General features: G+C 42.8%; 1 protein-coding gene and 1 long non-coding RNA gene across 2 annotated transcripts in view; one reads left to right on the top strand and one right to left on the bottom strand.

Annotated features, from left to right (window-relative positions):
* The window catches only part of LOC137632498 (golgin subfamily A member 6-like protein 1), a 20,519-nt gene extending 7,080 nt beyond the window's left edge, over positions 1-13,439 (bottom strand). Inside the window, exons 1-2 of the mRNA XM_068364465.1 lie at positions 11,112-13,439; positions 10,218-10,403 (exon numbers count right to left, since the gene is read on the bottom strand). Of these exons, the coding sequence (XP_068220566.1) occupies positions 10,218-10,403; positions 11,112-13,439 (2,514 nt within the window). The remainder of the gene's footprint in view (positions 1-10,217; positions 10,404-11,111) is intronic.
* Positions 13,440-21,423: 7,984 nt separating this feature from the next.
* Positions 21,424-56,631, top strand: LOC137638349 (uncharacterized). The gene is made up of 5 exons (XR_011044089.1): positions 21,424-21,577; positions 28,050-28,226; positions 31,775-32,050; positions 48,836-48,914; positions 56,417-56,631. It is a non-coding gene; the product is annotated as an uncharacterized lncRNA (long non-coding RNA).
* The last annotated feature ends 15,458 nt before the right edge of the window (positions 56,632-72,089 follow it).

Below are 72,089 nucleotides of genomic sequence, written 5' to 3'. Positions count from 1 at the left end.
AACCTCATACTCTCTCTTACCAGCCATTATAATTACTTCAAATATGATAAAGTTCACGTAAAATCATTGTTCCTTTTATTCCAGAATGAACTAGTATTTACATAAGATATATTGTTTGTTTTTTTACATGTGAAATTTCAATACTCCCTCTTAGATTCTTTGTGTTTTATATATATATATATATATATATATATATATATATATATATATATATATATATATATATATATATATATATATATATATATATATATGTCGCCACCCGCATACGATACCATAGGCTTCAATTTGCCGCTGGAACCTCTTGCCTCTAACCTCGCCGCTAGTCGCTCCCGGTGTGGTCGATGCCTAAGGGTTTCGCCCTGACCAAAGGGCTCATCAGGTGGGTTTTGCCTACTTCAATGTTAGCAGGCTTGGTTCCCACGACCCTCCTTCCTTCCTTCCTCTTTTTTTTTTTTTTTTATCTAAAGTCTGAACGATTCAAAATTAATCAGGTTTTTGGCCGGGCGTTTAAGCCGAGCCTCATCACTTTGGCCGGGCGGTTAAGCCGAGCCTCATCACTTTGGCCGGGCGGTTAAGCCGAGCCTCATCACTTTGGCCGGGCGGTTAAGCCGAGCCTCATCACTTTGGCCGGGCGGTTAAGCCGAGCCTCATCAGTTGGCCGGGCGGTTAAGCCGAGCCGCATCAGTTGGCCGGGCGGTTAAGCCGAGCCTCATCAGTTGGCCGGGCGGTTAAGCCGAGCCTCATCAGTTGGCCGGGCGGTTAAGCCGAGCCTCATCACTTTGGCCGGGTGGTTAAGCCGAGCCTCATCAGTTGGCCGGGCGGTTAAGCCGAGCCGCATCAGTTGGCAGGGCGGTTAAGCCGAGCCTCATCACTTTGCCCGGGCGGTTAAGCCGAGCCTCATCAGTTGGCCGGGCGGTTAAGCCGAGCCTCATCAGTTGGCCGGGCGGTTAAGCCGAGCCGCATCAGTTGGCCGGGCGGTTAAGCCGAGCCTCATCAGTTGGCCGGGCGGTTAAGCCGAGCCTCATCACTTTGGCCGGGCGGTTAAGCCGAGCCTCATCAGTTGGCCGAGCGGTTCAGCCGAGCCTCATCACTTTGGCCGGGCGGTTAAGCCGAGCCTCATCAGTTGGCCGGGCGGTTAAGCCGAGCCTCATCACTTTGGCCGGGCGGTTAAGCCGAGCCTCATCAGTTGGCCGGGCGGTTAAGCCGAGCCTCATCAGTTGGCCAGGCGGTTAAGCCGAGCCGCATCAGTTGGCCGGGCGGTTAAGCCGAGCCTCATCACTTTGGCCGGGCGGTTAAGCCGAGCCTCATCAGTTGGCCGGGCGGTTAAGCCGAGCCTCATCAGTTGGCCGGGCGGTTAAGCCGAGCCTCATAAGTTGGCCGGACGGTTATGCCGAGCCTCATCACTTTGGCCGGGCGGTTAAGCCGAGCCTCATCACTTTGGCCGGGCGGTTAAGCCGAGCCTCATCACTTTGGCCGGGCGGTTAAGCCGAGCCTCATCAGTTGGCCGGGCGGTTAAGCCGAGCCGCATCAGTTGGCCGGGCGGTTAAGCCGAGCCGCATCAGTTGGCCGGGCGGTTAAGCCGAGCCTCATCACTTTGGCCGGGCGGTTAAGCCGAGCCGCATAAGTTGGCCGGGCGGTTAAGCCGAGCCTCATCACTTTGGCCGGGCGGTTAAGCCGAGCCTCATCAGTTGGCCAGGCGGTTAAGCCGAGCCGCATCAGTTGGCCGGGCGGTTAAGCCGAGCCGCATCAGTTCGCCGGGCGGTTAAGCCGAGCCTCATCAGTTGGCCGGGCGGTTAAGCCGAGCCTCATCAGTTGGCCGGGCGGTTAAGCCGAGCCGCATCAGTTGGCCGGGCGGTTAAGCCGAGCCGCATCACTTTGGCCGGACGGTTAAGCCGAGCCTCTTCAGTTGGCCGGGCAGTTAAGCCGCCTCTTCAGTTGGCCGGGCGGTTGAGCCGAGCCACATCACTTTGGCCGGGCGGTTAAGCCGAGCCTCATCATTTTGGCCGGGCGGTTAAGCCGAGCCTCATCACTTTGGCCAGGCGGTTAAGCCGAGCCTCATCACTTTGGCCGGGCGGTTAAGCCGAGCCTCATCACTTTGGCCGGGCGGTTAAGCCGAGCCTCATCACTTTGGCCGGGCGGTTAAGCCGAGCCTCATCACTTTGGCCGGGCGGTTAAGCCGAGCCTCATCACTTTGGCCGGGCGGTTAAGCCGAGCCTCATCACTTTGGCCGGGCGGTTAAGCCGAGCCTCATCACTTTGGCCGGGCGGTTAAGCCGAGCCTCATCACTTTGGCCGGGCGGTTAAGCCGAGCCTCATCACTTTGGCCGGGCGGTTAAGCCGAGCCTCATCAGTTGGCCGGGCGGTTAAGCCGAGCCTCATCACTTTGGCCGGGCGGTTAAGCCGAGCCGCATAAGTTGGCCGGGCGGTTAAGCCGAGCCTCATCACTTTGGCCGGGCGGTTAAGCCGAGCCTCATCAGTTGGCCAGGCGGTTAAGCCGAGCCGCATCAGTTGGCCGGGCGGTTAAGCCGAGCCGCATCAGTTGGCCGGGCGGTTAAGCCGAGCCTCATCAGTTGGCCGGGCGGTTAAGCCGAGCCTCATCAGTTGGCCGGGCGGTTAAGCCGAGCCGCATCAGTTGGCCGGGCGGTTAAGCCGAGCCGCATCACTTTGGCCGGACGGTTAAGCCGAGCCTCTTCAGTTGGCCGGGCAGTTAAGCCGCCTCTTCAGTTGGCCGGGCGGTTGAGCCGAGCCACATCACTTTGGCCGGGCGGTTAAGCCGAGCCGCATCACTTTGGCCGGACGGTTAAGCCGAGCCTCTTCAGTTGGCCGGGCAGTTAAGCCGCCTCTTCAGTTGGCCGGGCGGTTGAGCCGAGCCACATCACTTTGGCCGGGCGGTTAAGCCGAGCCTCATCATTTTGGCCGGGCGGTTAAGCCGAGCCTCATCACTTTGGCCAGGCGGTTAAGCCGAGCCTCATCACTTTGGCCGGGCGGTTAAGCCGAGCCTCATCACTTTGGCCGGGCGGTTAAGCCGAGCCTCATCACTTTGGCCGGGCGGTTAAGCCGAGCCTCATCACTTTGGCCGGGCGGTTAAGCCGAGCCTCATCACTTTGGCCGGGCGGTTAAGCCGAGCCTCATCAGTTGGCCGGGCGGTTAAGCCGAGCCGCATCAGTTGGCCGGGCGGTTAAGCCGAGCCGCATCAGTTGGCCGGGCGGTTAAGCCGAGCCTCATCACTTTGGCCGGGCGGTTAAGCCGAGCCGCATAAGTTGGCCGGGCGGTTAAGCCGAGCCTCATCACTTTGGCCGGGCGGTTAAGCCGAGCCTCATCAGTTGGCCAGGCGGTTAAGCCGAGCCGCATCAGTTGGCCGGGCGGTTAAGCCGAGCCGCATCAGTTGGCCGGGCGGTTAAGCCGAGCCTCATCAGTTGGCCGGGCGGTTAAGCCGAGCCTCATCAGTTGGCCGGGCGGTTAAGCCGAGCCGCATCAGTTGGCCGGGCGGTTAAGCCGAGCCGCATCACTTTGGCCGGACGGTTAAGCCGAGCCTCTTCAGTTGGCCGGGCAGTTAAGCCGCCTCTTCAGTTGGCCGGGCGGTTGAGCCGAGCCACATCACTTTGGCCGGGCGGTTAAGCCGAGCCTCATCATTTTGGCCGGGCGGTTAAGCCGAGCCTCATCACTTTGGCCAGGCGGTTAAGCCGAGCCTCATCACTTTGGCCGGGCGGTTAAGCCGAGCCTCATCACTTTGGCCGGGCGGTTAAGCCGAGCCTCATCACTTTGGCCGGGCGGTTAAGCCGAGCCTCATCAGTTGGCCGGGCGGTTAAGCCGAGCCGCATCAGTTGGCCGGGCGGTTAAGCCGAGCCGCATCAGTTGGCCGGGCGGTTAAGCCGAGCCTCATCACTTTGGCCGGGCGGTTAAGCCGAGCCGCATAAGTTGGCCGGGCGGTTAAGCCGAGCCTCATCACTTTGGCCGGGCGGTTAAGCCGAGCCTCATCAGTTGGCCAGGCGGTTAAGCCGAGCCGCATCAGTTGGCCGGGCGGTTAAGCCGAGCCGCATCAGTTGGCCGGGCGGTTAAGCCGAGCCTCATCAGTTGGCCGGGCGGTTAAGCCGAGCCTCATCAGTTGGCCGGGCGGTTAAGCCGAGCCGCATCAGTTGGCCGGGCGGTTAAGCCGAGCCGCATCACTTTGGCCGGACGGTTAAGCCGAGCCTCTTCAGTTGGCCGGGCAGTTAAGCCGCCTCTTCAGTTGGCCGGGCGGTTGAGCCGAGCCACATCACTTTGGCCGGGCGGTTAAGCCGAGCCTCATCATTTTGGCCGGGCGGTTAAGCCGAGCCTCATCACTTTGGCCGGGCGGTTAAGCCGAGCCTCATCACTTTGGCCGGGCGGTTAAGCCGAGCCTCATCACTTTGGCCGGGCGGTTAAGCCGAGCCTCATCACTTTGGCCGGGCGGTTAAGCCGAGCCTCATCACTTTGGCCGGGCGGTTAAGCCGAGCCTCATCACTTTGGCCGGGCGGTTAAGCCGAGCCTCATCACTTTGGCCGGGCGGTTAAGCCGAGCCTCATCACTTTGGCCGGGCGGTTAAGCCGAGCCTCATCACTTTGGCCGGGCGGTTAAGCCGAGCCTCATCACTTTGGCCGGGCGGTTAAGCCGAGCCTCATCACTTTGGCCGGGCGGTTAAGCCGAGCCTCATCAGTTGGCCGGGCGGTTAAGCCGAGCCTCATCACTTTGGCCGGGCGGTTAAGCCGAGCCGCATAAGTTGGCCGGGCGGTTAAGCCGAGCCTCATCACTTTGGCCGGGCGGTTAAGCCGAGCCTCATCAGTTGGCCAGGCGGTTAAGCCGAGCCGCATCAGTTGGCCGGGCGGTTAAGCCGAGCCGCATCAGTTGGCCGGGCGGTTAAGCCGAGCCTCATCAGTTGGCCGGGCGGTTAAGCCGAGCCTCATCAGTTGGCCGGGCGGTTAAGCCGAGCCGCATCAGTTGGCCGGGCGGTTAAGCCGAGCCGCATCACTTTGGCCGGACGGTTAAGCCGAGCCTCTTCAGTTGGCCGGGCAGTTAAGCCGCCTCTTCAGTTGGCCGGGCGGTTGAGCCGAGCCACATCACTTTGGCCGGGCGGTTAAGCCGAGCCGCATCACTTTGGCCGGACGGTTAAGCCGAGCCTCTTCAGTTGGCCGGGCAGTTAAGCCGCCTCTTCAGTTGGCCGGGCGGTTGAGCCGAGCCACATCACTTTGGCCGGGCGGTTAAGCCGAGCCTCATCATTTTGGCCGGGCGGTTAAGCCGAGCCTCATCACTTTGGCCAGGCGGTTAAGCCGAGCCTCATCACTTTGGCCGGGCGGTTAAGCCGAGCCTCATCACTTTGGCCGGGCGGTTAAGCCGAGCCTCATCACTTTGGCCGGGCGGTTAAGCCGAGCCTCATCACTTTGGCCGGGCGGTTAAGCCGAGCCTCATCACTTTGGCCGGGCGGTTAAGCCGAGCCTCATCAGTTGGCCGGGCGGTTAAGCCGAGCCGCATCAGTTGGCCGGGCGGTTAAGCCGAGCCGCATCAGTTGGCCGGGCGGTTAAGCCGAGCCTCATCACTTTGGCCGGGCGGTTAAGCCGAGCCGCATAAGTTGGCCGGGCGGTTAAGCCGAGCCTCATCACTTTGGCCGGGCGGTTAAGCCGAGCCTCATCAGTTGGCCAGGCGGTTAAGCCGAGCCGCATCAGTTGGCCGGGCGGTTAAGCCGAGCCGCATCAGTTGGCCGGGCGGTTAAGCCGAGCCTCATCAGTTGGCCGGGCGGTTAAGCCGAGCCTCATCAGTTGGCCGGGCGGTTAAGCCGAGCCGCATCAGTTGGCCGGGCGGTTAAGCCGAGCCGCATCACTTTGGCCGGACGGTTAAGCCGAGCCTCTTCAGTTGGCCGGGCAGTTAAGCCGCCTCTTCAGTTGGCCGGGCGGTTGAGCCGAGCCACATCACTTTGGCCGGGCGGTTAAGCCGAGCCTCATCATTTTGGCCGGGCGGTTAAGCCGAGCCTCATCACTTTGGCCAGGCGGTTAAGCCGAGCCTCATCACTTTGGCCGGGCGGTTAAGCCGAGCCTCATCACTTTGGCCGGGCGGTTAAGCCGAGCCTCATCACTTTGGCCGGGCGGTTAAGCCGAGCCTCATCAGTTGGCCGGGCGGTTAAGCCGAGCCTCATCGGTTGGCCGGGCGGTTAAGCCGAGCCTCATCGGTTGGCCGGGCGGTTAAGCCAAGCCTCATCACTTTGGCCGGGCGGTTAAGCCGAGCCTCATCACTTTGGCCGGGCGGTTAAGCCAAGCCTCATCAGTTGGCCGGGCGGTTAAGCCGAGCCGCATCAGTTGGCCGGGCGGTTAAGCCGAGCCTCATCACTTTGGCCGGGCGGTTAAGCCGAGCCTCATCAGTTGGCCGGGCGGTTAAGCCGAGCCTCATCACTTTGGCCGGGCGGTTAAGCCGAGCCTCATCAGTTGGCCGGGCGGTTAAGCCGAGCCTCATCAGTTGGCCGGGCGGTTAAGCCGAGCCTCATCACTTTGGCCGGGCGGTTAAGCCGAGCCTCATCAGTTGGCCGGGCGGTTAAGCCAAGCCTCATCAGTTGGCCGGGCGGTTAAGCCGAGCCGCATCAGTTGGCCGGGCGGTTAAGCCGAGCCTCATCAGTTGGCCGGGCGGTTAAGCCGAGCCTCATCAGTTGGCCGGGCGGTTAAGCCGAGCCGCATCAGTTGGCCGGGCGGTTAAGCCGAGCCTCATCACTTTGGCCGGGCGGTTAAGCCGAGCCTCATCAGTTGGCCGGGCGGTTAAGCTGAGCCTCATCAGTTGGCCGGGCGGTTAAGCCGAGCCGCATCAGTTGGCCGGGCGGTTAAGCCGAGCCTCATCAGTTGGCCGGGCGGTTAAGCCGAGCCTCATCAGTTGGCCGGGCGGTTAAGCCGAGCCTCATCAGTTGGCCGGGCGGTTAAGCCGAGCCTCATCAGTTGGCCGGGCGGTTAAGCCGAGCCTCATCAGTTGGCCGGGCGGTTAAGCCGAGCCGCATCAGTTGGTCCGGGCGGTTAAGCCGAGCCTCATCAGTTGGCCGGGCGGTTAAGCCGAGCCTCATCAGTTGGCCGGGCGGTTAAGCCGAGCCTCTCATCAGTTGGCCGGGCGGTTAAGCCGAGCCTCATCAGTTGGCCGGGCGGTTAAGCCGAGCCTCATCAGTTGGCCGGGCGGTTAAGCCGAGCCTCATCAGTTGGCCGGGCGGTTAAGCCGAGCCTCATCAGTTGGCCGGGCGGTTAAGCCGAGCCTCATCAGTTGGCCGGGCGGTTAAGCCGAGCCTCATCAGTTGGCCGGGCGGTTAAGCCGAGCCTCATCACTTTAGGCCGGCGGTTAAGCCGAGCCTCATCAATTGGCCGGGCGGTTAAGCCGAGCCTCATCAGTTGGCCGGGCGGTTAAGCCGAGCCTCATCAGTTTGGCCGGGCGGTTAAGCCGAGCCTCATCACTTTGGCCGGGCGGTTAAGCCGAGCCGCATCAGTTGGCCGGGCGGTTAAGCCGAGCCGCATCAGTTGGCCGGGCGGTTAAGCCGAGCCTCATCACTTTGGCCGGGCGGTTAAGCCGAGCCTCATCACTTGGCCGGGCGGTTAAGCCGAGCCTCATCACTTTGGCCGGGCGGTTAAGCCGAGCCGCATCAGTTGGCCGGGCGGTTAAGCCGAGCCTCATCACTTTGGCCGGGCGGTTAAGCCGAGCCTCATCACTTTGGCCGGGCGGTTAAGCCGAGCCTCATCACTTTGGCCGGGCGGTTAAGCCGAGCCTCATCACTTTGGCCGGGCGGTTAAGCCGAGCCTCATCACTTTGGCCGGGCGGTTAAGCCGAGCCTCATCACTTGGCCGGGCGGTTAAGCCGAGCCTCATCAGTTTGGCCGGGCGGTTAAGCCGAGCCGCATCAGTTGGCCGGGCGGTTAAGCCGAGCCTCATCACTTTGGCCGGGCGGTTAAGCCGAGCCTCATCACTTTGGCCGGGCGGTTAAGCCGAGCCTCATCACTTGGCCGGGCGGTTAAGCCGAGCCTCATCACTTTGGCCGGGCGGTTAAGCCGAGCCTCATCACTTGGCCGGGCGGTTAAGCCGAGCCTCATCACTTTGGCCGGGCGGTTAAGCCGAGCCGCATCAGTTGGCCGAGCGGTTAAGCCGTGCCGCATCAGTTGGCCGGGCGGTTAAGCCGAGCCTCATCACTTTGGCCGGGCGGTTAAGCCGAGCCGCATCAGTTGGCCGGGCGGTTAAGCCGAGCCGCATCAGTTGGCCGGGCGGTTAAGCCGAGCCTCATCACTTGGCCGGGCGGTTAAGCCGAGCCTCATCACTTTGGCCGGGCGGTTAAGCCGAGCCACATCAGTTGGCCGGGCGGTTAAGCCGAGCCGCATCAGTTGGCCGGGCGGTTAAGCCGAGCCGCATCAGTTGGCCGGGCGGTTAAGCCGAGCCTCATCACTTTGGCCGGGTGGTTAAGCCGAGCCGCATCAGTTGGCCGGGCGGTTAAGCTGAGCCGCATCAGTTGGCCGGGCGGTTAAGCCGAGCTGCATCACTTGGCCGGGCGGTTAAGCCGAGCCTCATCACTTTGGCCGGGCGGTTAAGCCGAGCCTCATCAGTTGGCCGGGCGGTTAAGCCGAGCCGCATCAGTTGGCCGGGCGGTTAAGCCGAGCCTCATCACTTTGGCCGGGCGGTTAAGCCGAGCCTCATCACTTTGGCCGGGCGGTTAAGCCGAGCCTCATCACTTTGGCCGGGCGGTTAAGCCGAGCCTCATCAGTTGGCCGGGCGGTTAAGCCGAGCCGCATCAGTTGGCCGGGCGGTTAAGCCGAGCCTCATCACTTTGGCCGGGCGGTTAAGCCGAGCCTCATCACTTGGCCGGGCGGTTAAGCCGAGCCTCATCACTTTGGCCGGGCGGTTAAGCCGAGCCGCATCAGTTGGCCGGGCGGTTAAGCCGAGCCTCATCACTTTGGCCGGGCGGTTAAGCCGAGCCTCATCACTTTGGCCGGGCGGTTAAGCCGAGCCGCATCAGTTGGCCGGGCGGTTAAGCCGAGCCTCATCACTTTGGCCGGGCGGTTAAGCCGAGCCTCATCACTTTTTTTTTTTTTTTCATTTTTTTCTAGATTTTTTTTATCCTGATTGAAGTATTTAATAATCGGGAAGTCTCCTCAGAATCTTATCGATAATATCAGCTGCTAATTGAACATACCCAATGGTACCACTGATACTGATCAAGTTACTGTATTCATGCCTTCTTGGCATATCTATGGAGCTGACGCCACTCTGCCGGGTGATTTCCCTCAGCGTCTTTCCTTCCACTCCATATATGGCTCTGTGGAACCTCCTTGGGACATCCAAGGCGACAGTCACGTGCCCCTTTAGGGCATAGTCCCTTGTGGGGTTAGCTCCAACCTTTGCACCTTGGAAGGTGATGTGAGATGAGAAGACCCTTTTGGGCTTCTCAGGTTCCAGGTCAAAAACGATAAGTTTGCGAGCAGGTTTTTTCTCTGCAATTTTCTCCTCCTTCACCTCCTCCTTCTCCTCCTTCTTCTTCTCCTCCTTCTCCTCCTTCTTCTTCTCCTCCTTCTCCTTCTCCTCCCCCTTCTCCTCCTCCTCCTCCTCCTCCTCCTCCTTTCTCTTCCTCCTTCTCCTCCTCATCCTCTTCCTTCTTCTTCTTATCCTCCTCCTCCTCCTCCTTCTCTTCTCCTCCTCCTCCTCTCCTCCTCCTTCTCCTCCTCCTCCTTCTCCTCCTCCTCCTCATCCTCTTCCTTCTTCTTCTTATCCCCCTTCTCCTTCTTCTCCTCCTTCTCCTTCTCCCCCTCCTTCTCCTCCTCTTCACTGGGAGAAGTTTCCTTCTGGAGCTTCTGCTCTTCCTTGTGGTTGTTGCCAGGGAGAGCCTCTTTGGCGGCTAGCAGCCAGCTCAGCAACTGACCCACACCAGATGGCCCTCCAACGACCTCCTTCTCCTCCTTGTGTCCGTTGGAATCCAGGTCCTCTGCTGCCTGAACTACTTTGACTTCCTCTTCATTGACACTGACATCCTTTTGGACATCTTCCTTCTCTCCATCCATCTCGGTCAAGATTTCCAAACCTGACCTGTTAAGTCTCACTTTTCTCGTTCCAGGTCTGTTCAGTTCTTTCTTCTTATCCTCCTTCTTCTTCTCCTTCTCCTTCTCCTTCTCCTCCTCCTCCTCTCCTTCTTCTTATCCTCCTTCTCCTTCTTCTCCTCCTTCTCCTCCTCATCCTCTCCTCCTCCTTCTCTCCTCATCCTCTCCTTCTTCTTCTTATCCTCCTTCTCCTTCTTCTCCTCCTTCTCCTTCTCCTCCTCCTTCTCCCCCTCTTTACTGGGAGAAGTTTCCTTCTGGAGCTTCTGCTCTTCCTTGTGGTTGTTGTCAGGGAGAGCCTCTTTGGCGGCTAGCAGCCAGCTCAGCAACTGACCCACACCAGATGGCCCTCCAACGACCTCCTACTCCTCCTTATGTCCGTTGGAATCCAGGTCCTCTACTGCCTGAACTACTTTGACTTCCTCTTCATTGACACTGACATCCTTTTGGACATCTTCCTTCTGTCCATCCATCTCGGTCAAGATTTCCAAACCTGACCTGTTAAGTCTCACTTTTCTCGTTCCAGGTCTGTTCAGTTCTTTCTTCTTATCCTCCTTCTCCTTCTTCTCCTCCTCCTTCTCCTCCTCCTCCTCTTCCTTCTTCTTCTTATCCTCCTTCTCCTTCTCCTTCTCCTCCTCCTCCTCCTTCTCCTCCTCTTTACTGGGAGAAGTTTCCTTTTGGAGCTTCTGCTCTTCCTTGTGGTTGTTGTCAGGGAGAGCCTCTTTGGCGGCTAGCAGCCAGCTCAGCAACTGACCCACACCAGATGGCCCTCCAACGACCTCCTTCTCCTCCTTGTGTCCGTTGGAATCCAGGTCCTCTGCTGCCTGAACTACTTTGACTTCCTCTTCATTGACACTGACATCCTTTTGGACATCTTCCTTCTCTCCATCCATCTCGGTCAAGATTTCCAAACCTGACCTGTTAAGTCTCACTTTTCTCGTTCCAGGTCTGTTCAGTTCTTTCTTCTTATCCTCCTTCTCCTTCTCCTTCTCCTCCTCCTTCTCCTCCTCCTTCTCCTCCTCTTCCTTCTTCTTATCCTCCTTCTCCTCCTCATCCTTCTCCTCCTCCTCCTCCTCCTCCTCCTTCTCCTCCTCTTCACTGGGAGAAGTTTCCTTCTGGAGCTTCTGCTCTTCCTTGTGATGGTTGTCAGGGAGAGCCTCTTTGGCGGCTAGCAGCCAGCTCAGCAACTGACCCACACCAGATGGCCCTCCAACGACCTCCTTCTCCTCCTTGTGTCCGTTGGAATCCAGGTCCTCTGCTGCCTGAACTACTTTGACTTCCTCTTCATTGACACTGACATCCTTTTGGACATCCTTCTGTCCATCCATCTCGGTCAAGATTTCCAAACCTGACCTGTTAAGTCTCACTTTTCTCGTTCCAGGTCTGTTCAGTTCTTTCTTCTTATCCTCCTTCTTCTTCTCCTTCTCCTTCTCCTCCTCCTCCTCTTCCTTCTTCTTCTTATCCTCCTTCTCCTTCTTCTCCTCCTTCTCCTCCTCATCCTCTTCCTTCTTCTTCTTATCCTCCTTCTCCTTTTTCTCCTCCTTCTCCTTCTCCTCCTCCTTCTCCTTCTCCTCCTCTTCACTGGGAGAAGTTTCCTTCTGGAGCTTCTCAATTGTATCTTCCAGTTCGTCAATCTTTTTCTCAAATACAGATTCTAACCGATGAATAGAGGCCACCTTTTCACCCTCAAGTTTTTCTATTTCCTCACTCATTTCACGATTCTTTTGCTCCATCTCACTAAATTTATGTGAATATTCATCCTTAAGAGCTTTTAACTCCTCTAAGAGACAGTTATACCTTCCATTCCGGACCAAATCATTAACTCTAGCTTCAGTCAAGCTCTTCTCCAGCCTCTCTTTCTCTGTTTTCATCTCTCCAATAATTTCTTCAAATTCTACAATCTTATCCTTGAATCTTGATTGCAGCCAATGAATAGAGGCTATTTTTTCATCCTCAACTCTTGCTAGTCGGTCACACATATCAAGATTTATTTGTTCCATCTCATTTAATCTATCTAAATATTCATCCCTCTTAGATAATTCCACATTTAGGTGATCGTTGGTTTTCTGAATATCTTGCAACTTAGTCGAGAATTTTTCAATCTCGATTTCTTTTTCTTGAAGTATTTCAATTTTTTGGGAGAGACCTAGAGTCTCTATTTTCAAATCCTCTATCTTTTCCTGGAGTTTATATTCCTTCTTAACACGGGCTTCATATTCCACGTGAACTTTTTCCAATTGATCATTTAGTCCAGAAATTTTGTAATCCTGCTCAGATAATTTATCTAAATGCTCGCAAATTGTAATGTCTCTATTAGAGAGTTCAATCTTTAGTTGATCGTTGATTATTTGCAGATCCTGTATCTTGGTTGAGAAATTTTCTATTTCATTTTCTTTATCCTTTGTAAGAGTTTCCATAGCGTTGGAGAGACCTAGAGTCTCTATTTTCAAATCCTCTATCTTTTCTTGAAGTTTTGATTCCTTCTTAACACGGGCTTCATATTCCACGTGAACTTTTTCCAATTGATCATTTAGTCCAGAAATTTTGTAATCCTGCTCAGATAATTTATCTAAATGCTCGCAAATTGTAATGTCTCTATTAGAGAGTTCACTCTTTAGTTGATCGTTGGTAATTTGCAGATCCTGCATCTTGGTTGAGAAATTTTCTATTTCATTTTCTTTATCCTTTGTAAGAGTTTCCATAGCGTTGGAGAGACGTTGAATCTCTGCCTTCAGCTCTTTTTTTTCTTCTTCCAATTTAGATTCCAACTGACATCTAGAGTGGACCTCTTCCAAGGCACTCTCCAGTTCTCGGTCTAAAATTTCAATTTGTTTTTCCATGTCCAGTTGAACATTTTCACCTAAATCTGCTTGTTCCTTTTCTTCCTCCTTTTTAGACAAGAATTTCCATAATAAGACGTTTCCCGCCACAAACATACCTACCATAGCAACACGGAACCAATTGCCACCACTCATTTGGGGAATAAAAGTTCCATCCTCAGTTCCAGTGACGAAGTCTGGGAGAAATTTCCCAAGAATTTCAAAAGGTTTAGTATCAGCCTTGAGCGTTTCCATATTCCGTTCCATAGTCTGGACCTTCAGTTGACACAACTGAAGATCCTGCCGTGATTTCCAAAATCCTCCGACCACAGGCAAGGAGGACAACAGTCGCTGAAGGACGGGAACGTTTCCGATCCCGCCCTCAGGGTTCTCAATCCTCTTAGGCAGTAGCCAAGAGACCATCCTGAATCCGAAGGAATCCTGAATTTCCTTCATCTGTCCTTCTAGATCCATGAGATAGCTCTCACACGCCGAATGCTGCTCCTGAAGATCAGCTGCGTTGAAGAATCCTCCAAATGCTTTCCTGATTTTGTTGATTGCTGTTTGGTACATACCGAACATCATGAAATCTATGCTAGATTACCAGATAGTTCTCCTTCGACCAACCTTATTTTGAAAAAAAAAGAAGCAGAAGGTGAACTCCCAGAGACCCTCAGATTCCGCTCCCAGCTCCGAGTCTCACACACATTCATTCCTTGAAGCCTCTGAAGACTCTTCGAACTGCTTCAGGGAAATTCATCCTCCTCTTCTTTTTCATCTTGTTTTATATTATCTCTCTTATTATTCACCTTTCTTTTCTTCCGAAAAATAAATAATTACTCCATATAATATTCCCCCCCCCTCTCTCTCTCTCTCTCTCTCTCTCTCTCTCTCTCTCTCTCTCTCTCTCTCTCTCTCGATATCTCTGCCAGAGATATCGAAGGGAAAACTTCCCTGAAGACGTTTTGAATCGTTAACTCCATTGACGGAATTTCTAGACGGTTCTCTCTCTCTCTCTCTCTCTCTCTCTCTCTCTCTCTCTCTCTCTCTCTCTCTCTCTCTCTCTCTCTCTCTCGCTTTTGGTAGATTATGATAATAGCAATTATATGTTATGTTTTGTGTGTGTGTGTGTGCGTGTGTGTGTGTGTGTGTGCGTGTGTGTTGTGTTTGTGGCTCATAATGCTTTCATTTCCGGATCTTTGAAGGAATTCCTCAGGTGGGAATATCGTCTCACGGTTGGGAGCTGTCAATCAGCTGATTTGGGGGGGTCTTGGGGGGGGGGGGGGCTGGTTAGGTGATAGAGCGCTCTCTCTCTCTCTCTCTCTCTCTCTCTCTCTCTCTCTCTCTCTCTCTCTCTCTCTCTCTCTCTCAGTACTTTAATCTCTTCGTGCATTATTCTTGCCAAGAATAACACCATTTAATATCATCAGTTATTTCACACATATATATATATATATATATATATATATATATATATATATATATATATATATATATATATATATACAAGCAATCACACACACGCACACACATACGCTATAATATATATATATATATATATATATATATATATATATATATATATATATATATATATATATATATATGTGTGTGTGTGTGTGTGTGTGTGTTTGTATATATATATATATATATATATATATATATATATATATATATAGATATATATATATATATATATATATATATATATATATATATTATATATACAAGCAATCACACACACGCACACACACATACGCACAAGACACTAGAAGAGTTGGAAAACACAGACTTACATGGCTGAGGACTATGAAGCGTGAAATAGGATAGGACGATTGGAGAATTATTGATTTAAAAGCTCAGGATAGAGATGACTGGCGAAATTTAACAGAGGCCCTTTGCGTCAATAGGCGTAGGAGGAGATGAAGATGATGATTACACACACACACACACACACACACACACACACACACATATATATATATATATATATATATATATATATATATATATATATATATATATATATATATATATATATATATATATATATATATATATATATATATGAGTGTGTGTGTGTGTGTGTTAATATACATCATACAGTACCAAAAATGTTGTATTCTACAGTTGGGCGCTACGGCGTTTTCCCCCATCACAAGAACAATGGCGAGATAAAAATGTAAGATATGGCGACACGACTTGAACTCCTTCTCCTTCGAAGTCACCTCGTCCACCTGACCATCATCAAAGGCAGGTGTTTGCGAACCCAGGACTGATAGACATCTAACCTTTCCTTAACTCTGAGCTTTTTGGGAAGGTCTAAGAGGGCCCCGTCCAGACACAAGGTCCGAGGAATCTGGGTCTGGGTGTGTGTGTGTGTGTGTGTGTGTGTGTATGTGTGTGTGTGTGTGTGCTTGTGAGCTGTTTCTTGTCCATCTTTTTCTGGACTGCTTTTATTGTCAATTTGCTTTCGCCGTATGTATTCACCCTTGATGTTTATTTATTTGTTTGTGAGAAACTTTACACAAAAACTACTGTACCGATTTTGATCAAACTTAGTAGTTATGTTGGGTATGACCTAAGGATGGATCTGTAACATTTTAGATAAAGTACATTAAAGTACAAGTACGTAGCAGTACTTTGAATACAATAGCAATGTTAGATAGAGGGCAAATATTGTGTTCGTTTATTTTTTATGAACATTACGCAAACACTACTGAAACAATTTCAACGAGACTTGGTGGACATGTGGGGTGTGGCCCAAGGACAAACCCATTAGATTTTGAAGAAAATACATCTGAGTATAAGATTGCAGTGGAGATGAGAGAAAAATAAGACTGTTTGGCGTGGCGAAGGTATGCTCTCTAACGAGTGTCCCTCTACTCTATTTTTAGCATCAATTCAGTGCTGTTTATATACGATGGTGGGGAGTAACTTACTGAGAGGAATACTTTACTGTGAAGAGAGAGAGAGAGAGAGAGAGAGAGAGAGAGAGAGAGAGAGAGAGAGAGAGAGAGAGAGAGATTCATTTCAGAATAGTAAGTGAAAAATGAAGGCAACTTAGATAGCTGAACAGATACTTTAGTCGAATAACGAAAAAAAAAAAATGAAAAAAAAAAAGACCCAAAAGTGTCTTTCCAGCCCACCCACCGCTTCCTTCTAGTCCTTATTGTTAATACAATTTCTCCCATATTATACGTTTTTCTTATTTCCGTCTTATCCATCTCAATAGTCTTAATTACATTTACCACTATATTTTCACCTCTTCTTCCGCTTTTGTTGTGGTGGCCAATGTGGTACCGTCCCTGACTGGTGAATTTCAGACTGGGGTTCGAGTCCCGCTCAAACTCGTTAGTTTCTTTGGTCGCTGCAACCTCGCCATCTTTGTGAGCTAAGGATGGGGGGTTTGGGGGAGCCTATAGGTCTATCTGCTAAGTCATAAGCAACCATTGCCTGGCCCTCCTTGGTCCTAACTTGGGTGGAGAGGGGGTTTGGGCGCTGATATTGTATTTATGGTTAGTCTCTAGGGCATTGTCCTGCACGATAGGGCAATGTCACTGTCATAAGCAGCCATTGCCTGGCCCTCCTTGGTCCTAGCTTGTGTGGAGAGGGGGCTTTGGCGCTGATATGGTATATATGGTCAGTCTCTGGGGCATTGTCCTGCACGATAGGGCAATGTCACTATCATAAGCAGCCAATGCCTGGCTCTCCTTGGTCCTAGCTTGGGTGGAGAGGGGGCTTGGGCGCTGATATTGTATATATGGTTAGTCTCTGGGGCATTGTCCTGCTCGATAGAGCAATGTCACTGTTCCTTGCTTCTGCCATTCATATATATATATATATATAACAAATTTTTATCATCATAATCATCAACACTGAGAGAGAGAAAGAGAGAGAGAGAATTACCAATAAATAGCCATTTTGGCTAAACAAACAAAAACAAAGTGTCCGTCTCTCGGCCATTTGTTTGCTGTGGAAGAGCGAGTGTGAGGGGTGGGGGGGGGGATGGATGTTGAGGGAGGTTTGTGGGGGGGGGGGGGGGGGATGTTGAGGGAGGTTTGTGGCCGGTGCTTGGTGGGGGGGAGAGTTGGGTAGATTAAGTCGTTTTCTTTTCCTTGGTTACTGTTTTATTCACTTATTTGTTGTTCTGCTTCTTTAGGCTCATGATGCGTTTCTTTGCCCTATAAGTAATTCATACCATACTTATTTCCTACTCAAATGGATCGATGTACACTCTCTCTCTCTCTCTCTCTCTCTCTCTCTCTCTCTCTCTCTCTCTCTCTCTCTCTCTCTCTCTCTCTCTCAATTATTCTTTCATCCATTACCAATATTTCGTTTATATTATAAGGCGCTAATGCTCTGACATGTAGTTAAAAACCTTATTTTGGAAAAAAAAAAAAAAAGATGAGGAAATAATTTATATCTAAAGGTATCAGAACGTCGATATAAAAACTATTGTATAAACAAGGTTTCAAATCTAAGTTAAGGAGAGAGAGAGAGAGAGAGAGAGAGGAGAGAGAGAGAGAGAGAGAGAGAGAGAGAGAGAGAGAGAGAGACCGTTGTTCGTGGCCTGGCCGGGAAACTTTCATTTCTTCTTTTATTAATTTCGACACCCCTAGGCCGTAGGGGGTGGAGTCAGCTGATTCTCTTTGTGTTCTTATTTCCTATTAGTTATAATCATTATTTTATTGGCGTTTTCCTTCCTGCGTTAATTCTATTATTTCATGACACATTTTTTGATATTTCGTTGTTTCCTTTCGATTAAAATTATTCAGATATACTTTAGCGGAAGGGTAAATCCCTGGAGGAAAAATAAGTATTAATCCTCATAGGGTGAATCTGTCATCCTACTATTATTATTATTATTATTATTATTATTATTATTATTATTATTATTATTATTATTATTATTATTATTATTTCAGGCTACATATACATAAAAGATTCAGGGTACACTCGGGCACACTATTCTGTTCAATTTCTCTTCCTCTTGTTTTGTTAAAGTTTTTATAGTTTATATGGGAAATATTTATTCTAACGTTGTTACTGTCCTTAAATTATTTTATTTTTATTTGTTTCCTTTCCTCACTGGGCTATTTTCCATGTTGGGGCACCTGGGATTATAGCATCCTACTTCTCCAACTAGGGTTGAAGCTTAGATTTTAATAATAATAATAATATATATATATATATATATATATATATATATATATATATATATATATATATATATATATATATATATATATATATATATATGATAAATCTACTTTTCTTTGCCCAGTGTTTCTTTCCATTGTCTGATTTCAGTAATTGACATTGATGTTTTGATGCCCTGTTTTAATAGAATTAAGTGAGTATTATTTCAACAATGCTTATAAAGGGGGAAGAGACTTCATAGAAGTATGGGATATATTTTGAAGGCGTTGTTTAATCCTTTGAGAGAGAGAGAGAGAGAGAGAGAGAGAGAGAGAGAGAGAGAGAGAGAGAGAGAGAGAGAGAGACCTCATATTTGGGGTTTGCCAGTTTTCACCACCATGCTGGCCAGCGTGGATTGGTGATGGTGGGAGATTTTCGTCTGATCATTCACATCAAACCAACCTAGTATGGGTGGCCCTGACTGTTTGTTATAGAACAACTTTGCTACTCATGGCAATATGCAGACTTTTTCACCACATCCCAAAAGTATATATATATATATATATATATATATATATATATATATATATATATATATATATATATATATATATATATGTGTGTGTGTGTGTGTGTGTGTGTGTGTGGGTGTGTTCGTGTATCTATACTTATATACATGTGTGCGTACCTGGGCTAATTTTCCTTACAATGAGTAGATTCGGAAAAAATCAACTAATAAAAATATAAATTATTTATCAACAAGTCGATCTTTTTATAATTTGGAGACGTAATAAAGTCAATTGTTAAGATGACTACAGGTAATTTCAATAAATTAAAAGAAACCTCAAGAAACATTTGTCCTGTAAGGATTCTTCATTAAAGAAGCTATTGTCTGAACTTTAAAATTATTTCATGTAAAATATATTTTTTAGAGGACAGTACTACAAAATACAATTATATACAAGAATACAAATGTATGAGATCCTATTAATGTTTTATTTGACTGTAAAATTAGAAATCTTGAAGGGTTTTAGTCATCTTGTTTGGTAACACAAGTGGAAAAGCATTTTCAAGATGGTGATGGTGACGTGGCAAAAAATAAATTTAGTGTTATGGCTTACAAAACATTAATATACCATTCTATGGGCAATGTTAACTCTTGAAATTAAATATGATTATTTATTAAAGGGCATTCCACTAGAGGAAGCTATTTCTAGGTGAAAGCATTAAAAAAAATGCACATTTTTTTTTTTTTACTAATTTATTTAGGGAAATAAACTTGCATTAATAATGGAAGTTGTCTCATTGCATCATGTAAACTTCAGTATTAATATTAAGGATAATGTTTGTCTATGCTACTAAAAGATGTATCGATATTTATTATTCATTATAGGCTTGTAATCTCTAAAATAATCACTGTAAATGGGAGAAAAAAAATAACAGTTGCAACTTTGTATATCAAAGAGGCTATTTAGTGCGAAACATACACTATCTAATCATTGCAATATAAGACGAATATATTAAGAAATAGATTTACTTTTCTTCGGAGTGATAATGTATCCAGTTCCCTGGAGGAAAACTTTTAAGAAATTGAAATAAAAAAAAATGCTAGCAACTTTCTCCTCGGAGGTTATTCATCAAAATACCTATTGTCCAAGCCTTAAATGTCTTTCATATAGAATATATTTTATGTATGATAATAATACAAGATATATTTATTTCACGTAATAAAATTTTATTAGATACTATTAATGATCAGTTCGATTGTAAAATTAGAAATCCTTAAGGTGTTTGAGTATCGTATTTGGTAAAACAGACAGCTGACTATTTCTGAAACAGGCTTAACTACTTGTTTTACCAATAGAAATGTGCAAAATTCCTTTAGGATTTTTAATTTTGCAATCAAATATGACTTCGATGGTATCTAAGCAAATTTATTATCTTATATAGATATATTTCATGTTAGTTCTATACATAAAATACATTTTATATAAAAAATTCTAAAACTTGAACAATAGCTCTTTTGATTATTAATGTGGTCAAGGTTGAAGTTGCTAGAAGTGGCTAGTAAATTTTCTATTTTAATTCCCTTCTCTGTATTTATCTTCACAATTGGATATATTATTACTCCAATTAAAAGTAATTATATTTTCTAATATACTCGTCCTATATTGCAATGATAGAATAGTCCATGTTTTGCACTAGATACCTTCTTTGGATATGTAAAGTTGCAAGATAGTATCAAATCTGTTTTCAAAAATAGTTACTTCTACTGCCAATAGGTGCCCATACCATAGCTGTGTCCATGAATTTCTTGAAATTACGAGCCTTTATTGAATAATAAATATATATATATATATATATATATATATATATATATATATATATATATATATATATATATATATATATATATATGTATATGTATATATATATATATATATATATATATATATATATATATATATATATATATATATATATATATATATATATATATATATATATATATATATATATATAAATCATTTAATAGAATACAGGAACAGTAGTACCAAAATTAAAACTCAAACTCACATGATAGAATGGGCCAATTTATGAGATATTGTTTTCTTAATTTAATTTTGTTTCCCTAAATTAATTCGTCTGCTAACAACAAATCTCAATTTTTATGGTTTTCACCTATAATTAGCTATCTCTAGGATGAAATATTCCTTAATCATCATCTATATTAAATCTTAAGACTTAGCATTGCCTTTAGAATGGTATATTAATGTATTATAAGCCATAATACAAAATTCTTTTTTTGCCACGTCAACATCATCCTTGTGAAAATGCTTTTTCACTTGTGTTACCAAACAAGATTATTAAAACCCTTTCAAGAGATCTAATTTTACAGTCAAATGAAACATTAATGGGATCTCATACATTTTATTTCTTGTATATAATTGTATTTCGTAGTAGCCTACTAGTATTAAAAATATATTTTATATGAATATAATTTAAGCTTAGACAATAGCTTTTTTTTTAATGAAGAATCCGTGCCAAGAGAAAAGTTGTCAGCTGTTTCCATAACTTTAGTTACACCAGTTTTCATCTTAACAATTAAATAAAACCATTACTACTAATTAAAGTAATTCTACTTTTCAATATATATGTCTTATATTGTTGTGTCCACAAAATCATAAACAATGTTAAATTATTTAATTAATACACGAACTATATTATGAAAAATAGAACTTAAGTTTGCATGATACAATGGAACGATCTGTATTATTTGATTTCATTCATTTACCTTTGGTTCCCAGAATAAATTTATCTGCTATTATCATTAAATGTCTTGAGATTAGACTATGGTGAGATACTCAAGTTAGAATAATGTAAAAGTAAATAATGATGAACTCTAAAATACATCTCAGGATTACTATACGAGCCGTTGTAAATATTGACTAAGTTCCGAGTCTAAACTTCCAACATGGCGAGTCCCGAGTGTGTCCTTTTGTTTCCCTGAAGTCCAGCATTTTTTTTTTTTTTCGTTTTTCCTGCAAACCTTCAAAGATTAGTCAAATGTAAGTTATTTCATGTTTATTATTATATCACATACACAACGTCCCTTATGCTAAATGCCTTTTTTATGCAGTGATTATTACGAAAGTGTGGCATGTGACCATGTCAAAACTTAGCTATGAAGCCACAAAGTTGGAAGTCATATGTAAAATTCTCTTTATTTTAAGAAAATTGCTTTGGATTTTGTGCCAAGGTGAGGTATAAACAAAGGGCCACTCCGAAATTAACTTGATATTTATATTATGCAACCTATGTGGAAATATTGACCAATTTGCTTGAAGATATAATCGTGTATGGCAAGGTGGCTGCCAATCCAAAATTTTAATTTCCCACTTTGTGAACCGTAGCTTTAGGATGTTGAGTTGAAGCGGTGGTCATTTTTCTTTAGCGCCCATTCGTTGTATGTTTTCATGAAAATTATTTTTCTTTTAGTTTTAAATTGTTCCGATATCTACCACCCTACGTATCGCAGTAGTAATGGGGTCCCAATTCGGTCCCTAGGTGGGAATCGGTCAGAAAACTTAACATAATCGTATTTCTTGTTACTCTTAAAATATTTTATTTTTCCTTGTTTCTTGTCCTCGCTGGGCCGTTTTCCCCGTTGGAGCCCCCTAGGCTTGTAGCATCCTGCTTTTCCAACTGGGGTTGTGGCTTGACAAGTAATAATAATAATAATAATATATGGTTTGACGTTGATACTGTTTTTTGAATGATTTATTGTTGATTTCTCATTTATTAATTTCCTTATTGATAACCGCGGGCCATCCGGGTAACTGAGCAGTCACGTGACCTCCCGCACGTGGCGCAGTGAAAACAAACCACACTTTAACATGGTGTTGCATGAACGGTCGTCTGTTAAAGCTAAATTATTCGCCATTATGCCTTCATCATGTGTTATTTTCAACTGCAAGAATCACAATATGATGCAAAGAAAGATGTTGCATTTTTACAAGTTCCCCAGTCGTAGCAGAAGCCCGGATATGAGGGATAAGTGGCTTGCAGCATGCCAGCAAATGAATCCAAATGGACACAAATGGTCCTCACTAAAGAGTCGGGTTATTTGTAGTGAACACTATCTCAGGTATTTATGAAATTTAACATATTTTAATAAAATTTAACATTCTGGTGGTTGGTGTTCCAACAGTATGTCTATTGGTGTTCATTATGAATTTATATTAAATTGCCAAAATACAGGTAAACCCAACTTGACTGAGAAAGAACACCCAGACTACATTCCATGCATACTGCCTTTCAAGAAAGACAGCTATTCCAAAGCCAAACGACAACTTGAAAGGTATGGGCGAAATGACAAGAGAAGGCGATTGGTTTGAGGCCAGCAGTAATACACCTCACACTTGTGTGCTGTAAACAGTTCAAAATAATTATTGTTTATCATCATTTTTAACTTGCAAGTGTCGCTAGAAGTTACAGCAGTTGTATTTTATATCTTATTACTCACCTGAAGCATTTAACTTTATATTGTAACGTGTTTTAGCAGCTCCATCCAAAGAATTCACGTAATCGTAAGCCATTGCTCTGGTTTGTTTTCACTTCGCTTGATTCCCGCGCTAGCGGTTACGTCATCGATGACGTCAGCCCGCGGTTATGAATTTCCTTTCCTCAGTGGGCTATTTTTCCCTATTGGAGACCTTGGGCTTATAGCATCTTGCTTCCCCATCTAGGGTTGTATCTTGGCTAGTAATAGTAATAACAGGTTGAACCAACCCCTACCGAGTCACTGCGTCCTAGGTAGCTCTATTGAGGACCGTTTTCTATACACCAGTCAGAGTGGTCTGCTTCGCTTGGGTAATATTTTAATGCTCATTTGTTCCGTGCAGCGTTACTTCGATGTACCATTGGGCAGGTAATGAGGCCCACTATTTTAGGCATTCAGGGTGTATGTATGATGACTGTCATGCCCCATAACTCCCTTAGGTAAAGTTGTATTGTATTACAGGGTATGATTTTGAACAGATAATATGTTTTCCTATAGTAAATGACGTGATTTAACCGAATTTGACCTTCATTTCAACCGCAAACAAACGGATCAAACAATTCGACTAACTTTAAGTTGCCAAATTGGTTGCTGTTATTAGGGATGAAATGAAGGTGAAAACCGGTTAAATCACGTTATTTTCTACAGGAAAACATATTTTCTGTTAAAATTATTAAATATAATGTCTTTTATTATATATATTTTGTTAAAATACTTGAATATAATGACTTGTTCAGATTCGGTGTCACTTAACTTACGTATGTACTGCGAACGAACAGTAACATTAGCAACGTTACCAACGGTAGACAACGTTGCCAACGTTACGGTGACAACGTTACATGGTATTATTATCGTGTGTATTTTAAAGAATTTTTCCATGTACCCTTTACACACTATATAAAAAAGTACAAAAAGGGTACAGAACCTAACAAACCCCCAAACCTAGAAGTTCCCAGGTCACAAACCCAATATAATGCCCTTTGGTATATCACTTCACTCACGTTACGGTAACGTTAGCATTGTTACGATAACATTATGTATAATGGTTCTTGTTTCGCCATTAGCTCGCTTCGCTCGCATGAAAATAAAACATCAAGCTCGTATGTACTGGCTAGCGGTAATGTTGAGCTGTGCATGCTAACATTACCAATATTGAATATAATGGTTCTTGTTCCTCACTCACGATCACAGGAAAATAAAACATCACCCTCGTATGCATTGGCAATTGGTAATGCCGAGCTTCGCACTGAAATGAAATATAATAAAACTAACACATTAAAGTTAAAGAAATTAAAGTCTTACTTTTATGACCGTGACGTCATAACTTAGGGGTCACGGGGGTGTTGTGACTGAGTCTGTGGTGTCTTAAGTGTTTTGCCTGAGATTAGCACTGCACTTGGAACACTGTAAAAGTTGGTATATTACATTACGTGATTTCAGAAAATTATCAACATTGGAATACACCAAAATAGTTTCAATTATGGATTATTGAAGCGGTTACAATTTTCTAATACTTAGATCGTAAAATACGCAAAAGACAACACTTGAACTAACAAAGACCTGACTTGGTCAAAGGTTTCCTTGGAAAGGGGCTTGTTGGAAGGGTGGGGTAGGGAAATATTAACCCCCCTGTGCAACCTTTACATACGTATGGGTTCGTGATTGGTTAACAGAAAAGCATCGGAGTCTAGAGAGTAAACATGAATGAACAGAATGGGAAACTTGTCCAGAGCAAGTATTTATGTGAAATATAGGAGTGACAAGGTAATAACAAAATGTATAAAAGTAATATATGAAGATAAAATGGAATGTATGATAAATAATATTTGATGGTTACAGTATATAAAATGAGGTGATTTTATAAGGTATCGGATAATAAAACGAGTAATACTGGGGTCAAACGTAATATGTATACGAGGGTATTACATAACTAAACAAGTAATAGACTTGAACAGAGCTGGTAGAGAGACGAATACTTACATTTCACGATTAGAGAAGAAGAAATCCTATTAGTTGGGGAAAAGTCTGCGCAGGGAGGCGGGGTTTTTGCGCAGAAAGTTGAAACCTGCTATGTTCAAACGTACGTACAAGAGCGTCGACAACGGGCAAGTAGAATGAGAAAAATTAAATGAAAAACACTGCTAATGTTAGCATGATACGTTAACATTTGATCTACATTACAGTGAACCCTCGTTTATCGCGGTAGATAGGTTCCAGACCCGGCCGCGATAGGTGAAAATCCGCATAGTAGTGACACCAATTTACCTATTTATTTAACATGTATATTCAGACTTTTAAAACCTTCCCTTGTACGTAGTACTGTTAACAAACTACCCTTTAATGTACAGAACACTTAATGCATGTACTACAGTACCCTAAACTAAAACAGGGTATTAAAGGCGATTTTATATCATGCGTTTCCTAAACACGCCAAAAAGCACGATAAAAAATGGCAACCAATGTTTTGCTTACGTTTCTCTGATCATAATGAAGAAACAAACGCATTTACTGTACACATCTGTGTATAGGTTAGTTTTTGCATCGATTATATTGATTATTCAGTACAGTATGTTGATTTTGTTATTACCGATATGTATATATATATATGGGTTATGAAAAAAATCCGCGATGGTCGAACCGCGAAGTAGCGAGGGTTCACTGTACACGTTGGCAGCACTGGTTACTGTATTATATTTTTTCATGAGACATAGTCTTAGCAACGGCACCTCCAAAGTTTATTCAGCCATACTGTTTTGTATTTTCCTCCGTTTATTATACATTCAAGAAGGTAATGTATAGAGAAGAAAAGGCTTGTTTTATGATTATATATCGTTTCCCCAGTATGTTTTCCCCACCCAAAACCCTGAGTTCCCACTGGGGGTCCCCCATTATCGAAGGATATATATATATTATATATATATATATATATATATATATATATATATATATATATATATATATATATATATATATATATATATATATCTGAAACTATTCATTTGCGATGAGAACGAGTTTCATTTTCGAAGAGCGTAATTATTTCTATAAGAAAAAGTAGTTTTTTTTCCTAGGTTACATTGCCCTGTAATACATTACAATAATACCCTCCCTTATTTTCAACCCCCTAATGTTAAGAATAGTTTTTTTATTATTATAAAAAGGTCTGTTTTAATGTTACTTTTCTCTATATTTTAATTGTTCATAATTTTTTGTATAGTTTAGTTTTTTCCGTAGATCCTTTCCTCTCGCTAGTTTTCTCTATTTGACTCCTTGGGCTTATGTCAGGGTTTTCTTATTAATATTGTCTTCACTTATCATGGGCTTCTTACCCACATCCCCCTTTAAAAGAAAGTCGTATTGGATCTTTTTCATAAATTATTGTTTTTGGGCTGTACAGACTCTTTTTGACGTTCGTGTAAAAAGCGAACAAATACAGCTGTAATTTTATTATATTTAAGATAGCAAAGTTGTTATGAAGCCTTCAAATATATTTTTCTAAATGAAACTATGTTCGGAACCTCAATTTGGGTACCTCGCAAAATAGGCATTACGTTGTGGTCTTACCGTGATTTAACTGACGCCAAGTATTCCTCTTTAAAATGTATAGGTACACTAGGTTGAGAAATTTCACAACCTTGGAGACACCTGATATCTTGACGAAACCTTAGGTTGAATTGTTTCACAGATGCCGATATATATTTCATTTTAAGTAATTAAGAGATAACATGGTAGCTGGCTACAATTAACAAACTTGAGTAAGTTCAAAGGTTGGATAGAATAGATAACAAAGGTTTTCCTGTTATAGAGATTAGACGTCGTCAGGTTTTGTCGATAATGAAAAGGGTAAGTTTTAAGTAGGTGAATTACTTTTTCAAGTGAAATTGGGTTTCCAGGAAAAATATGATAGAAAGAAATTGTTAAGCATTAACAATGATTTAAGGGGTCAATGAAAGTACTTGAGTATTGTGAGCTACATATTAAGTTAAATTGTCTATGAAAGGTGCACAGGCTATGTATGCCAAAGAAATGTAAACTGATGGCTTTAAATTTTGAAAGTATTTAGTCCTTCTGTCCTAGCTATGTACACTTATAAATTTGCCGTAACAAAAAAAAGTGAAAATCCTGGAATAAATTTTGCTAGGCATTTACAGTTTTAAAAACATATATTGACATAAAGGGGTGAGATTACAGTCAGAGTGAAGAACGTTCTGGGTGATAGGAGGATAGATGTGAGAGAGGCAAGAGAGCATGCTAGAAATATGAGTGAATGGCGAGCGATTGTGACGCAGTTCTGGTAGGCCGTGCTGCTTCCTCCAGTGCTTGAATGACCGTGGAGGTAGCAGCAGTAGGGGATTTAGCGTTATGAAGCTTCATCTGTGGTTGATAACGTGGGAGGGTGGACTGTGGCACCCTAGCAGTACCAGGTGAACTTAGTTGAGTCCCTTGTCAGGCTGGGAGGAATGTAGAGAGGAGAGGTCCCCTTTTTTGTTTCATTTGTTTGATGTCGGCTACTCCCCAAAATTGGTGGAATTGCCTTGTTACAGTATATGTATGTATTACAGTCACCAATCCATAAAAGATAATAAAAAAAAGTAAGGTAACAATCCGGTCAACCGAATTTTACTGAAAGTACTGTAACCATGTAAAATTCAAAACAACTTATCAAATTGTAATCAGTATTTTCATAGTATCTGATAACACTACCTGAATCTGTACTCTTCTTTCTTTGTAAGTTATGTCAGGAATAGGTTTATTAGGGGTGTCATGCTAATTTTATAACTATTTCAAAGTGGCATAACTGTTTGTTTGACATTGCAAGAATTAAGATTAAACCATTAGGCTCATTACATGTTTTATTGAACCATTTAATGCCTACATTTTCAAAGTTTCTTACATGTTTAAGTTAACCTTGTGTAACAAATTAATTTAGTCTTAGTCTGTTTTTCATCATTTTAACCATCAGTTGCTTCTTTATAAAGGTATCTGGTGTCAGTTCCTGTAACATCCGGGGAGGTGCACACCAGAATGTTAGGGCAAGCCCAACGCACTGTGGTGCCCAGCCCAAGTAAATGGATTAAACTCTTGGTCCCTGCCTGGTATCAATCTGCCGCCATGTGAATGCTAGGCCAACGAGTTACCGCAGTACTAGCCAGGAGGTAAGTTATTGATGTAGCTCTGCTCTTGAGAAACTTATCACTTTCATTGAATAATTTTCTTGTAGTTTGCATTAGTAATTACTAATATGCAACTATGGATTAGCCAAAATTAGTCTGGTTGAATGATTTGTACCTTATAACTTGTCATGATGCTGTTACAGTCGCATACGGTAGGTTACAGTAGTGGAGCCATTGTTAAATTCTGTTGGTTGATTTTGTTCCCATTGTTTCATGATACAGTAATGTATAGCCTTGTATCCTTTTATGCTGCAGTATTACTACAGCACATTAATTAAGTACTAGTTAGTTTCCTTTGGCTATAAAGTTAATGATAAAATGATAAATTTATGTTGTTACAGTGAACCCTCGTTTATCGCGGTAGATAGGTTCCAGTCGCGGCCGCGATAGGTGAAAATCCGCGAAGTAGTGACGCCATATTTACCTATTTATTCAACATGTATATTCAGACTTTTAAAACCTTCCCTTGTACGTAGTACTGTTAACAAACTACCCTTTAATGTACAGAACACTTAATGCATGTACTACAGTACTCTAAACTAAAACAGGCACAAATATTAAAGGTGATTTTATATCATGCATTTCCTAAAAATGCTAAAAAGCACGATAAAAAATGGCAACCAATGTTTTGTTTACATTTATCTCTGATCATAATGTAGAAACAAACTGGAGGTAGAGCTTTGCTTATTACCCAGACATATTTCCCATACTTTTCCCTTAGAACTACATCACATCTTCCTACTTTAGATATATAGATATATATATATATATATATATATATGTGTGTATATATATATATATATATATATATATATATATATATATATATATATATATATATATATATATATATATATATATATATATATATATGTGTGTGTGTGTGTGTGTGTGTATATATATATATATATATATATTTATATGTATATATATATATATATATATATATATATATATATATATATATATATATATATATATATATATATATATATATATTACTGTATATATATGGGTTATGGAAAAAATCCGCGAAGTGGTGAATCCGCGATGGTCGAACCGCGAAGTAGCGAGGGTTCACTGTACTGGTGTATAGGGGAAATGTTGCAGAAAATGTTAAGCTATCAAGCCTGGATTGAGTCGTACTATATCAAGGCTGAGTTCTTGTGAGAAGTGCAATTCTGTACTACACAGCATAGTTAAATGATTAGGGAAAGACACACAAATGTTTACCCAAATTTTATGATTCTTGTGATATTTATCTCTACCAGTGAAGTTGAAAGGCGGTTATGCTTCTGCCCCTGTATGTTTGTTTGTTTGTTCGTGAACAGCTTCCTGGCCACAATATTAATCGAAGAATAATGAAACCTGCAGGGATTGTTATGTAAAAAAACTGGAAATGATTCAGTTTTGGATGGTTAGGGTCACTGTCGAGTAAAATGTCCAATTCATGTAATCAACCATAACTTTGGACATCGTTGTCACAGAGACTTCAAACTTGGTTTATAAGTGTATGAAACTCCACGCCAATTAATACATGTTAAGGTCAAGGTTGCGAAATAAGCTGCCAAGGGGGAGGTCGGCGTTCTTATTGAGTGTCCCTCTAGTTAGTCATTGAGATAAGTAGTTCAATATTGTCAGTTTGCTACTTTCTTGACGCTTCCTAAAGCAACTGCAGTGTTCCCCCTCATATTTGCCTGGCTGTTGAGTGACCTTAGGCCAGAATGGCCATCCGTATGGCCCAAATTCTCTAAAAGCTAATGCCGTGCTTTTGCATGAGTTTCATACCCTAGGGTCAAGTGCAAATGATCAACAGTAGGAAAGTCTTATTTGTTATCGAAAATATTTCCATTGAATTATAGACTTAATTTAAATCAAGATATTTATAACCTGATACCTCAGAAGGAATTAAGTTTTCCTATACTCTAGCTTGAATATGGCCATTTAACTAATGCTTTGTGTAAAACATTAACAATTGAACATATTTCACGTGAATGTGTGAAGAAGTGATGTCATGTATTGATATCAAATCGCTTAATCTTTTTTTTTTTTCCAATCAACATATGTCTTGTCAATTGTAACCTTTTTTATGATTGCATTATTTTCTCTTCATGTAAGAACAAACCTCCAAACCAGTCTCGTACCATCTAATGTATTGGAATCGGTATTACGTTAGATTTAATTATTTTCTCTACACAAGAACAAACCCCAAAATTAGTCCTGTACAAGCTATAGATTGGAATAAATAGTTTAGTTGAACTATGGTTTTAAACTACCAGACATTTATTTATGGCTACTTTCTACTAGGTAGAAAGAGTGGAAGACATTAGCCATGGTAAGCAGCTCTTATAGGAGAAGGACACTCCAATATCAAATCATTGTTCTCTAGTCTTTGGTTGTGCCATAGCCTCTTTACCCATTGTCTTCCACTGTCTTGGGTTAGAGTGCTCTTGCTCGAAGGTACACTCAGGCACACTATTCATTTTTAATTATTTTATTTCCTCACTGGGTTATTTTCCAGTTGGAGCCCTTGGACTTATAGCATCCTGCTTTTCCAACTAAGGTTGTAGCTTAGTAATAATATGATGCATTGCTCCCCGTATCAAATTATTGCCTCTCCCCGGCATACCCAGGTCGTCTCGGATAGTTGATTTAAAGAGAGAAGACAGCATTAGAAAGGAAATGAGGAAATGGGTAACCAAGATATCAGATTTTTTATTTGTAATGAACACAGAGTTGGTTAAATTAAGTATTGAATTTAATATAAAAGCAGTGTATACAGCAAAATAATTGTTTAATCCATTTAAAAAAGGAAATTAATATATTGCGTGTTGTATCGGATATTTCTATGATTTCTGAATAAGACAAAAAATATTGTATTTTTTAATGCAAATCGACCGTGAAGTGTATAGAGTCCAATAGATTTAAAAGGTATTACAAGGACTAGACTGTGAATTGTCCTAAGGCATTCTCTGAGGTCACCTTTGGTAACAGACCCACAATTTCAACAGCAGTTTCAGCTCCGACCTCAGTGAAGGATAACAGAAAGATCATGATAAACTACTATGTTGGGTTATAAAAGCGACAAACTGGTTTCTCAACCCTAATGCCTGATATTTTGGCCAAGTATCATAACAAGGTAGAGCTTCTGTATTTGTTATTAATATACAGAAGGTGCTCAACTTAATGAACAAACATTCAGATAGACAATTCAAACTGAAATCACAAATTTTAGATAGTGACAAAAGTTCATAAGGAAATAAAGTAATAAAACAATATTTGTTTAATTTTGCAGCTGAAAATTGTAGCCATGTGAGTTAAGTGAATCCTACATAAGGCCAAAATTTAACATAATTTGAATTATCATCGGCTTTTTGGAACCTGTTACGGTTGTAAATTGAGGTCAATCTCTACTATTTGAAAGGCCCAAGATGGAAAGATAATATAGGGTAAGGTTATTTTTTATACAAATGTGTTCAACTATATTAATACTGCAATTTAAAACTAATGATTTTATATGAAATTTACAGATGGTATCTTTCTACACAAGAATATACCCAGCTACTGGCATTCTGTCGTTTCCTCCACCCTTCTTCATCTCTTAGATAGGAGGCTGATAGCTAACGACAAAACCCAATACTCGGACACGAGTGGGCGCCGACGATGAGTGTGGATTCTTTACTGGTCATTTTGATCCAATAACTCAATAATGACCTCAATTAAGGGCCCATATAAACTGGGGTTCATACCAGCATTATCAAGAAGTAGATGTCATGCCTAAATACAGGTGGAGAAGAATTGTCTAAGTAAGTACAAAAGAAATTTCCATTTGACTTCTTAAACCCTGCAGTCTTATCCTAGGCAACCTATCCCTCGTACCATATTCCAGCGATAAATTAGGAAAGCTCTTCCAACAGGGGCTGTTGTTTAGCTAGCAATAATAATAATGTGTTAGATGTTGGAAGTAGTTAAATCCATAATTACCATAATTAAGGGCCAGTATATACTGGGGTTCATACCATACCATCATTAGCAAGTAGTAGATGTCATGCCAAAATACAGGTGGAGAAGAATTGCCCGAGTAAGTAATAAAGAAATATCCTGTACAGTAGTCTTATCCTAGGGATCCTTTCTCTCGTACCAGATTCCAGTGATAAACTAGGAAAGCTTTTCCAACAGGGCCTGTTGTTTAGCTAGTAGTAATAATGTGTTTGATGTTGGAAATAGTTAAGTCTATGTGTGGGTTTTGGAATGGGGCAACTTGTTCTGAATGTTTGGAAATATGCAGATCAGTATAATTTCTACAAGGTACAGTTGCTAATACTTCCCAAAACTGTGAGGGGTTTGGAACAAATGCACAAGAGAGACCTTTTTGCTTTCATATTTGGGTAGACTTCACTGCCTACTTTTAGTGTGGGATTCAGAAATGGGCTTTTTTAAATATAAAACTTACCCGCTGGTTATATAATGGCTAAAGTCCCCGACGCCTTGGCAGGAAATTCAAAATCTCTTGCGCAGCTTAGCGCAGATATGCCAGGTGTACCCCAGCGCCCTCGTAGTACAACAGGTAGAACTATACTCAAGCAATTCAGATATTCTCTGCCGCCATAGCTGGCTGTACTATTGGAAATTCTCTCTCGGTTTCTTACTCTGTTTGGACGTTATTTGGTGATTTATTAACGTTTTTGAGTTTTGGCTTTTGCATATTTGTTTAATTTGATCTGTGATCACGTATTTATAACTTGAAAGGTAGTGTTAGAAGGTTTTTCAACCTATTTTAAACCTCACGAAAGCATAGGGGCGAAATGTAAACATTTCGACCATTGATGACGTCACAGCCTCTTCCGTAAGCTAAAAGTCTGTCTTGCTTTTTACAAAGAATATAAGTGAATATGCTTTTAGAGTATTAAGTTATGAATTGAAATAAAAGAATTATTTTGAGAAAATTTTACCCTGTTAATAGTTTTCTTTAGATAAGCTTCGATCTGTTTGCAAAGATTAACTTACGTTCAGTTTATTTTTGTTACGCAGTAGTCAGTATCGTTACGATGTTACAATATATTTTAGCGATTTTTATGAATAGTACTTTCTTCTTACTTCTCAAGTTTTAAATTGTACTTTATATAAGGAACATTTCATTTTGCAATTAATTGGTCCTTTCAGTATTTTTTCCTTAGTCAGAGATTAAAGGAAGTTTGAGTTCAGTTTATTTTATACGATGCAGTATTCTTTACAATCGTCGTAGCGCACGATTCTATGTATCGTTGTTGCTTTGGTGGTTTTCAGGATACTAAAATTGGTCGTATATTATTTGTAGATGTTCCAATGATGCGAGTGATGATTCATCTTTTATTAGAACCCCTTAATTTAAGGGTTTATTTTAATTTATAAATATTATATCTGTTAAGGTAATATTTGATATTTAATATTTTATTACATTTATATGGGATTCGGTACTTTTGCATTCCCATTCAAACAATTGTCCAGTGACAGAATTATAAGTCTCTCCCTACGGAGTTCATTTCATTTGAGAGAGTGTATACTTTGGTTTTCAGGTAATTATGAAACTATCTTTGTGCCAAAGAGTAAAGTACAAATTTTTTAGTGATAAATTGTGCAGTGAACTTTATTCAGTGGAGAGTGCTTCTATTCGGACCTTTCGTTATCCTAGCCTTAGACCTCTGTCGAGCTCCCGGACCCAGGGGAGAAACTAAGTCGAACGGCGAAAGGAATCGAGAGGGTAACCAGGCGTTAGTCTTTTAAGACCCGAACTGAAGTCCTCTCGAGCGTTTTCTGTCGATCATCAGAACGCTCACCCTCGCTATAGATAAAGCGAGGTATTGGTGTTTTCAAAGGCGCTAAGCTGAAAACAAAATTAGATTCGTTCTGCGTGTGTTACGTTTCATGCGGCGCAGACGCAGTGCCGCCGCTTCCACCTGATGGGTGTCGTCTCTCGACAGTGGCAAGCGCTATGGATCGACGAAGATAATGCTGAATACGTTTCGCCTAAGGTTGATCCTTGATCTTTGTAGTTAGGCATGAAACAGCGTCTATCTTAGTTTATGCAGTCTTTTCAGCCTGCAGTAAACAGTGCGGTTGGATGTCTCGATTCAGGTCTTTGACACCGTCGCACAGGCGTCGTGTCTTTAACGGTGAGGTCTTGTTGTTGCATAGGCGGCCTACCAACTGCAATGTCCAATGGTGGGGGAAAGTGGATGCTTTACTTCGATTACCTGCTCAACGCAAACCTACTGCTCATAGCACCTAGTATCAGTCTATACAGACGCGCTGACGTTCGCCAGGCAGCAGAGCCGGGGTAGCGGCAACGGAAAAGGAACGTCGACGGAATGGAGCGAAGCGCCACGTCAGTGTGGACGCTTCAGCGTCGGTGTGGATGCTTTCAGTGTCAGTATGGACACTTCAATGTCAGCATGGACGCTTCAGCATCTGTGTGGACGCTAGGGTGGATGCTTCAGCGTCCGGGTGGACACTTCGGTACCTATTACAATAGACTTTGATGTCTACCTGACCATGAACGTCTAGTGTTAAGTTATTGTTGCTCCAGGCGCTATATTAAGAAATTAATCTGAACTAGAAAGATTTTATATTCTCGGACCAAGGCCGGCTCTAACTCTTGGTTGTGAGAACTAGAATTAAAACCTCTAAGTATTGAGGTCTGAATTCACAATCATAAGGAGTGGATTCCTAAGAATCAAGACTTCTCTTCTTAGGATAGAGATTGTAAAAGGAAGGGAATAGCTTTTAGAAACTTATGAAAATTTTCTAAAAGAGTTTCCCTCATATTTTTTACCTGCTGCTCCTCGTTCCGACTTCAGAGTTTTCGCTAGTTGAGTTGATGGTGTGTCTAGTTATTTTATTTTGTTATTGTCACAAGCCAGCTACAACCCTAGTTGGGAAAGCAAGATGCTTTAACACAAAGGGCTCCTTTAGGGAACGTTGGCCTAGTAAATTAATGGTAAAATAAATTAATAAATTAACATTAAATCATTCTCAGGAAAATAAAAAACCTTACTATAGAGATTGATACAGCGCTTGCAGCTGCAACAACAGAAAGGGCATTAACCCTTTTACCACCAGGGTTTTTGGAAATTTCTAACCCTTAACCCCCAGTTTTTTTTTTTTTTTTTTCAAGCACATTTTGCAGTATATTTTTTTTTTCAAATGCTCTAACAGCCTTAATTTTTGTCATAGAGAGGTCAGGTTGGTCTCATTCTCTTGGAAAATGCCTGAATTTTCTTGAAAAATTATCAAATATGCAAAATAAAAATTTAAATAGCATTTTTATGCAAGGACGTACCGGTACGTCCATGGGGGTAGAGGGATGAGTTTTGTGAAAGGTACCAGTACATCCTTTGGGGGTAAAAGGGTTAAGGCCTTTTATGAGAATAGAACGTAAAAGTATATCTCCCACCACGGGCAGATCTTTTATGATTTAAGGTATTATACTTTTAAACCGCTCTTGTTAGTGACTCGTAAAACATAGCGCAGTGCTCTGGAGGAGGTGTTTGTTCGTGTTCACCTTGCCCTAGTCCTGTATCTCTTCCTTACGTTCCAACCCTTGGGAGAAGGAAGGTCGGTAGGCTGAGGTTTTTCGCGGACCTTGTGCATTAAACGTCTGTTCCGCCGAGCGATATTGTTGATGCAGTCCAAGACGTTCTTTCTCCATTTTGGAATGACGAAGTTGTTAATGTCTTGAAGCGATCAGTTCGTCATCGCTATGGTATCATGGATCTTTGTAACTGTTTTCTGCATATTAGATTGCAGTTCCCCGACGAGACTGACTGTCTACGTTTTCCCTGTCTTCCAGACTAGGAAGTTACTTGTCATGTATGCACGCGAACAGAATTTTCCTTCGCAGCAAAAGTGTTTGATGCTTAAACAGGAAGCAATCGAGTGTTTTTTCTTCCGCAATAGAAGCGGAAGTCAGACAAATCACATACAATCCTAGCTTTTCCTCTGGATTCTGACTCACTTTCAGGGAGGAAAGGCTTTGCCCTCATCGAAGGTTGCAAAACCTAGACTTGGTAGTCACCAGTCAATTTTTCCTAGACCTTTCAGGAGTCGTATGTTTTCTTATCCTGCAGTATCTAAAGTTCGCAGGAAGTTTTTTCTTTTCGGGAGAAGGCGACGTGTTGGCACCAGAATCGTGTAAGACACACAGTTCTTCGGGGGAAAAGGTGCTCAGTCTGCTTCTGTTCACACTTCTTTCCCTCCCCCAGTTTGGGGAAAGCTCTATTACTTTCTTCTGAGGTCTAGCGACTACTGTTGACGGTATCTCACAGCATTGGATACGTTCAGTTCGCGCACAAGGCGCGCTTGAAATGTCATAGGGACTCTCCCAAGTCGCTCTCAGGACTACGGTTGATGTTCTCTCCTGGCCTTCGCCCATGCTTGAGTTGGCGCACTCGCTACCCCGCGAGTGTAGCTTTGGTCTGAGCTAAAAGAGGTCTGTTTAGCGTTTACGATTCTCGGGGGGAGAAAATTTTCTCCTAAAGAGTCTAAGGACTACCAGAGATCAAAGAAATGGTTTTCCGACCAGTGTCAGAAGGCGTAGTTCTCCTGTGCTTAGTAACACTTCCTCGCAGAGATATGCTCGTGTTACGAGAAGCGTTAGAGCCGGTGCTTGTAGTAGTCTGGTCTCTCTCTTACGGCAGACGTCACGCAGACACAGACGCAAGTTCTGGTCTCTCCCTCACGCAGTCACAAACGCAGATGCCAGTCTGGTCGTATGTTGGGACGCTGACAGTCAAAGTTGATCCTTTCAACAAGTTGTCCCATTTACGCGGTCTGCAGGACGCGTGACTATCACTCATGCGGACGCATCCTACACGCGGACAACTCTTGGCAATCGGTTCCGTCTTTCTGTCAATGACCGGACGCGATGCTGTCGCCTCCATGCAGCACGCTGTAGATTTACAACAATCAGGGCACACACACAGCGCTGTATCCACACGACAAGGTGAATGCATACAGCACGCTGACACCTTACGGCAATGCAAGCACATGCGACATTATGGTCGCATGCGAGACGCAAACAGTCAAGTCTTTTTTTCACAACAGTATAAGCAGACTATTGTCTCTCCTTCGTGTGTCTCTGGCCTCGCAGCTAACGCTCCCTCGTGTCAAGCTTTGGCTTTAAGTTTGTTGAACACTCGCAGATTACACACTATCAGGTCTTAACCTCACAGCATTAGGTTCACGTTGTTGATGCTTCTTTTCAACAAGCCTAGCTTTAATATCGGTTTCTTGCGACCAATATGGACAAGTTTTGGGAGGCGGTTCTAGATCCCGATCCTCTCTCACGACATGTTGAGTGTAGGCAGCATGCTGGAACCATACTGGACTCATGCTGGGACCATGCTGGGTGCATGCCTGAAGCATGTCTTTAGTCCTTTTCCCCGTGTCAGGATCACGAACGTTTTGTGTTAAACCATCAAGCTTTAGGTCTAGCTGCCTCCAGTATTTCGGAAAACCCCTAGGATCTAGAGGGTTGTTCGAAGGAGACAGCCGAGGCTTTCGCTTGTACAAAGGACATTTGCCTCAAGGTTTTCCAACCCAATTAGAGTGTTTTATGGAGTGGTGTAGAGCTAGAGCCGGCTCTTCATTAGGTAACTCTAACACAAGTGGCCTATTTTTTCTTAGACCTTAGAAGAAAAGACATTTTCTTTCCTCCTCGACCATCAAAGGGTACAGGAGTATGCGGGCATCTGTCTTCGGACGCAGAAGATTGGATCTATCAAATAGAGACCTTATAGATCTTCTCAGATCATTTGAGAGGACTTGGAGGCATCAGCAAGATGCGCCAGCCTGAATTTTAGGGTTCGTTTCTGTAGTTTCGCGGTAGTGACAGATCCGACCCTTTACACTTGGTTTCTTTTGAAGGCCTAACTTTGGAGACTTTCTGAGTAAGTCTACCATAGTTGAGAGTCAGTGAAGTTCACTCTTTTAGCAAGAACACAGACTTCACATTAGTTAAGCCATAGGTACCTTGCAACCTGGATTCTTGGTCATTAACAAACATCTTTCTCATCCATAGCCTAAATCTTTCGGGATCACTGTTCTCTCGAATTTGGTTTGTGATGGGCTGAGAAGAGTTTTTGCCTGATTAAAACTAAGTTTTATTGGGACAAGAACAAAGAAGTTAAGAGTCTATTCATAACTCTTGGGTACACGGTCAAGAAGCCTGCACTATCCATGTCTAAAACATTCTATCATCTCGTATAGACTTTGATTACAAAGGTTCTTCCACACGGTTGGGTGACAGATCATAAGATGTTGAAAGAGTAAAGACTCACGAAGTTAGAGCTGTAGAAACTTCTGTAACTTTTAAACTAAACTCTTCTCTGCAAAGCATCGCATATACAGCCTTGTGAAGGGGTAATCCTGTATTCGCCTTGCATTACTTTTACCGTGTCCAATCTCTTTATGAAGACGTCTACGTTTTGGGATCACTTGCAACAACGAGTGCAGTAGTAGGTGAAACATTCTCCACTACATTTCCCTAAATTCCTAGTGCCCCTGTTCTTCTCTTGGAACTGTTATATATATGAACTGTTATATATATATTTTTATGTTCGTACGTGAAGATTGGTCGGCAATCTTCCGCAATCTTTGATTTAGTCAGGTGGTCATTTTGTTCCTAGAGAGCGTCCGGAACAAGGGTATTAGTTGAGGTCCTGTCATGTTATAGGTGGTTGTACCGTTTGACAGCTCCTAGAGATCATCAGCCCCGAGTGGATTACTGGATCTCCTAAGGATAACAGACAAAATGAGGCAGAGCATTGCTGTCAGCTTCCTTATCAGGTTAGAACCGCTCAAGGTGTTTATGTAACTCTTAAGTGAATTTCCAATTATGCAGCTGTCTCTGACCTGCCACCAATGGGTGTCAATCAGCCATTATATAACCAGCGGGTAAGTTTTATATTTAAAAATTATATTTTCATAATAAAATAAATTTTTGAATATACTTACCCGCTGGTTATATAAGTTTTAGACCCACCCTCCTCCCCTCTAGAGACCATGGGGCATGGAAAATCTGAATTGGTTGAGTATAGTTCTACCTGTTGTGCCGCGAGGGCGCTGGGGTACACCTGGCATATCTGCGCTAAGCTGCGCAAGAGATTTTGAATTTCCTGCCGAGGCGTCAGGGACTTTAGCCATTATATAACCAGCGGGTAAGTATATTCAAAAATTTTATTTTATGAAAATATTCCATTCCACCATCTTCTCTTTCTCTGACTTTTCTCTCTGTGATGATGTCCTTGATTTTTCTTGCAATAAATCTTCTTAATTAGTCTAGTATCTTACCTCTGCATATTATTTCCTTTAGTTTAATATGAATTGAATTTCTCTCAGGAGTTTACATAAGCAAAGTTACGTGGGTGAGGGATACGAATGCTGGTTTCTTTCTTTACTAGACATAAAAAGGGGTTTGAACAGGCACTTATAAGCAGTCAAAAAATAAAAGCGTGGTTTTACATTAACACTTAATGATGAATTCAGATGTCGTGTCACTGGCTGAAGAGTTGGATGAATCCTGGTTTAGTTAGGCCTATACGTCAATCTTAGGCCTACTGTTGTCGCTGAAATATGAGCCTTCGTCAGGTGTTGGGAAGGCTGGCACGAAGTTCTAGACACGCCTTGGTCACTCTGGGACGTCACGCCTCGGTCGCTCTGGGACGTCTCGCCAAACTCACTCACCGTCAATCAGGTGCGGGCGTAGTAACTTTGTTCATCGTCCTTCGTTTTCAGGGGTAAATGTTCCCCTGTAATTCTCGGCTGCTATAGGATTCTGAGTAATCGCCGTCCCTCAGTTAATGTATCGGCAGCCGCCACTTGTAGTTCGTCAAGGAGACCCGGCAGGTCTTTATACCATTTATACAGAGCGACTACTAGGAAGAGAGAGATATGCCGTCTTCTCGTTGCTTATATATGGTCGCCTTGGGCGTGTCGAGCTATCCTTAATCAGGTGACTTTTTTCCCGGCTTCCACGTCTCACTCATCTATGTTCCGTTCGACATTCAAGAACGGATCCTGTCGTTCGGGGAGTTGTTTACGGGAAAGAACCCTGGAGTCAGCGAAATTAGTTGAAAACATCCTACCTAACTCTCGATCACTCTCCTGTCTCTCCACAATTCTTTCTATATCTTTACAATTACCACTAACTGCATTTGTCTCCCTATTTCTTATTAGTTAATAAAACCCACAAACAAAGGCATCAATAATATACATAAACCTTCTGCATATGAAATTTATCCAAAAATAAGCATCTGTCTGTTTTAGACCCACCCTCCTCCCCTCTAGAGACCATGGAGCATGGAAAATCTGAATTGGTTGAGTATAGTTCTACCTGTTGTGCCGCGAGGGCGCTGGGGTACACCTGGCATATCTGCGCTAAGCTGCGCAAGAGATTTTGAATTTCCTGCCGAGGCGTCAGGGACTTTAGCCATTATATAACCAGCGGGTAAGTATATTCAAAAATTTATTTTATTATGAAAATATCATTCCATTCCACCATCTTCTCTTTCTCTGACTTTACTCTCACTCTTCATTTTGGCAAGAGATTGCATGCTCGTCCACATTCATCCATGCATACATTGCCACCTTAGCATGAAATTCTATCCTTTAGTATATCCTCTCCCTGGTGCTCAGCATGTTATGATGGTATAAGATAGAAAACTACTAATTTACGACCTAAGAGTAACTGGTTTATCAGGTATGGAAGAAAAGCTTGAGAGAACATAGATGAAAATGCTAAGGTGGATTTTGGGATTTTTTGTGTCACTGTTTTGGAAGATTGCAAATTTATGAAATAAGTAGAACAGCAGATGTAGTGAAGATTACCTAGATGATAAGAGTGACATGATCGAGAGTGAGCGGGCACGTGTTGAAGATGAATAGTGGGAAAGGAGTGAGGAGGGCTTGGGAGGAACCTGGTAGGGGATGAAGATAAGAGGGACGCAGAGAATCAGATGGCGAGATAGGGTGAAGGATGATATGGAGAGAAGAGGTTTGTTGGAAGAGGATGCCTTTGATAGAAGGCATTGGAGAAGTCGCATCAGGCGACTGACCCCTTAATGTTGGGATAACGGTGGGAAAGCAGTAGTAGTAACAGGTTTAGGTGCGGCAAACTGTGGCTGCCAGTGCCCAGACATCCTGAACTTGTGTTTAACTTCTTTTAAATACGTATCCCTCTTGCGAATTAGGTCCAAAGCCCACATCATGCTGATTCTTTTGGCATTTTGAATCATAACCGGCCTCATCATCTGTCAGTCTTTTGTGTTTGAATCAATTTAACATTCTAGTTTAGCCTAGTGAGAATCTTTTCCTTCATGTCACTCATATCATGAATATGGAAAACTCAGTCACCATAAACTTTTTTTTTCAGGAGTCTCAGATCTCCAATCAGCAGGAGTCTCAATCATCCCAATCTCTTTTCCAAGTTGACCCCTATCAGTCTGATGATGAAGGCATCCAGGAGTCATTGCAGACCTTCAGTTATAACAGTAGCGTAGATGACATTGATCTGTCCACCCTATTTAATTAGGGTATTACTTTTGGCATAGCTGAAATGACGAGCCATTAGATATTTAACGAGGGTTTACTACCCCCTCGCTAGTTAGCGCGGGGGTGGGGGAGGGGTAGCTAGCTACCCCTCCCCCCCCCTCACACACCAGTGAGTAGCTCACTTTGCTTTTGGCTCGGGTGATGAACAGACGTGTCTGCTCCCACCCTCGCTTATTGACAGCCTTAATCTTTTTTGCTTTTTCTTTGCAGTGTGTGCTTGGAAGTTGGCCTCTACCATTATGCGGAAGTGCCCCGGATTACCTGACTGCCCTTGTGGTACATATATGTCGGCGGTCGAAACGGTCCCTCACACCTTATGTCCGTTCTGCAGGGGCCAACGGTGTGATAGAGACAAAGTATGTAGTGAGTATAGGGAGTGGTCTACCCCTCAGTGGGAGAGGTTTTCCCGGCGCCGGAAGAAGTCCAAAAGGGATCTTTCTCTTTCAAGGGTTTCCTTGAAGAAAGGAAATTCCAAGGACAATTCTTCCGTAGCCCGAACCTCCTCCGAAGCTCCCGCTCGAGCGGCCTCTTCCGAGAGGCCGTCGAGTGGTAGCGTAGGCCGTTCTTTTGTTGACCGACCTCGGGGTTCGGGAGAGGGAATTGCCTCCCATAGCGAGGCAACTCCTCCTCCTCCCCCGGGGGACGATTTATCATTTAACACTGTTGCTAGTGATGATTTATTACAGCTTTGGGCTTCCTTGGGGCTTAAGGGCTCGCCCTCCAGGGAAGTCCTGTTTGACTTGATCCAGTTGGGGGCTGCTGTCAAACAGTCGCCGGCGGTAGCAGAGGTTGACCCTCTCTCTATCGTCGACGTTGTTGTGGCAGGGGCCTGCGACGAGTTAGGTCAAACCCCTGCCTTGGTTCCCGATGCAGCTGAAGGCTTAGTTCCTCCCTCCGAACATCCTTCGAGGGAGGAGTTAAGTCCTACGGTCTCTCCTGCAGGTGACTCTCCCCCTCGGGGGAGTTCACTGACAGAGACTCCTCTTCGGAGGACTGATGATGATCTGCCTGCCGCCCCCAGAGGACGTATCCGTCCTCCTCTTCGCCGTAGAGGCCTTCCTCCGTAGAGGCCTTCCTTCTCCTCACAAGGGAGTTAGGAGGTGCCTCTTCGGCTCTTCTCCGTCGCAGTCCCCCGCAGAGGATCCTCCTCGCTGTGCACCGACCGTTGCAGTTGCATCCTTGGACACCTCTGCCGATCGTTCTCCTTCGCCTGCCAGACCTTCGAACCTGCCGTCTCCGTTCCTGGCTGCTGACGCGCTTTGGGCACCCACGCATCTCGTTTTCCAATTGGCACCGGTCCCTTCGGGGCAAAAGGGGCTTTCTCACAATGTGAGCAAGTCCCTTAAGCGCCAGGTATCTCCTGCGCACTCGTGCTCGCCCATGGTGAAGCCCTCTCTACTCAGAACTTCATCCTCGGAGACAACGCCCCAGAGACCTTCTGCAGCTGAGACTACTCGCCATCGCTCTCCTGCTCGCCAGCAGTCTTCTCCTCACCAGCGTACAACTGCGCGCCCTGATCCTGATACGCGCCCCGCGCGCCTACGATCTCCTGCTCGCCAGCACTCTTCACCTGCGCGCCAGCGTTCGCCTGCAGGCCATCGTTTGCCTGCACGCCCACGATCTCCGGATCTGGGCGCAAGAAGGAAGAACAGAGTTTCTCCTCTTCAGCGTTCGTCTGTTCTCCATAGGACTTCGCCAGCTCGTCAGCCATCGCGCGCATACACCAGATCCTGCTGTGCGCCCTCCTGCACGCCCATGCGCTAGAGGTAACACCCCTGCGCGTGGGCGCTCGCTTAGAGCTCTCCGAGAGCCTACGCCCCCATGCCCTCGCAAACAATATCCATCGCGCATGCAATCGTTTGCACTCCCGCCTGCGCTTCCTGCTTCTTCAGATCACGCAACTGTGCGCCATCGATCTCCTGTGTGCAGTCGCTCACCTACACGCCTTACGCGCCATCGCTCGCCTGCGCGCTATCGCTCGTCCGCGCGCAACCGATTGCCCGAGCGCGATCCTAGTAGGGTACTATTGCGCGAACGCCAGCTCGTTAATCATGGGGTGGCACAACGCGAGCTACTGCGCGAGCCACTATGCGAGCCTACAGAAACGAGAGCAGCCAGGTCATCCTCACCCCCCCCCACCCCCACCCCCGCAAGCGTAGACCAGCGCGCTCGCAGGAGGGAGGAAAATCACCAGATGGGTCCAGGAACCAACCTTCCTCTTCTTCCCTTTCCTTCCAGGCAGGTCCAGCAGTTGTGTCTACTCCAAAGGATCGCCTGATCCCCTTCCCTTCAGAGGAAGTCTGACAGCGCTGCTGTCAGTAAGCAGCCATGGTTTGGATCCCTCATCAGAGCTGTCTTGCAGGCTGTCAAGCATGCCTTTGCTGAGATGGGTCTCAAAACTATGGCGGCTCCGACTCCACTGAAGAGAAAGAGAGGAGTAGAAACTGTGGTAACTTCTTCGAGGGTCAGGCTGGCTCCTCGGACATCCTTGAGGAAGGCTCCCTCTCCCCCCCCCCAGACGTTTTCTCCCTCTCCCGTGGACGAGCATTTTCCGTTTTCAGGGGAGTCTTGACGAGGTGAGGCGTTCTCCCATCGCACCAATGGGAGAAACCCCACTTCGCGCTGGAGAATTGTCCTAGCTGGGAGCAGAGAAGAGCCCTCAGAAGTCGTTGTTGGAGTCCTGCATTCCTACCAGGAGGGAACCCAAGGATTCCAAGACAGTCCCCAAGTCATCCTCAAGGATCCGTCCAGAACCTACAAGACCCGCGGAGAACGTCCACGTGTGCCTTAGGGGACGGGAGACTTCGCTGTCAGTTCTCCAGGAAGGGAGCCTCAAGAGTCAGAGCATGCCTTCTGGCAAGTCCTGACCCTGATGAGGTATCTCAACAGGATTCCCGATCCTGAGATTCCTCCTCGCGAGGGCAAGGACACGGTCCTGGACCGAGTCTGGCACTCAGAAACCCACTAATGCCAGTGCAGCTTTCCCCTGGTCCCAAGGGGTGAAGAGTGCAGGGATAAGGTCGAGGGCCAGCCAGGCAACAAACTCCTCCCTCCTCCTCGCATCCAACAAAGGAGGTACTTCGAGCTCATGGAGGAGGCTTGTTTAGCTCTTCCCCAGCACCACTCTGTGGAAGAGCTTACCAAGGGAGTCCGTCTTGAGAGACTCTAGCCGGCAAGTGACTTTCTCGGCGACTGAGATCATAAGCCAGGAGAAGGTCGCGAAGTGTGCCATGCAGGTTACTTTGTGGCTTGACATCTGGCTGGGATCTCTTGGCATCCTGATTCGATCCAAAGATTTGTCTTAAGGAGAGCACCAGGAAGGCCCTGGAGACCTTCCTCCTCTCGGGCACCCGCACCATTGAGTTTCTGGCCCACCAAGTCTCGAACTTGTGGGGCAACTCAATCCTGAAACGTCGTGATGCGGTGGCAGAGAGGTTCCACGCGAAGGTCCCAGCCGTCGAGGTCAGCAGGCTCAGACATTCTTCCCTTCTAGGGAAGAACCTGTTCGAGCCTAAAGACTTGGAACAGGCAACCGAGAGGTGGAGGAAGTCCAACCAGGACTCCCTCCTTCATTGGGCTCTTACATCAAAGCCCTATAAACCTCCGGCACTTCAACAACCTCGTCCGTCCAAGACAATGAAACCGGCTGTGGCAGTGAAGGCAACAGTGTCGAAGCAGGCAAAAAGTCCTCCAGGGGAGGGAAGAATCCTAGAGGGAGCGGCCAAGGCTGCAAACGCTAGGATTGGGAGTCCCCCTGCATGTCCACCAGTGGGGGGATGCCTTCAAAGTTGCGCAGACAGGTGGCAGCAACTCGGGGCCGATTCCTGGACGATTTCCGTAATCGGTCAGGGATATCGCGTCCCATTCATAACATTCTCTACCTCCCCTGACAGCGGATCCAGTGTCGTTGAGCTCCTTTGCCATGGGATCAGAAAGGGGCCAAGCCCTACGGGCAGAAGTCCAGACCATATTAAAGAAGGGCGCTCTCCAGGAGGTCGTCGATGGTTCCCCAGGCTTCTTCAGTCAACTCTCTTGTTAAAAAGGCGTCAGGAGGCTGGAGACCAATTATCGACCTCTCAGCCCTGAACAGGTTTGTCAAACAAACCCCGTTCAGCATGGAGACGGCGGGCACGGTCAGACTTGCGGTGAGACCACAAGATTTTGTGTACACTGGACCTAAAGGACTCGTACTTCCAGATCCTAGTCCATCCGTCTTCAAGTAAGTACTTAAGATTCAGCCTAGACAACAAGATCTACCAGTTCAAGGTGCTGCGTTTCTGTCTCTCCACAGCACCTCAGATATTCACCAGGCTGTTCACACTGATTTCTTCGTGGGCACACAGGATCGGCATCCGTCTCCTCCGCTATCTGGATGACTGGCTGATCTTGGCAGACTCAGAGTCGACCCTTCTTCGACACCGAGACAAGCTTCTGGGCCTTCTGCCAAGATCTAGGGATCATGGTAAATCTCGAGAAGTCTTCTCTGCTTCCAACTCAACGACTGGTATATCTAGATATGATCTTGGACACCAATCTCCACAAAGCCTTCCCATCAGACAATAGGATAGCAAGGCTGAGGAGGGTCGCAGTTCTTTTCCTCAGACGAGAACTCCCAGTCTAATCGTGGTTACGTCTCCTCGGTCACCTTTCTTCTCTGGCCCATCTAGTTCCAAATGGTCGCCTCAGGATGAGATCCCTGCAATGGCGACTCAAGTCCCGGTGGAATCAAGGACACAATTCCCCGGACATCTTGGTCCCAATGGGTCCTGCGGAATGGACGGATCTTCAGTGGTGATTGACAGAGGAAAACCTACGAAAGGGAGTGGATCTTCTCGTCTTCCCCTCGGATTTGATGCTGTTTTCGGACGCCTCAAGAAAAGGGTGGGGGGGGCCCACGTTCTGAACCACAGGATCTCGGGCCTATGGTTAGAATTAGAAAAGTGCCTCCACATAAACTTACTAGAAATGAAGGCCGTGTATGTGGCACTTCAGCAGTTCCAACAGTACCTGGGGGGTCACTCCGTGGTGGTGATGAGCGACAACACCACGGTAGTGGCTTGCATCAACAAGCAGGGAGGTACCTTTTCACAGGAGCTATCCCATCTTGCAGTAGAGATAATGAGATGGACCGAAGTCCACTCTATTCCACTATCAGCTCGCTTCATTCCAGGCAAGAGGAATGTGCTTGCCGACAGTCTGAGCAGGGCATCTCGGATAATGAGTACCGAGTGGTCTTTGGATCGACTAGTAGCCAACAAAGTCCTGACTTTGTGGGGTTCCCCGTCAGTGGATCTGTTCGCAACAGCCTTGAATTTCAAGCTCCCGGTGTACTGCTCCCCAGTCCCAGATCCCAAGGCACTCTGGCAAGATGCCTTTCAACAACGGTGGGACAACATCGTCTACGCCTTTCCCCCGTTCTGTCTGATGAGAAGGGTACTCAACAAGACCAGAATATCGGTCAACCTTTCGATGACCTTAATAGCTCTGCAATGGCATCACGCAGAGTGGTTCCCGGACCTTCTGCAGATCCTTACAGAAGGAGAACTTCCTCCTCGACATGAGCTACTCAGACAACCACATGCTAACATCTTCCACAAAGCCGTAGCATCGCTACGACTTCACGCCGGGAGACTATCCAGCATCTCACAGAGAGGATTTTCGCAACAAGTTGCTGGAAGGATGTCTTGACACCTGCGAAAGTCATCCGCAGGGGTCTACCAGGCAAAGTGGAGAGTCTTCTGTGGTTGGTGTCGTGGAAGGGGTATCTCTCCACTTGATGCCACTATTCGTGCAATAGCGGAGTTTCTTGTGTATTTGCGGGAAGAAATGCGCCTTTCAGTCTCGGCAGTGAAAGGCTATCGCTCAGCCTTAAGTCTTGCCTTCAGGCTCAAAGTAATGGACATTTCCTCTTCGCTGGAACTTTCTCTACCAACACGAAGTTATGAACTTACCTGCCTCCAGTCGGAAGTGAGACCTCCTTCATGGAACGTGGTTCGAGTCCTCAGGTCTCTTGAGAGACCTGAGGACTCGAACCAATAGTATTGGTTTCCTGGTCTTTGAACCTACGGTACATTTGACCTTGGTTCGTGAGGTGTCTAGGATGCCACGTTCCTTACATTATCAGGTCTGAGCATAGCTATCCTGTTTGGTAATAGGGACTTCACCCACCTAAGTCATATTTAAGGACGAAGTTTGTTTGTACTCGTGGGGGGACAAAGCACAAATTTTAAAACTAATTTGTATTTTCTCTTTACCTACTCACACATCGAATAGTCTGCCCTATTTTTCTGTCCTCATACACCTCACAAGACTGAGATTACCAAACAATTCTTCTTCACGCAAGGGTTAACTGCTGCACTGTAATTGTTCAGTGGCTACTTTCCTCGTAAGGCTAGAAGAGAAACTATATGGTGAGCAGCTCTTCTTCGAGAAGGAGACTCCAAAATCAAACCATTGTTCACTAGTCTTGGGTAGTGCCATGGCCTTCCACTGTCAGGGATTAGAATTGTCTAGCTTTAGGGTGCACTCGGGCACACTATTCTATGTTTATCTTCTTTCCTCACGAGGATGATTTCCTTGTTGGAGCCGTTGTAAGGGTTATAGCATCGTACTTTTCCAACTAGGGTTGTAGCTTAGCAAGTAATAATACTGTATTAATAATACAAACCTGACTCCTCAAAGTTAACTTTCTGCCTTCACCTAAGTCCCAGACACAGTCGAATTGAAGGTTCTTTGTACCGGCAGAAGGGCTGGGGCTGTCCCTCCACCAGCCGCTAACTACCTGCTAATGCGCTTAAATCAAATCTCATTTTAAAGAACTCAGGTTTGTATAGTGAGGAAAAATACAAATTAGTTTTAAAGAATGTGATACAGTATTAAAAGTCAAATATATGGGTCTTGAACATTCACACGATTGCCTTGAGAGTTCCCCTGTTATGCATTGAGTAAGATTTATTGCTAACATCACTTAAAATGCAACTAGTAATTTATTTTCTTTATTGCAGATGAGCCAAGGTCTTCCCTTATGTATACTCGGGTGATGTCTGAAGTGACCTGTGGCCAACTTAGGCAAAACATGTCAAGGTGAGTGTTGGGAGAAGTGTATTGGATAAAATTCCAATCATGTCATGTTGGCAGAGATCAATACATCATAAGATACAGAAATACTACTGTATAATACATTTCCATCTTTTGCTTCCTCAGTCAACCTTTTATCAATCTTTCACATCCTTCCACCTGTCTGTCTTACCTGACCTGTCTATTCTGGGACTTGCTTCATCTCTGTTGTACATTGAAGTATATACTTTGAGATACTTTGAGTCGTCAACCTTCCAGTCAAGATTTACCCTCGGAAACTTAGGCCTGCTTTTGTTCGCACCCAACTTTTCCATTTTTCAAATGTTGTCAAACTCTTAACTACTTCTTTACTGTTCACCATTAGCTTTGTTTGTGTTACTTTAATTTTTATTCCTCTCCTTTCCTTTCCACCATCTTCTCTTTCTCTGACTTTACTCTCTCTTCATTTTGGTAAGAGATTGCAAGCTCATCCACATTCATCCATCCACACTGTGCCACCTTATCACAAAATTCTATCCTTTTGTATATTTTCTCCCTGGTGCTCAGCATGTAATGATGGTACAGTATAAGATAGAAAACTAATTTACGACCGAAGAGTAACTGGTTTATCAGGCATGGAAGAAAAGCTTGAGAGAACATAGATGAAAATGCTAAGGTGGTATATGGGAATATTGTTGCACTGTTTTGAAAGATTGCAAATTTAAGGAATAAGTAGAATGGCAGACGTCGTGAAGATTACCTAGATGATAAGAGTGTCAGGATCGAGTGTGTGTGTGCACGTGTTGAAGATGGATGGTGGGGAGGGAGTGAGGAGGGCTTGGGAGGAACCTGTAAGGGGGAGAAGATCAAGAAGTAGGCAGAGAATTAGATTGCGAGATAAGGAGAAGGATGATCTGGAGAGAAGAGGTTTGGGAAGGCGTTGCAGAGGGTTCATCAGGCGACCGACCCCTTAATGTGGGGATAACTTAGGGGTAGTAGTAGTAACGGGTTTAGGTGCGGCAAATTGTGGCTGCCAGTGCCCAGACATCCTGAACCAGTGTTTAACTTCTTTCAAATACGTATCCCTCTCCCGAATTAGGTCCAAAGCCCACATCATGCTGATTCTCTTGGCATTCTGAATCATAGCCGGCATCATCGTCTGTCAATCTTTTGTTTTTTAATTAATTTAACATTCTAATTTAGCCTAGTGAGGATCTTCAAAATAAAATATTTTTTTTTTTATGAATTAGCCACTTAGAACATTCTTCCATCTGTCATGCAACATTTTCTTTCTATTCATTCCTAATGCCCACCATTTGTAATTGCTTGCAAGAGTATGATACCTTTAGTGTCTTTTCATTGTCCCCAAAATATTACCTACAAACACATTCATTCAACAAGCATTCTCCATTCATTTTTTCATTGCAAATACCCTTCTTTGTCACTAAAACATACCTTGGTACACTTCGTTGTTCATCCTTAAGAATTAGATATAAATATAAAATCCATTTCTTGTAGTCTTTCCCAGAATTGTCGCTGTCTTAGCCAAAAAAAAAAGAAGCTTAATATCTGACTTGGAAAGCAAAACTTTTGCATAGTATGCCTCTGAGGAGCTTTTAAGGTTTAAAGGCCACTGAAGTGTCAGAGGCAAGGGACAGTGATATTGCCCCATCAAGCAGGACAATGCCCTACAGAATAACCATATATACATATGATCAACACCCAAGCTAGGACCAAGGATGGCCAGGCAATGGCTGCTGATTACTAAGCAGGTAGACTTACAGGCTCAAAAGAATGATGAGGTTGCAGATGGTACAAGTAAGTACCGAGCTTGAGCAGGACTCAAACACCAGTCCAGGAGATCGCTAGTCATATCACGGTTCACTTATCACTCCCTCAATGCATCGCAGATTTATAAATTTATGCTGAATGTTGAGGATGATAGGGAGGCAGATATAATTGCTGTTCCAGGTGTTGAGGTGCCAGTGATGGGAGATGAGAATGAGAGAGAGATTACAATAGAGGAAGTGAGGAGAGCACTAGATGAAACGATAGTAGGAAAAGCATCTGGTATGGATGGTGTGAAAGCTGAGATGTTGAAGGAAGGGGGTGTGACTGTACTTGAATGGTTGGTGAGATTGTTTAATGTGTGTTTTGTGTTGTCAATGGTACCAGTAGATTGGGTCTGTGCATGTATTGTACCACTATATAAGGGTAAGGGAGATGTGCATGAGTGTTGTAATTCAAGAGGTATTAGTTTGTTGAGTGTAGTTGGAAAAGTGTATGGTAGAGTACTGATTAATAGGATTAAGGATAAAACAGAGAATGCAATCTTGGAAGTACAGGGTGGTTTTAGAAGAGGTAGGGGTTGTATGAATCAGATTTTTACAGTAAGGCAGATATGCGAGAAATATTTAGCAAAAGGTAAGGAGGTGTATGTTGCGTTTATGGATCTGGAGAAAGCATATGATAGAGTTGATAGGGAAGCAATGTGGAATGTGATGAGGTTAAATGGAGTTGGTGGAAGGTTGTTGCAAGCAGTGAAAAGTTTCTACAAAGGTAGTAAAGCATGTGTTAGAATAGGAAATGAAGTGAGCGATTGGTTTCCGGTGAGAGTGGGGCTGAGACAGGGATGTGTGATGTCGCCGTGGTTGTTTAACTTGTATGTTGATGGAGTGGTGAGAGAGGTGAATGCTCGAGTGCTTGGACGAGGATTAAAACTGGTAGGTGAGAATGATCATGAATGGGAGGTAAATCAGTTGTTGTTTGCGGATGATACTGTACTGGTAGCAGACGCAGAAGAGAAGCTTGACCGACTAGTGACAGAATTTGGAAGGGTGTGTGAGAGAAGGAAGTTGAGAGTTAATGTGGGTAAGAGTAAGGTTATGAGATGTACGAGAAGGGAAGGTGGTGCAAGGTTGAATGTCATGTTGAATGGAGAGTTACTTGAGGAGGTGGATCAGTTTAAGTACTTGGGGTCTGTTGTTGCAGCAAATGGTGGAGTGGAAGCAGATGTACGTCAGAGAGTCAATGAAGGTTGCAAAGTGTTGGGGGCAGTTAAGGGAGTAGTAAAAAATAGAGGCTTGGGCATGAATGTAAAGAGAGTTCTATATGAGAAAGTGATTGTACCAACTGTGATGTATGGATCGGAGTTGTGGGGAATGAAAGTGATGGAGAGACAGAAATTGAATGTGTTTGAGATGAAGTGTCTGAGGAGTATGGCTGGTGTATCTCGAGTTGATAGGGTTAGGAACGAAGTGGTGAGGGAGAGAACGGGTGTAAGAAATGAGTTAGCGGCTAGAGTGGATATGAATGTGTTGAGGTGGTTTGGCCATGTTGAGAGAATGGAAAATGGCTGTCTGCTAAAGAAGGCGATGAATGCAAGAGTTGATGGGAGAAGTACAAGAGGAAGGCCAAGGTTGGGTGGATGGATGGTGTGAAGAAAGCTCTGGATGATAGGAGGATAGATGTGAGAGAGGCAAGAGAGCGTGCTAGAAATAGGAATGAATGGCGAGCGATTGTGACGCAGTTCCGGTAGGCCCTGCTGCTTCCTCCGGTGCCTTAGATGACCGCGAAGGTAGCAGCAGTAGGGGACTCAGCAGTATGAAGCCTCATCTGTGGTGGAAATGTGGGAGGTTGGGCTGTGGCACCCTAGCAGTACCAGCTGAACTCGGCTGAGTCCCTGGTTAGGCTGGAGGAACGTAGAGAGTAGAGGTCCCCTTTTTTTGTTTTGTTTCTTGTTGATGTTGGCTACCCCCCAAAATTGGGGGAAGTGCCTTTGGTATATGTATGTATGTAAATCTACACCCCGAACTCCTCTCTCTATCGCAGTTTTCCGAGAGCAGATATGTTTTATGTTTTTCACATTTTAATTATTCTTTTATGTGCTGAGGAGGGAGGGGGGGGGGGAGATGTAGGGGTAGAGAGGGGGGATGTTGATGAGGGAGAGGTCTAATTGGTGAGGGATCTATGGTTTTCTATACTGACACTCAATGAGTGAGCGAGCTAGGTTTATTCCTGGCATTCCATGCATCTCTTTTTTTTTTTTTTTTTTCTCTGGTATATTCAGCAATAACTATACCTTAGAAATGGTGCTAGAGGAGCATTTCACAAAGCGACACAGGTCGTGCCCGGAAATAGATTTTTCCTTCGTCAATATCCCTTTTTTGGGTCTTTAAATTAATGAAGTAAATTACAACAATACCACATATACTAGTGTAACACTTGCAATCCAGCATATTGTGCGAGCACTGAATTTTCTTCAATGAAAAATAATTTCACCACTTATTTTGTGTATAATGCAAATTCAGTTTTTCTATTGAGACTAAATCAAAATAGATTAACGTCTTTTTCTCTCTACCTCTGTATCGCAACTTCTGGTTCAGTAAGTTAGAAGAGCAAATGAGAATGAATGATGAAACAATTGTTACCAAAAGAAAGTAAACTGCCGGTTTGTAACCAATTACCTTGGTTGCTACAAGTGATGTTAAGTAGAATATGACATATTAATTATAGAATTATAAGAACAATTCAATAATTTCCAAAGATTTTTAAACAATCATGAAATTGTGCATCAGCATCAGATATGAAACTCCTCTAAACTTCGATATGCCATTAAAATTGACAGTAAATGAAATGAGAAAAGTAATTTTAAAAAACTACTGGTATATACTTTGATATGGTAAAATAGAAATATTCGTTCAAGTAATGATTATCTCTTAGCTTGAAAAATAATCAGTATTTTGCTTTAATCAAACCATCTCCATCTACCCCTCATCGTGATCTCGTCAACATATGGTACTCAAGTAATCTCTCTTATAGTTTCATTTCTAATCCTGTCCTGCCATTTAACTCCCAATATCCTTCTGTAGGCTTTGTGCTCAAATCTACTAAATATATTGGAGATTGTTTCATTCTCATGTAAATAGAGTAACACCGATCTCACTAAACTGATGTACTGTATAGTCGGATTTTTATATGCAGTTTCAGGCGATTTGATTTCCAAGTTTTACTTACTTAGCCACTGTCTGATTTGCTTTTTTTCAATCTTTCACTAAACTCTACTGTATTGGAGATCATAGTTACTAAATGCTTACAAGATTCTACCTCATAGTGAACCCTCGTTTATCGCGGTAGATAGGTTCCAGACCCGGCCGCGATAGGTGAAAATCCGCGAAGTAGGGACACCATATTTACCTATTTATTTAACATGTATATTCAGACTTTTAAAACCTTCCCTTGTACGTAGTACTGTTAACAAACTACCCTTTAATGTACAGAACACTTAATGCATGTACTACAGTACCCTAAACTAAAACAGGCACAAATATTAAAGGCGATTTTATATCATGCGTTTCCTCAACACGCCAAAAAGCACGATAAAAAATGGCAACCAATGTTTTGTTTACGTTTCTCTGATCATAATGAAGAAACAAACGCATTTACTGTACACATCTGTGTATAGGTTAGTTTTTGCATTGATTATTGATTATTCAGTACAGTATGTTGATTTTGTTATTACCAATATGTATATATATATATGGGTTATGAAAAAAATCCGCGAAGTGGTGAATCCGCGATGGTCGAACCGCGAAGTAGCGAGGGTTCACTGTAATCCTTTTTCCTTCCTATGATATTTCATCTAACATTGCATACTCCATTCTCATCTGTCTTTCTTCTACTTATCTTCAGCCCAACCTCATTTGATATTTCATGCATTCTGGTAAGCAAGCATTGCAAAATCTGTAATGTTCTGCTAACAAGGACAGCCTCATCAGCATACTCTGGTCTGCTAAATTCCTTTCACCAATCCAGTCCAATCCTTCTCCACCATCTATGACTGTTCTACACATCACAGAATCCATGAGGAGAATAAACAACATAGGTGACGACACATTCCCTTGGAGTACTCCGCTGTTCGCTGGAAAATCGCTTGATAAGACTCCTCTAACATTAACTTTTCACTTGCTATGCTCATGAACAGACAATCAAATTTACATATTTAAGAGGGACTCCATAATAACGCAGGACTCTCCACAAAATTGGCCAGTGCACTCTATCAAAGGCTTTTTCAGTCCACAAATTCCATCAAAAGGGGATTTTTATATTCAACACTTTGCTGTACAACATGTCTCAAAATGAAAATCTGGTCAGTGCAACTTCTACCTTTTCTAAATCCTGCTCGTTCATCTCTCAGCTTTTCATCAATCTTTCTCCAGTCTCTTTAGATTAAGCATATTATATACCAGTATTTTCATGACTCATGTACAGTAAGTGTTATGCCTCTGTAATTATTGCAATCAGTCAGGTTTTTTTTTTTTTTTTCTTCTTCACTCTACAAGAAACTGTTGATCTTGAACCAGGCAGGGAAGTTTCCAATAGTCATTCTAGAAAATTGTCCTGCCCCTTGCCTCTGCCGCTTGTAGTTGGCCTTCAAACTTCAACATTGATGAGGAAGGCATTAGTGTACTAAGTTGTAACCCTGTTAGTGTGTTATTTTCTTGTGCAATAGAATTGGTGGAACTTCAGAAGTTCAAACTTGCAATGAATGTTTTTATGTTGACCAGAGTGACATGAATCTGTCTTCATAGTTTATATATGACAGATCTGTTTTAATGTTGTTGCTGATCTTAACACTTTATATCCATTTATCAGTACTTCTCATATAGTTTATTTCCGTTTCTTTTCCTCACAGGTATTTTTATGTGTTAGAGCCATTGGGCTTACAGCATCTTGCTTTCCAATTAAGGTTGTAGCTTAGCAAGAAATAATCATAATAATAATGATAAAAATGAAGATGATAATGAAATGACTGTACAATAATAATAATGATAATAATAATTATAATAATATTAACCCTTTTACCCCCAAAGGACGTACTGGTACGTTTCACAAAAGCCATCCCTTTACCCCCATGGACGTACCGGTACGTCCTTGCAAAAAAATGCTATAAAAATTTTTTTTTTTTTTTTTTTTCATATTTTTGATAATTTTTTGAGAAAATTCAGGCATTTTCCATGAGAATGAGACCAACCTGACCTTTCTATGACAAAAATTAAGGCTGTTAGAGCAATTAAAAAAAATATACTGCAAAATGTGCTGGGAAAAAAAATAACCCCCTGGGGGTTAAGGGTTGGAAATTTCCAAATAGCCTGGGGGTAAAAGGGTTAAGGCTGTACATCTCACTCCCTCTTATAGAAGTGAAAAATGGTCATGTATGTACTGCACAGTATGGCGTCAATTTGAAAGGATGTGTAAATAGTTGTACAGTATTCATCATTGTCTTATTTTTTCTTTGAATCATCATTGCTATTTTTATGTCTTCATCTCTTTGTTGATTTACCTTTTTGTTTGAATTTTAACTATTCTCAACATTGGGTCATTCCATTTTAAACTTTTCTCAACCAATGATTATGGCCTTGCAAGTTTCATCCATGTAAAGTAACCTGTTTGAATAATTGAACTCTTCAACTTTAAAAGCTGAAATAAGAAAGGTTGGGACAGTTTTGACAATTTTCCTTTTATTACAGATATTTTTTGATGGATGAGCACCGACAATGGAAATTCTTGAGCTTTTAGAGGACATACAAGATACTGTATATATAAAGTCGTCGCTCCTATTATTTAAGATTTAAAGTCATCACTTCTAATATTTTATAACTAATTGTTCATATTTACCATGTTTTCTAGAATGTGTTTGATTTAGAATAATTTTTAATATGAATTCAATTTAAAATCTAAGTTTTCAATGTAATTTTGGCAGATACATGTAACTGTTGTCTTTTTCTTGAATTTCATTGAAATTAATGTAAAAGACAATGTACTCTTAGTTAAGGTTACAATTGCCTCAAGATCTTTGATAAAAACATTGTAGATGCGGGAGTAGTACAATTTCAAATTAATCACTCAAGTAAATCTATTACAGAAAAATCTTAAGTAAACATTTCTTAATACTGTAATGCATTCTTAAAATCTTGTGTTTGTAACAAGAGAAAAAAAAGAAATAATAATTTAGCTTTGTAAAGAAATCTAGTCAAGCTAAGGGGATAATGTATTTTAAATTTGTAACTGGTGGAATTGAATGCAATATTTCAATTTTAATGTTTTGTAAGTTCTTATAGAATCATTCGATTTTTCTTCTTTTTTTTTTATCAATATTCACTGGAAACTAATCTGTTGCATTTTCTTTATATATTGTCTTTATGGGATTTATTATTCTTACAGAAATATTTGGTTTGTTCAACTTTAACATGTGAACAACAATAACCTCTGACACGATTTTAAAATATTTCAAAAAGATTTTGCTGGTATGTTTTTATTTCAGTGCTCAAAGAACATAAAATTCATTTCGTTGTTTGTGTTGTAAGTTTTATTCTTACGCGGATACAAACTTCTGAGCCTTTTATTTGGGGTAACTAATCATGTTTTCTACAACCGGCCTATCAAAGTTTTGGTTGATTGCGTCATGCTCTGTTGCTGGGTAAACATCGTATGCACAAGAAGCAAGAGAACACATGCTTACATCATCTCTTCACAACGCTGCTGGCCGCGAAGTGAAGAGGTTGTGCTCTCACTTCCCTACGATCGAGCCTTTTGCATTTATTTCCCTACTCATCTAGTGCTGTGTTCTCTTGTGTTTTCTTTCTTAATTCACAGTCATATGAGTTACTATTCATTATCTGTAAGTTATAAGTGAGTGCTTATGTCTGGTAAAACTTGGTATTCACATTCGTGCCCTGGACAGGATAGCGACTGTTGTGGCATTCTTATGAGCCGGGCAGACATAGACACACATCTTCTTTGTCTCTCTCGCCTAGACAAGAGATGTTCAAGGGAATCTCCATGTAAAAACTGTAGGTTGTGAACTTCTCCCAATGGGAATATTTTTTTTTCGTCATAGGAAGCTTAATGATATTTTTACTTTACTCTTTCTCCTCCCAACGGGATTTAGAGACTCGTGTCATTCTATGCGGCGAGAACTTCCATTCAGTTTTTCATATTGAGAAATCCCTGAAACCTTGTCTTCAAAAGACACGCACATCCAAAGCATTGGTTTCCTCTCCAGAATCTTGAGAGATCTTTAGAGGCTTATGATATTATTATTACTTGCTAAGCTACAACCCTAGTTGGAAAAGCAAGAAGCTATAAGCTCAAGAGCTCAAACAGGGAAAAATAGTCCAGTGAGGAAAGGAAATAGGTAAATGAACGATATGAGAAATAATGAACAATTAGAATTAAATATTTTAAAAACAATAACATATAAACTATAAAAAGAGACTCATGTCAGCCTGTTCAACATAAAAAAATTTGCTGCAACTTTGAACTTTTGAAGTTCTACCGATTCAACGAACTGATTAGGAAGATCCTTCCACAACCTGGTCCCAGCTGGAATAAAACTCCTAGAATACTGAGTAGTATTGAGCCTCATGATGGAGAAGGCCTGATTATTAGAATTAACTGCATGCCTAGTATTATGAACACGATAGAACTGTCTGGGAAGATATGAATGTAAAGGATGATCAGAATTTTGTAGAATCTTATGCAAAATGGGTAATGGACTAATTGAATGTGACAGTGCCAGAGATTAATATCTAGATCAGGAATAAGAAATTTAATAGACAGTGAGTTCCTCCGACAAATTAAGATGAGAATCAGCAGCGGAAGACCAGACAGGAGAACAATACTCGAAACAAGGTAGAATGAAAGAATTAAAACTTCTTCAGAATAGATTGATCTCTGAAAATCTTAAGACTTTTTCAATAAGCAATTTTGTTTGCAATTGAAGAAGACAGACCTAATGTGTTTCTTAAGTCAATTTGCTGTAGAGAATTACACCTAAAATTCTAAGTCACAGAGTTCAAGAAACTTTATAAATGTTGCAACCTGGATGTTGAGGAGCAATTGTCCCTGACCTATAACAATCATATTTTGAGTTTTGTTAAGATTCAACTTCATGCCCCATAATTTGCACCATGCACTAATTTTAGCTAGGTCTCTATTAAGGGATTCAGCCACCCCAGATGAAATTGATGCAAAGAGAGTAGCATCATCTGCATATGCAACAAGCTTGTTTTCTAGGCCAAACCACATGTCATGTGTATATAGTGTGTAAAGCAATGGGCCAAGAACACTACCCTGAGGAATACTAGATATCACATTCCTATACTCACTATGGTGCCCATCAAGAAAAACTGTTATCTATTAATTAAAAATACAATATTAATGCTAACAAACAACCCACCCACTCCCAACTGTTTGAGTTTGAAAAGAAGGGCCTCATGATTAACACGGTCAAAGGCAGCCTTAAAATCAAGGCCAATCTTATGAACTTCCTAACCACAATCAGGAGATTTCTGTACAGAATTGGAGATTGTTTATAAGACATCACATGCTCCACGGTAACTTCCTAACCACAATCGGGATTTCTGTATAGAATTGGAGATTGTTTATAAGACATCACATGCTCCAAGGTAACTTCCTAACCACAATCAGGGGATTTCTGTACAGAATTGGAGATTGTTTAAAAGACATCACATGCTCCAAGGTCTTTACGAAAACCAAATTTCAAACTAGGGAACAGATGATTACCTTCAGCAAATCTCTCAAGATGTTTTGCTAAAAAACGTTAAAAAACTTGAGATATGGGAGTTATGGAAATTGGGCTGTAATCAGCTGGACTTGAACAACCACAAACACATACATATATATAGTGGAGTAACATAAACAATTCTCCACCAAGTGATGAAAACTCCTCTTCTTGCTAACTTGCGTAAAATAACATAACTTTGGAGCTAAGAAATCTGCAATCTTTGTAAAAAGCAAAGGAAAAATACCATTTAGGTCTTCACCTCCATAAGCATCAAGGTTCATCAAGAGAGCTGTAATTTCACGAGATCAAAAAGCTAAACTAGTTAGTTTAGCCTAAGGAAAACAGGAATGAGGAAGATAAAGTTTCTTATTACTCTGCTTACTGTCAAACACCTCGGCCAAAAGGATTACCTTTTCCTGTGGACAGTGAGCAACAGAGCCATCTGGTTCAAGTAAGGGAGGAACTGTTGCATTTACACCAAAGAGTGCAGATTTAAGGGCAGTCCAGCACTTATGTTCCTGGGTTGTACCAAAAAGGCTTCTTTTATGGTTACTGTACATAGTATAAATTTGAAGCATAAATTTTGTCCAAAAGCTCTAAGCTGAGTATAGTTAATTCAAGTCAAATCTGATCTGTTACCCTTCCAAAGATGATAGGCCTTCTGCTTCTCTAAATAAGCACGTATACAATTCTCATTGAACCTTGGTTTGTCCTTCACTTGGCACCTTAGCATACGAGAAGGGATACACTTATCAATTATTTTGACTAGATTCTCATTCAAAGGGACAACAGGATCAACAGTACTATGCAATTGTAACCAATTCAACCACCAAAGATCACTCAAAATCCCATTCCAGTCTGCTTGAGATTTCATATAAATCCCAATGAGTATAGTACATCAGGACAGGCTGCTCAGTCCTCACTACTAATGAAATCAAGGCATGATCAGATGTCCCTATTGGAGAACTGACCTTACTTGTTATAACGCCAGGGTAGTCGTTGTATACAAGGTCCAAGCAATTACCAGACCTGTGAGTAGCTTCACTTGAGATTTGCTCGCAGCCTGATTCGGAGGTAAAGTCTAAAGCTCTTGAGCCGTGTCGATTGGTAGGAGAACCAGAATTTAAACACTCCCAACGGTGATCATTGAAATTGGCAAGAAAAACAAAAGAGGCCTTTTTATCATCATCTTGTATCTTAGCCATAATGGTAAGAGGACAATCGAAGATAGAATCATCCATGTCTGGATTCCGATAGATAGAACTCATATAAAAATTGTGCCTGCCACAAACTTGTATTACCTGAATCTCATGACATCCACATTCATAGCAGAACTTATGAGAAGCAGGGTGCTCGGTCCTAATATACACTGCTATTCCCCTGTCCCTAGGAAAGGCATCCCTTTTCAAAATTATTTGCTACTCAAAACCAGTTGTAAGAAGCTCACAGATAAGTGCCTCATATTAGAATCCAAAGTTTTGGAGCACCAAAGAACATCATATTGTCTCAACACAACTGTAATGTCTTGAATATTTGCATGAAGACCTCGAATATTGTAATAGAGTAGACGACATTGAAAAAATTCAAGACATACTGGTCCCAGATTTTGCTCCATATGTCTCGACAGCGTAAGAATTGATGGTAATAAAAAAAGATGCATCATACTTACAACTTGCAAATCAAATTAACAAGAATGGCGAAAACAATATGGACAGAATTAGAAAGTAATTTATCAAATCCATGGACTATAGAAAAAAAAACATCAGAAAAACTGGTTAACATAGACCCAATACACCAAGCAAGGCTAAATAACCTTCAGGATAGCCATTTCAACTGAAAGGCGGACAGTAAGGATGATCTTGAAAAGAAAAACACATAAGGAAAAGACAACCTGTTGAAAAAACCTCTAGACATCCATGGCCCTTCTATTAAGGCTGCCCAACACCATTTAAAAAACAAGAAGAAAAAAAAATAAGATAGTGTGCCCGAGTGTACCCTCAAGCAAGAGAACTCTTAACCCAAGACAATGGAAGACCATGGTTCTGAGGCTATGGCACTATCCAAGACTACAGAACAATGGTTTGATTTTGGAGTGTCCTACTCCTAGAAGAGCTGCTTGCCATTGCTTTAGTAACAGGTATTAGAAGTTAGAACATTACATTAATATCTAATAAGAAAAGGAGTGCAAAACTGTATCTCCTATTCTAAGAGGTATCTCTCCTGCCTCTTTATTGTGACCAGCTATCACTTAAACGGTTTGCATTTAGCTTACTATTTATCTATATTATGAATATGAATATTTTTTTAAGTGGAAAGTTGGGGTAAAATGCCACTTATTTCAGAAATAATGTTAAATTGCAAAGATCTAATTTTCATTATTCTTTTATTTCTTCAGTCATATTACGAATCTGTTTCAGCAGAACATAACGACCGATTTCCTTCCTTACCGTCTGCTTACGAGTCGGTCTCTTGTCATGAATGGTAAGAGGAAGAGAGTCCAAAGAAGGATGAGTTTCTAATGAATTTCTTAATAGGAACCAGTCCCGTCAGGAGCTGGGCCAAGATTCAGATCCTTCATTTATAATTATACCAGATTCGTAAACATTTGGATCCAGGTGAAGCATTAGGTTTGATGAAGATATTCATCTTATCTGTCATAGTGTTGGCAGTGGAGAACCTCTCCATGCTCAGGTGACTGGGAGGTGATGTGTGATTGGTGGTGTCTTTCCGAGCCACCCAAGTGCACGCTATATGTTAGGAGTACCACTTTCTAATCAAAATAGACATACCTTGATAATCCTGATAAAGCAGTTTTCATGTAAAGAAAATTCTGAGGTTGATCGGGTCATCAAGTCTACCTACCCTTTCCGGGCAGGGGAAGGTCTATTTGCGTATGGAAACTCTTAACTCATTGCCTGTTGAACTGGATGGAGCTGTCATAACACTGGGCACATATTGTGAACGACTGAGTCATTTAACCTCTGCATTTTCTGCCTCTTAATTCGTAGCATCTAGAGGCTGTAGCTATATCAGGGTTGCCATTCCAATCAAACGCTGCTTCGATGTTGTCTATGCTGTGCTTCGCTTTGTGTCTTGTGCTTTTTCTTTGCTTTTAGTGCATTTAGGATTATGAGTATTTCTCAAGTGAATATGAGAACTTGTCCCAATCTTGGAGGAAGGTCCTTCTGGCACCTGTCATGGTAAGCAATGCTGCTTTACCTCAACTTGTGAATTTTGCATGATTTGGGAAAAATCAAATAGGTGTCGGATTCCTCCTTTTTGTGTCTTCCTCTGCAGAAAGCAAGAAGCTAAAGCCTTCCTTCCGAACTTCTGGCCTTTCTCTTTCAAATCCATCCTTATTGGAGTTTACCGCAATAAAGATTTAGCTAAAATTAGTGCATGGTGCAAATTATGGGCATGAAGTTGAACCCTAACTAAACTCAAAATGATTGTAAGTAGGTCGAGGACAGTTGCTCTGTAATTGTCGTGTTTCTTTATCTGTGTATGACTTAAAATTGTATGTGCGATTCTTGATAGCAAATTTACTTTTGAGAAACACATTCGGTCTTTCTCTTCAATTGCACAAAATGTTGGTGTATTGAGAAAGTAAAGATTTTTGGTGATCAACATATTCTGAAGTGTTTTGATTCTTTCATTCTGCCTTGTTTTATTATTGATCTCCTGAGCTGCTGAATCTCATTTCTACTTACGGTCTATTTAAAAGTCTTATTTCTGGTCTAAACATTGATATCTTCCTCCGTTGTTCATTTAGTTCGTTAGCCTTTGCATGTTGCATAAAATTATTCCAAATTCTGACTATCCTTTGCAGTTAATTCTAATAGTCATACTTTCTCCATCATAAAGCTTAACACTACACAGTATTGTAGAATTTTCTTCCTAATCAGCTAGTTGAACTGGTGAAATTTAAAAAGTTCAAACTTGCTGTGAATTTTTTTATTTGGAACATACTGACATAAGTCTCTTATAGTTTCTTGTAGTCTATTTCCATTCCTCACTGGGCTATTTTCCACTGTTGTAGTCCTTGGGCCCATAGCATCCTAATTTTCCAACTAGGGTTGTAGCTAAGCGAGTAATAATAGTAATAATAATGATGACCTTTGCCCTTTCAGGCCTATCTAGAAATGGAAATACTAACATAACTTTTGCTATGGTTGTCCATACTGTATATCAGTTGAAGTAGCTTCAGGCAATTTTAAACCTAATCCCAGATAATTGCAGAGTTTTGAGAGGAAGTGTACAGGGGAGCCATACCCACCATTTTCCTTGTGTTACCAGATATGGTGCCCACCTTTGGAAGGAGCAAGTGTCCTTGTGACTACCACAGAGTGGCGACTTGTTCCTGCTCTTAAAATATTTTATTTTTCCTTGTTTCCTTTTCTCACTGGGCTATTTTCCCTGTTGTTGCCCCTGGGCTTATAGCATCCTGCCTTTCCAACAAGGGTTGTAGATTAGCAAGTAATAATAATGATAATAATAATAACTATCTAGAACCAAAAGTAGCTTATCTAGCATTGCCCTACTTCACTGCAGCCATCAGTAGGCCCTCAGTAGTGTTGATGAATGACAGCATGACTTCAGAGGAGTATTTACAAACAAGGAGAGACTGTTACGCCTCCTTTGCTGATAGTCGATGTGAATGTCATTCACCTCTCAGCCTTTTGCATCCCAGTGAAATAAGTGTGATAGGAGTAATAGACAATTGGTCAACTAGGATGATAATTGCTTCTCTTTTGTCTTTGAATTGTTGATTTCTGAGAAATCCCATCATTTGGGGTTCCTAAATTATAAATTGGTTTGCTGATTATTTGAATCTAAAATTGGCAGCAGATTATTCTCCAGTTCTGTTTCAGATGCTGGCCATCTTTCCTGGCAGGGGATGGATGTTTAAGACTTTCCCCAGTTCTGACTAATCTATCGGGTCCTAAAAAAGGTCTGAATGCTACTAGACCTCCTGGTAAGAACAACTTCAGGTGGAGTGGTACCTTAATTTTATAGATCTTATCGTGGAAGTTCCAAGGAGCTTCCAGATTGGCCAATTCTGCTGCAATAACTGCGCTTAATGAAGTTCCACTTTGTTGTTTTGTAAATACTGTATCTCCACAGTTAAAGTTTACCTACCACCCCTGGAAGAGGGACTTCGAGGCTGACACTGAAGTAACTGAGATCCCTGTTACTGGTGTCATCTACAGAAAAGTGCATCATTCTAGACCACTATTCTTGATGTTTATGAGAGCATGTTTATCTTTGAGAGAAGCATCTGATGGGGTCCCTCCCGAGGCTATATATGTGGTAATGCAGCAACTGTGGCTTCAGCAAGTACCATAATGGCACCTCTTACTCTCCTCAACAAGGCTTCAGATCAAGACCTACTACTAAAGACAGTCTTCCTTTTAGCTGTAGCCTCATCAAAAAGAGTGAGCAAACTACATGACCTATCTTTTTTGTTTTCACACACTAGAGGGTGGAAAGATCTGTCATTTACCTTAGTTACAGAATTTGTAGCCAAGATCCAAAATCTTTCTAATAATGATACCAGATTTCACTCCTCTACAGTACTGTCATTTAAGGAGGTAACTGATGATTTGCACAGTTTACTTTTTCCTGTAAGGGCAGTTTACTTAATACTTTAAGAGAATGCTCCCTGCCACCTGTCCTTCCATATCTTTGTTTGTTAGCACAATTCAAAACAAGAAGGGCAGGTCCAAGATCACAATCTCCTCCTGGTCACGGGGATGTGATTATGAGAGAGTATATCTTTGGTAAAAGCCCATGACATTCTTGGTCTCTCCTCAACCTTAGCGTCATGCAATAACCACTCGTTAGACATGGACAGAGGCTGTTTGGAGAGCCTTCAAACCCTCGGGTTACCTAGCCCCCACTCAGGGTTCACAATATTCATGGGCTTGCTGTGACCATAGCTTCCTGCAAGATCCAAAATTCACCTTTTCGTGTCGACTGATCTGACTTTCATCACTCGAGAAGGGACTGAATTACTACTATGCCCTGTTAGGGCAGTCTATCTCTATTTGATAAAGATTGAACCTTGTCGAACCCAGTGTCTCCAACTTATTTGTCAACGATGGGTAAAAGAAAGAGAGTAACCAAAAATACAGTTTCTCTTTGACTACAAAAGACTATTATGAAGCTTCCATCCCTTTGGAGCGCTTCTCTCAGGGCTGGTAATATCCGTGGTCTTGCCGCAAAGATTGTTTTCACTAAAACCTCTGGATATCGTTGCTACTTTTAGCAGGAACTTGGGAGAGGAAAACTACCTTTCTTATTTGATAAATGGTGCATACAAAATCCTAGACACGTGCTCTCTAGGCCTTGTAGTGGTTGTTGCCCAATATTTGGTGTAGAGGCTATGCCTCAGCATTAATGTTATCATAGTGTCAACTCATCAGTTACTTATTAATACCTGATGTATGAGCTGAATTTAAGTAACCTTTTGCCCCATCTTCTTGCGGCTGTGGTAGTATCAGTACCTCTGAATCATGGGGATACTTGTGTGGTGAAAGGGGTTTGTGTATCGCCATGATCAGCAAAACTGTACTAGTCAAGGACACCATACTAAGTTGGTTTGCTGTAAATACTTACTGTGTAGTAGGGACCTTTACCAGAAAGTATTTGTATTTATGGTGGGGATACCTGAATGTGTTAGTCTTGTCGAATCAAGTCTGATAATTATACAGCACTCGTATGCCATTGATCATTCTGAAGGTTGGAAAGTTTCTTTCTCTTTATGTCCCACAGTTTGTGGCGAGGACAGATGACCTGTCAGTTTGGGATTCTAGCAGTCGAGACGATTTGCTACTTTGTCCTGTGAGGGCGTTCAGATACTAAGTCAGAAGAATAAAACACTTCACACCTTGGCATCGGAGAATATTTCACAGCTGTGACTCATAAGCTTAAGAAAATGATCTCCAGAAACACCGTTTCCTTCTGGCTTTTAAAACTATCAGACATTCCTACCACTCTTTGGAGGTGCAAGGCGCTGGACCCTCGAGAGTGAGGGCACACAGTCCAGAGTATCCGGGTCGGTTCGCCAAGCCAGTTTTGGTCTTAAGAACTTCCCCCTCAGGATAAGTCTCCCATTCAAAGTCCATGGTTTGTTACACCTTCAAGTTGCACAGCCCTCCTCAACCACCTCGTAGGCACCTAGGCCAAAGGTCAAAGTGAAGGCTGAGCTGCCTTACCTTCCACCCAGTAAGCAGCTATGTTTACTTCGTTAAAGTTCAACAGCTGCTCAGCTGCGCTAATTGTCATGCTACTATTAAAATTGTCGGGTTTTGTATGGTTAGGGAAAATACAAATCACCTTAAATTAGCAATCTTTAGCTGCTCATCACTTTTCATTTCTACTTAGTTCTGTCTGATGTTCAACTTGTAATACTGTATTACTTGATATTTAATTGCAAGTTCCTTGATTTATATTTTTTGTAGACTTTATTGTTGCTTTTGCATATACTGTTTCTGAAACGCCATGGCCCGTGCCGCGGAGGAAACACTAGGCTTCACCACCAAGAAACGGCAGGATTGGTTTGATGAGAATGATGCTACCATCTCTCTTCTCATTGAAACCAAACGACAAGCACGCCTGACTTTGGAAAACCAACCAACAGCAGCTAACAAATGTGCTCACAAGGTGGCTGAAGCTGGTTGCCAAAGAGGTATCCGTGAAGCCCAGAACACCTGGTGGCAAAGAAAAGCTGCAGAAATACAGAGTTTCGCTGACCAACGTGACCTGCGCAGCTTCTATGCAGCAACAAAAGAAATATTCGGTCCCACACGGTCATCAGTGGGCAGCCTGAAGGACGCGGATGGGGCCACGACCATCACCGACAGCGAGGGCATCCTGGCCAGGTGGAGGTCTCACTTTGAGAACCTCCTCAATGACCAAGCAAACACCCCAGACGATCTCCTGCGAATGACCCCGCAGCATCCCGTCCGTCACTGGATGGCACTACCACCCTCCATCCATGACTTCAACAAGGCCCTGCAGCGCATGAAGCCCGGCAAAGCCCCAGGGCCAGACAACATCCCGTTGGAGCTCCTCACTCACGGTGGCCCCGGCTTGAGGAACCGTTTGATGCTCCTTATACTGAAAATATGGGAGACCAAGACCCCCCCCAGTGACTTCCGCGATGCAAACATCACTACCATCTTCAAGAAGGGAGACAGGGAGAACTGTAACAACTACCGGGGAATATCACTACTAAGCATCGTGAGTAAGATTTTCGCTCGGATTCTCCTTGACCGCCTCCTTATTCTCGCAGAAGACGTCCTGCCAGAGTCCCAGTGCGGCTTTCGACCTTCCCGCGGGACCATAGACATGATCTGTGCGCGACAACTACAAGAGAAGAGCCTCGAACAACAACAGCCCATAATGTTCATCTTCTGGGATTTGAAAAAGGCCTTCGACAAAGTACCTAGACCTGCCATGTGGGCTGTCCTCAAAAGATATGGCTGCCCACCCGATTTTGTCAAGCTGGTGCGTGCCCTCCATGACGGAATGGTTGGGAGAGTCTGCCACCAGAACTCTCTTTCAGACCCATTCCCCATCAACGGCGGCCTGAAGCAGGGCTGTGTTCTGGCCCTGACGTGTTTCTCGCTATACACCGCAGCAATGCTCAACGAGATTCCCCCAGACACACCCTCAGTCGACCTACGTTTCCGCATGGATGGAGGCGCTTTCAACCTCGCTAGACTCCGCGCCAGAACCAAGACCACCTTGTGTGCAGTGCGAGAACTGCAGTATGCTGACGACAATGCCACCCCAGGTCAGACGGCAGAGGACCTGCAGTCATTAGCTGATGCATACAACTCTGCCTACGAACCTTTTGGGATGCAAGTAAACTCAGACAAAACCAAGACCCTCGTCCAACATCCACCAGGACTGATGCTCCCCAACTTCAACACCACAGTGAATGACCAACCGTTAGAACAGGTGGACCAGTTCTCCTACCTAGGGAGCATCCTAACATCAGCTCCCACTAGCAAAAAGGACGTGGAGAACAGGATCAGGGCAGCCCACTCCGCCTTTGGCCGACTCAACCGCCGCGTATTTAACAACCACGCACTGACAATGACCACCAAAATAATGGTGTTCAGGGCAGTAGTCCTCTCCACGCTCCTGTATGCATGTGAAACATGGACGCTATATAGTAACGATCTTAAAAACCTAGAACGCTTCCAACAAATGAAACTGAGGCAGATCTTGAAAATCCCCTGGGAGAGCCACACCACCAACATTGAAGTCTTAGAACGTGCCTCGCTGTCCAGCGTGGAGGCCACCATCATCCACCACCGCCTCCGCTGGATAGGACACGTGCATAGGATGGATCCATCTAGGCTCCCAAAGAAAATATTCTACGGAGAACTGACCCAGGGCACCAGACCACGAGGAGCCCCGAAAATGCGCTATAAAGATCAACTAAAGCGCACCCTGGCTCTAACTGACATCGATCCTTCCTCATGGGAAGAAACAGCCAGGGACAGGAAAACCTGGAGGAGTACAGTACACCATGGCACCGTGGACTTCGAGGAGAGGAGGAGACAAAATGAGGAGGCTAGGAGGAGAAGAAGGAGAGAGCGATTAGAACAGCCCCGCCCACCACCTACCCTCCCTTGTGAACACTGTCCGCGACTCTTCCACCACAGACTAGGACTTAACAGCCACATCAGGCATAAGCACCCACCCCACAGATAGGAGGCTGATGGCTAACGACAGAACCCAATACTCGGACACGAGTGGGCGCCGACGACGATATACTGTATTTCCTAATCTCACTGAAAGGCCACTATATTAAATCCCGTCTGTTGGTTTAGTATTCTAGTTTCCATTTAAATCATGCCCTCCATGCAGGGTCCTTTGCTGACGTGTCAATTTACAAGTTGGGATAATGTTGCAGATTTCTCTGCTGCCCTTTTTTACTAGGTACAGTAAGAAAGTTCTTTTGGAATTATAATGACATAGCATTATTATTTTTGGTGCTACTGTCATGAAACTTGTTTTTAAAGTTTGCTGTAAAATGCACCCATCACAATCCCACATGAAACTGGTCCCCTATTTCCCTCTACTGTCAAATCTTAACAGTTCTCACCTTTTTTCCCAATCATCTGTCACTCAAGAGATTGATAATGCATAAAGTTTCCCTCAATTTTTAATCTTAAGAGGGTATCTTGTAGAGAGAGGACCTTTCACCCTTTGCCTTATGCTTATCGGATAAGATTGTTCTGAAGGCTCTGCATAGCATCGCTTTTTTGGTCATCGCATTTTCGATGTTTTCTTACTTTCATCATGATCCCTTTTGGGTTTTTGTGAATAGCCATCCAGTTTCTGATTTAGCCCAAGAGATGTATAGGGTTGCGTTTTCACGCTACTGATGTCTATCCTGTGTCATTTTAAGCGGCTAGTCTCTGCCTCCTTGTGCCTAAAAATGTTGATAGACTTTGTAATCATGGAATGGGTCTTTTTTTTTTTTACTGTGTGGGACCAGTTCCTTAATGTTTTTTGCTTCCAATTTCCAGTTTCCTTTTGAAATTTTGATTGTTACCTTGGCCAAAAGTTGCAGTACAGTACTTCAAACTTTTTTAAATGAAATGTTTAGAGAAATACAAGAATTTTTAAAACTTTTTAAGTTCTCTCCTAGTTTTGAGAAATTTGTGATGAAGTTACCATAACACAGTTACTTTTTTTTCTTTTCTGTAATTATTTACCCGAGAAATTACCAGAAATATTATTGCATAGGTTTCTCTTGTATTTCCATCCAATTTGCTGTACTACTTGAGAAAATTAGTGTCAATATGTAATCTGTCTTTGTACACTAGTTTGAGATATTATGATTTTGAGATGCTCTACTTCCATTTAGCTTATTCATGATTTGATAGAGAATCAATTTACATCCGTAAATCAAGTTTAGATTTTTAATAGTTCCCTTGAATCATCCGCGCTGTTCAAGCGCAAACTGAAATTACCATTCAAATCTGAAGTTAGTCAATTGAAAACCTTGTTTGTACTGTATGTTTATTTTGGTTTTTTTAGGGGCAGTAGATATATATTTATATTTAACATGCTAATGTCTAAAGAAATAATTAATTGAACAAATGTAGTTTGTCAAAGCCTTTTTTTTTCTCTCGTAAATTTGCCTCCAACTCGGGGAACAAAATGACCAATGGCTGATTTAACCTTTGGTGTTTCCCAGCCACTACAAAGTTGACATATCTTTTATGGTGTTTTAATTTGTATTTCAGTTTTTAAAGTTTGTCTAAAGCATAGAACTGTCTTTTCACAAATGACCAATTTAATGTCTGTCAGAGGAAATTTATGGTAAAGGTTGAATGAAATTTAGTGTACTGATTACATACGTACATTGGGCATCATAGGAAGTTTCTTGTCATAATGTTAACCATGGAAAAACTATAAATAAGTTAGGGATTGTATAGGTAAGAGATAGTCTTCAAATGTCTTTTTCACCAAATGCATAACAGATTTTTTTGCAGATTTTTTAGCTATCTTTATTGCCCCCTTTTCTTTGTCATAGAAATATTTATGTAAAATTTCTTTAGACTAATAATGTTTGTCCACTTTTAAATGGTGCCAAATCTCTTGCCAAAGTCAAAACCGATTTTAATCAGGCTAAAATTCAGTAAAATATTTATTGTAAAATTTCTTTAGATTGATTTTGTTTATTCAATTTTAAATATTGCCAAAGTCAGAAGAGATTTCTATGAAGATAAAATCCAGTGAAATATTTCTGTAAAAGTTCTTAGACTAATTTTGTTTCTATTTTAATTGCCAAAACTTTTGTGTTAATAGATTTACTTAACTATTTTGGTTAAATATCTGACTTACGGTAATAACTGCATTGGTTAGAAGGTATTTCAGTTGGCATTTTAATTTCAAAGTATTTACATTTTCATTACAAGAATAATTTGCATCACTGTACACTATGTATCATATATTTGAGTTTTTAGACCACATAATTTAGCAATTCTGGTCAAAGTTTTTGATGTAAAAGCATGTTTTAATTTTTATTATTTGTACAGTTAACTGGAGACATTAGTTGAAGTCCCATAAAAGTACTTATGAATCCCAAGGATTTGTATGGACTTCTTTGTGGGTCATTGACTAGATCTCTCGAATCAGTTGTGCAAAAACCATGATTTTACATCCCAAAACTTTGACCACAATAGCTGAATTGGGTGGACTATTAACTCAAATGCATGATACATAGTGTACAGTGATACAAATTATTCTTGTAATCAACTTTTAAACACTTGGAAATAAAAATGCAAACCGAGATACCTTCTAACCAATGCAGTTGTTACCGAAAGTCAGTTATTTAACCAATAAAGTTAAGTATAAATCTATTAGCACTAAAGGTTTGGCATTTAAAGTAGAAATGTAAGATATATTTATCATGACATTTATGTAAAATTGTACTAAGCAAAAAATCCTTATGCATATGTTGTAAAAATTAACTTTGAAAAAATCTCCAATTTCTATGTATAAAGAAAATTAAGGAAAACAATAAAAGAAAAATTTAGAACAAGAAACTTTTATTTCCCATAAAAATATAAAGGAAAATTATA

Source organism: Palaemon carinicauda, chromosome 3, assembly GCF_036898095.1.
Source record: "Palaemon carinicauda isolate YSFRI2023 chromosome 3, ASM3689809v2, whole genome shotgun sequence".
NCBI lineage: Eukaryota > Metazoa > Arthropoda > Malacostraca > Decapoda > Palaemonidae > Palaemon > Palaemon carinicauda.
This window is presented reverse-complemented; position numbering and strand designations above follow the sequence as displayed.